Genomic DNA, 72,089 nt, shown 5'->3' with positions numbered 1-72,089 from the left:
AACTTTGAGTTTGCTTGGCCTGCTACCCTTCATACAGAGCTGACGACTGCATTACAGGCAACACACAAGGCACACGCCCGCACGGATGCCTCACCTTGCTGATGTCAGGGGTGTAACCACTACAAAAGGAAGTATCAACGAATACTTCGTTCTAACAAAAGTTATTCCAAAGGACGTGGTCTGTCACTCCAAGACCTTTGCTGAAAAGACTGTGAAACATCCTGTATACACAGGGTGAGGCATCTAGGAAAGGCCACTCCTAATGAATCCAGAATGTATACATTTATCGAGGTGCGGTTTTCGCCAAGTTATAGGGGACAACACGTTAGCAAGTGATTTTCATCGTTTATAGTCGCCGAATTGCGACAACGACTTTCTTTTCTTTCTTTTTTTTCGAATGGAACTATAAAATTTTTCTGAGACATTTGAAAGAAGCTTTTTAGATAACTCCAGCGACATTTCATGTATTGGACCAGATCAAATAGTATCAAGATAACAGCGCCACAAATCACCGTCAGGATAAGAGATTACACAAACGTCTGCCCTGCTTTCTTAAATGCAAGCAAAATGTAACTCAGGTACGGTTCGTGTGTTTATTATCACGGCTGTCATATCAAGTGTTCGAAATGTTGACCTTGAGCGTCGCTACACGCTGTAAACGGATTCTGGAAAAACAACACTGCACGTTGAATTCATTTGGAGTTAACTTCAGGGCAGGCTGGTGTTGTAAGGCATTTCATACCTTCGGGACTCATCCATTTCACCTAATAGACCTCTTGTTTTACTTTTCGTCGCAGATGAAAGTATAGCAGCGTTAACTCTGGCGAGTGTGCAGACTTTATGCGTTTTCCGAATGACCGTTCGAGTGCTCACCATTTAGGTGGCGTCGTAATTCTGCTACTACAAACGATAAAAATTAAATTACTTGCGAATGTCAGGAAATTCGCCATATTTTCCGCTATAAATTGGTGAAACCCGCAGCTCCATATATTTATTCTTTCTGGATATATTTGGGGTGGCCTGTCTTAGCTGCCCTACCCTACGAGAGGTTAGGTTTACTTAACCTACGACTGACATCATAAAAGATTACTTCCTGTATAAATTATTACACTGCAAGTTCTCTCAGAGACAAATTATGTTTTCTCTTATTAACGTCTAACATCTCCTACACGTATTCTTTGCTTAACATACAGCGTTTGAGATCTGTCATTGTTGGGAAATGAGTTATACCTCTGTTTAGAGGACAGTCTTTGAATTGTAAACCAAAATATTACAGTGAAGCACATGTCCGAAACTGCAGATTACGAGAGGAATATTGTGAGGTGTTTATTTATTGATTTTTTACAGCAATTTTCAACACTTTATGCATCATGCTGAAAGGAATGAGGACCAAAGGACTAAAACAGGATGTACACCGTCCACGAAAGAAATATAAGTGTATATAAATCTTTCACTTGGTATCTTACCAAATGCAGGATATTATCACGTGTTTGCTATCCGCACAACATATAAACTGGTACTAAACACTAACATTCTTATGCAGAGCAGGAATGTGCAGCATGCTGCTGATGGACACGTTACCGTAGTTAAAAAGTGTAGTCATCTGAAAATGGTAAATACCCCGGGACTGGTAATAGCAATAAAATCTTTTTAAAAGTATTTATGGCTGGTTGCGTCAATAACAGTCCTTAAAGACCACTGAGCTGAGAAAGATCCGACACGGATAAAATAACGATACACCATTTCATCTTCAGATGTCTTTAATAGAATTAAATCTTACATTACAGCAATAAAAACACATTTGGAGTTATAAGACGGATATAGTACAAGATTTATGAAGAGTTATCGATACTTTTTCTCCTAAATTGTCAGAGATGTGACAAACCAAAATGTAAATAAATTTAGTGGAATTACCATACCTGACGCGGTACTAGAGATTATCTCTCTGGTACTTCATCATTTATCGCTAGGATCCCGATGATAAGTTTCATGGAATTCAGCAGCCGGTGCTCTGGATGAAATTCTTCGCTATGTACTGTGGAAAAACGACTGTCAGCTATAAACAGTTAACCACCCGGTGGTTTAGGACGTAATACTCGAAGGAGGCCGTAATGTCCTTTGGGAGAAACGAAATTGCACCTTTCCGTTCCAATCTTTGCTTTTTCCCATTCTATACTTTAACGAAGAAAAAAACATGCGTTAGTGTCTAAGCCAAATGTACAGAGTGTACAGCCGAAGGGGTGTCCAAAGAAACAATTTCTATAACATGCGTGAGACTACAGCGTCACAAGCGGTGTAATGCTACTATTTTATCGATGACAGAACTTCAAAACAAACATAGCAAACCAGAATGAGATTTTCACTCTGTAGCGGAGTGTGCGCTGATATGAAACTTCCTGGCAGATTAAAGCTGTGTGCCGGACCGAGACTCGAACTCGGGACCTCGGGACTGAGTTCGAGTCTCGGTCCGGCACACAGTTTTAATCTGCCAGGAAGTTTCAGACATAGCAAACTATGTTTCTGTCTCTGTCTAGGAGCCGGTAGAACCCAGTTCTCACCTTCAGATTTTCTGTAAACCTTTGGAAAAAAGGGGTCAAGTTCATCGACAACATATTCTGTTCAGCAGCAGACGCGCACATACACAACACACACATAACTTGAATACATGTCTGGGACTATGAAGGACATGCCCCTTGAATACATGTCTGGGACTATGAAGGACATGCCCCAGTAATATATTAAAATAGTTACAATCCCCAGTGTCGACTAAGGTTCTCCGAAGGTCTCTCTTGGTTGTCGGGTAAATACCGGGATTGGCAACCCCCCCCCCCCCCCCCCCCTGTTTATTCCTAATGGGAATCTCTCTGCTCCACAAGCAGCTACCTTGGTATTAGCATCAAAGAACCGGAACTCTATTATGGGCTGGACCTAAGACAGTCCGCTCTGCTCCTTGGAGTGGCGATCGAGAAGTATAAAATATACATATAAGTTGTAGAACTACAAATGGTGCAGTAGAGTTGCAAAAGTTGAATTAAACAATCGTTTATTCATGTAATACAACCGAATGGAACTGGTTTTTCTTGTATGAAAAAAAACAGAAAAAACTCGTTTACAAAAAACTGAAAAAGACGGAAAAAAATGTGCACCAACGTTCAATAAAATATCTAGACAGCGAAGACTAGCCCACGAGCCCCCCTCCCCCCTTTCCCCGTTTCCTTTTTGAAGTTTGTGACAGTTGTGATATTCCAGGTCGCGTAAATTTTCTATGCCCTACAACCCCAACTCGCCAAAATGCGACCATATCTCCACCCGGAGTGACACAGGTGCTGCCTCTGACGCGTCTGTAACCAGACGTACGCATCGCTTTCCAGGGACTCCTATTTCTACCCCGGCAGTGATTTTTTCAAATCTTGCACAATTAACTGACGTCTACAAAAACAACCTTTTACGTAAAATCTCAGCTCTTAGGGTTAAGCAAACTCACAATAACGGTATATATCACACTTTTGCCCTTATTACCATGGCATATAAACAATATAATTTTTGATTCACTAATTTAAACATAATATAATAAAAGAGTGAAACGGCTATGCCATAAGAACTTAAAAGTTCGCTTAAGGATATTTTCGTCTCCTGAAGATTTTTGATAAGTTGCAGTAATATTTTTAAAGTTCATTTACTGACAAGTTAGTAAGTCAGTTTTAAACTTTAATTTAATATTTAGGTTTTTTATCGTACATCTACATGCCCCTACATGACCCAGACATGTTTTCCATAGCAAATGTAAAGTAAATGATCAGGAACTAAAAACTGTTCTACTGCTTTATTAAAAGCATTAATTTCAGGTGACTTTCATTGACTTCTTTTGGAACTGCTTGACTTTGAGAAGCTTGGGTCCCACAAAACCTTTGAATTGCAACTATTCCGTATGCATACTAATCAGTATGAAGTATTACATGCTGGATACATATTTGCTTCTACAGTATCCTGATGGATAGGTTCTACTGCAGCCCCTACATCGTGAATCAAATTTATTTTTGATCTGGTGAGTATCAGTTTCTACAATATCGTTACTCTATATAATATTCAAATACTAAAACGGAATTAGGTGAAGAGATTCAAGGCTGTATTTACGAAATAGTGTTGAAAGTTTATCACTTTGATACTTAATCTCATGCTAGTGTCAAATTGGCCTCTGGTAAACGTATAAAACTTATTTTGATTTTAAAATGCGTAAATTGCGGTGCAAGCTGACAGGACGGTGGAAATTTACAGGAAATTTATAAACGTGGCGTGTGCGAAGCTGAACAATAACATAATTCACTTACAACTATTTGAAAACCTACTGTAGCAATGAATGAAATTAAAAGACTAGAACGTAGTCAAAAATGGTGTGTGAGACAGCACAAAAGGTACAAATTGAGATACTTAGTTACCTGTAACTTACCATCATATCCACCCACAACCTTCAATTCGTATATAACTAAGTCTGATAGATCTACTTGCAATATTTCAAATATATCTTTCATTATTTAATAGTATCTCCCACACTCAAATTATTTTTCGTAATACTTATAACTGAAGCCACATCACATAACTCTCTTTCATTACTGCGATTGACATCATGTGACTTCATGTTCACTCTTCTTTACTCAAGCGTTGTAAAGAATTTTTTTGTTTCTAAGCCATCAGGCTTCTGATTGGTCTGATGGAGCCCGCCACGAATACCTCCCCTTACCAATCTATCCGTCTCAGGGTAGCACTTAGCACTTGCAACCTACATCCTCAATTATCTGTTAGATGTCTTACTTTACAGTTTTTACCACTGCAACCTACTTTAGTACCATGGAAGTTATTTCTCTTATGTCTTAACGCATGTTCTATCATCTTGTCCCTTCTTCTTGTCTTTCTTTACAGTTTTTACCACTGCAACCAACTCTGGTACCATGGAAGTTATTTCTCTTATTTCTTAACGCATATTCTATCATCTTGTCCCTTCTTCTTGTCAGTGTTTTCCATATGTTCTTCCTTCGCTGATCCTGCGGAGAACCTCCTCATTCCTTACCTTACCAGTCCATCAATTTTTCAAAATTCTTCTGTAGCACCACATCCCAAATGGTTTGATTCCCTTCTATTCCAGTTTTTCCACAGTCAATGATTCATTACCGTGTAATGCTGTGCATCAAACGTACATTCTCAGAAATTTCTTCCTCAGATTAAGACCTATGATTGATCCCAGCAGACTTCTCCTGGTTAGGAATACTCTTTTTGTCTGTGTTAGTCTACTTTCTATGTCCTCCTAGGTTCGCCCGTCCTGAGTTATTTTGGTTCCAAGGTAGGAGAATTCCTTACCTTCGTCTACTCCGAGATCACCAAATTTGATATTGAGTTTCTTGCTGGCCTCATTTTTGACACTTCTTATTGGTTTCATCCTTCTTCGGTTTAGTCTCAGTCCACGTTCTGCACTCATTCTGTAATTCACCTTCGCTTTCACTGAGGATAGCAGTTCATCAGCAAATCTTATCACTGGTATACTGTTACCCCGATTTTAATCCAGCTCTTCAATCTTACATTTATTTCCGCCATTGATTCTGCGATGCACAGATTGAACAGTAAGCGCGAAAGACTGCATCTTTGTCTTACACTCTTTTTGATCCGAGCATTTCATTCTCCTATTTTCCGCAGAATTTCGGATATCTTGCACCATTTTACGCTGCCCAAAGCTTTTATGTTCTCGCCAAATCCTATGAACGTGTCTTGTTTTTTTCTTGGATCTTGCTTCCATTATCATGTGCAACGTCAGGGCTGCCCCTCTGGTGCCCTTACCTTTCCCAAAGATAAACTGATCCTCATCTACCCGATCTTCAATTTTCTTTTCCATTGGCGCTATTGGTGATTTACAAAGATAATTTCCATTCAGTACTTACGAGCTGAGGGACAACACCTGCATAAAATATGTTATGTCATGCTATTGATTAACAAACCCTGATATTTTGTCTCTGAATGTTTTTATAACTCTTACTGCAACTCATGCTTTCATCTCAGCAAATATGAAGCATTTTTATGTAATCTTCTTCTTCTTCTTGCGTTATGACCTCTGTAGGACCACGGGTAGCCCCTTCGTGGACTGGACTTTCCTCTTCTTCTCCCAGAACCTCTTCATTCTTTCTTTTCTTCTCTCCCGCTCGGTTCCATCACGTACGATTTTTTTTTTTTTTTTTTTGATTAGACGGCTTGTGTCCGTCCAGTTATATGACTGAAGCTGTTAGCTTCAGAAAATGTGTTGAGGCGACCCCTGACATAGACACACAGACGCCTTTGGTAGCCGCCCCTAACATGGAGTACAGCCACTACCGGATATGTTTCAGTGGCTCTTCCGGTCTCTCTGCCGTTGGGAAGTGACGCACCTCTTCCACCTTCGGGCCGTTGGCCGGGCTTCGCCTGTAACCCTAGGTAGCGGCCCTAACTGGGTGCTACCATCCGGAGCCAGATGGACCCAGGTTTATTTACGAGGTTGTTACTCCTCCCCCTACTCCTTCCCCATGACTTGCGGGCTTGGGACCGGCAATGGCGGAGTTATTTTTTTATGTAATGTAATGATTTGTTTACTTCAGTATTTTAAAATTCGTTACTCAGTTGAAAATCTGTTCGTCTAGAAAGATATTTTACAGCTGATAAATAGATCGTAACAACTAATTTTATAATTTCACGTTTTCTTTCTTTTATGTTTCTGTCTTTTAGCCTCCTAGTCAAAAATGTCATGAGTTTATTTTCCGGGGCTTCAGTCTTGTGCTCCATGATTGGATGATCTTGTAAGCAATGCTAACAGAATTCATTAATCTGAAATAAAACAATATTTATTATAAAGAGTGGAAGTATCCCATATTCATTCCATGGTTTCTCTTTCCATATTCCACCCTTCGTAATGCAGTTATGGGTAAATTCCCATTACTGAATCATATAAATTCCCTTTTCAGCTGCTAGTTGAAGTTCTTTACCTCCTTCAAATATATCTTATACGTTTTCATGAGATTGGAGTGTTAATGTTTTTGTGACCTTCATCTGATTCATTCATTCCTTTATCTCTACGATCAAGTCTTTCATCCAGTTTCGACTATCTCACATGTTTATGCGATAGTCGGAGTAAATGTTTCATTGTAAAACGAGGATAAGGAGAAGCTCAGCTCAAAAATTTAAGTTTTCTTCTATTTCCCCGATTTCAACCTCATATTACAATCACATATTTCTTTTGTAATAACCAAGTTTAGAAGTCCAGAATGTCACTAGTTATTGTGTTTTGAATTTTTAATTCGATTTGTAATCCTGTGTTTGCAAAACACCTTTTGGTAATACCAGACATCTTATTAATTTTCTCTCAGTATTTTAATCAATTTTCAAACTTGAATGGTCTTTAATTATCCGTACATAAATGTGTTAATAATGTAGACAACTTACATTTTTGATAATATTTATGCGCAGAAGTATGCAAATACTCCAAGACTGCATCCTAGAAGACTTTTTTAATATATAGGATAAACGTAGGCATTGAACTTACAGAAGCAAACTGAAACTTACTACACGTATCCCTTACTATCAGCCGGCCGGTGTGGCCGTGTGGTTCTAGGCGTTTCAGTCTGGAACCGCGTGACCGCTACGGTCGCAAGTTCGTATCCTGCCTCGGGCATGGATGTGTGTGATGTCCTTAGGTTAGTTAGGTTTAAGTAGTTCTAAGTTCTAGGGGATTGATGACCACAGATGTTAAGTCCCATAGTGCTCAGAGCCATTTGAACCAGTTTGAACCTTACTATCAGGCAACAATCGCTGTGGAGTTAAGAACAACATACCTATCACACTTACGGAGATATGACGTCATACACTGTAAGATGCGTGAAAAACTGCCTAATCATACGTTATTGCTTCTGTGCCTTACCTCCATTCGCAATAAATTTCGGAAACAGTTTCTGCCCATGCCGCTAAATGCACATACGCAAATCTATCATAGTACGACATAAAGTCAAGAGATATGATGTCATAAACACCGAGGCGCAGGAAAGAATGCCGAGGCATGCCTGAAACTTTAGCACATTTACTCTTTACTACTAAAACATTCCTAGTCGAGTGAACTTAAGGAAATCTCTGACACCTGGCAGCTCTTTTGACAGCATTTAACTGCGAAGTGCAAACGGCTATAGGCATAAACAATAGCCGTCTACAGAGCTAAGAAGAGGCGTTGCCATAGAGACGTCTACAAAATCCCGTTGTAGATGCACGAAGCAGTTGCACCCAGTTGCCTGGACACGTAACTAGAAATATTGTTTACAATCAACTTCTGAGTGAAGTAAACATAACAGAGAATTTGCATTTCGCATGATATTTTTCTTAATTTGGATTCATTTCTTCATTATGCTGATTTCAAAGCTCTTTTCACGAGTACTTGAAAGTGAAATCCTTTAGATGTAACACTACAAACACAATTAATTTGTTGTTTTACTTTCTAATAGAAAATTGGCAAAATTGATATCTGGGCAATGGCAGGTTTGTCAGCTAGTTTTATTATAAAATGAATGCTAGTAGAAGACACATACCTATTAAAATTTACCAGCACCATACCTTTTCTCTTCTTGCTCCTGTAAGGTTTCTTCGTCTTGTAGTTCGAAGACCAGGGTAGCCTTTTCCTTGAATTTTTCCTTCTCCAGATAGCCAGGTAGCATACTGTGGACCTCCTCGTTGATCTCTAGATAAGCAGATCCTCTTCTTGGAGGATGACAAAGGTGTGCCTGGACTTTTGCACTCTTCAGTCATTAAACAATCCATATGGAACTTAAAAACAGCTTCTGCAAGACCAGAAAGTATGTTCCGTTTAGATACAAAAATTTCTTTCGTACACTTGGACCAAATGACACTGTGGACACTTTCTTTTGCGTTTTGTTTCTTGCCATCAGTGCTTCTTGCCAGTAGTGCATCAGATCCACGTCTCTGATAGACATGTACTATAGTGACCACAGCATCCATACTAATTGGAGTGTGAATATTACCTCTGTGAGGTACTGGTTCTTCATCTAGTACTTGTAACTTGAATACAGCCAAGTAGTTTTAGAATCTAAAGTAAATAATCCAAAGATATGAAATAGTCATTACTTTTTTTAAAAAAAAATTGAAGTTTAAAGAATGGCACTTGTATCATTCCCTTGAAATATGCGCTGGCGAAAATGGAATGTGGCGCACCATGAGCGCTACAAAACTGACATTTCTGTGTCTGTGGGGCAGTCTGAGTAAGCGTTTCATCTCAGTATCAGTATTTTCATCACAGAAAACGCCATCCTAAGATTAAGAATGATATGAGTGCATAATGGCCATTGGGTATGTGAATATTTCAGCTTGAGATCACAACATAGCATGTACATGTACAGCACACGGCCGTTTTTGGACTGTGAGACAGGTTGAATCACTGGCATGATAGACCTTGGAGCTTCATGCCAACAAATCGCAAAGAAATTTGGCTGTAGCGCAATGATAGCAGAACGAGTGGTGACGAGATAGGCTCAGGACAACAGTGTGGAAAAAAAAGAGACATGCACCCTTCCAGAAATACTTCTCCATGAGAAGATAGAAGAATTGCTCGACTGGCTCTGACGAACAGACAGATAACAAAAGCTGAAATCTGGCCAGAGTTTAAAGGCAGAATGTCGCCACGAATGGTCGAACACTATACTGAAAGTTGAGTTGAGATCTCGAGTTGTAATGCGTTGTTTACCTTTGATATCGTAACACAGACAACAGAGACTTACACGGTGTGGAGAGGAGCCTCCAGTAACTGTAGAAACGGGGAAAATGTGGCAGACACCCTTCGTTGTTAGGAAGTCTAAGTTAGATAGGAAACTAAGAAGAAAATTATTCTGCTGGTAGGTAGCAGTCTCCGATGATGTTTAGGCCGGATCTGCAGCAGAAGTTAGGTAAGAAGTACCAAGTCTCCAGCATTATTAGACCAGGTGCTGGGTTCAATAAAGAGACAAAATACTTAGGGGCTTTGAGTAAGGATTCTAGACGGTCCAGTCATATTAAAGAGACCACTGCCTATGTTCGACATCAGCGTGCACAAAACCACCCACAGAGTGCAGGTGGCAGCTCTAGCAGTGGAGGATATACAAAGCGTGTTGGGTGAACGCTGGAAACAGTGCAGACACTGTCGTAATGCGAAAACACAACGATTTAGCTGACGTCCAAAAGGGGATGACCATTTGGCTTCTGCGCCAAAGGCCAAAGCATTTCCGAAACAGCTAGATTTTGTAAACTGTTTGCGTGCCGCCGTGGTTGAAGTATACCGCCCATGGCAAAATGGCACTATCGAAAATAGGTGCAACTATGGTGCATCCCAGATCATAGATGACAGGGGTGAACGACGGCTGTGGAGATGTGTGCTGGCGAACAGACGTGTAACTGTTGAGGAACTGACCACCCAGATGAACCAATACCAACAGTATCTCTTCAAAGACTGTTCAGCGAATGTTCCTCCGTATGTGCTTCCACAGCAGACGCCTGGTTCATGCATCCATACTGATTGCTGTTCATCGGTTGCAAAGGCTGGAATTTACACCCCAGTATTGCAACTGAACATACACTGCGTGGTGACAGCTGGGCTTTTCAGATGAGTCACGTTTCATGCTTCATTGGACAGATGGCCGGTAGTGCGTATGGCCCTGCAACAACCGTTATAAGGGCTTAGTATAGAGGATGGAGAGGTATGATATGAGAAATGTTTTCGTGGCATCCTTTGAGTGATTCCATCATTCGGAAAGGCAGAATGGGAACCATTTCCACCCTTACATGCAGTTCGTTTCATCCTCGGCACGATGGCATCTACCAGCAGGACAATGCAAAGTGTCACACAGCTCACAGTGTACGTACGTGTTTTGAACAGCATGATCATGAGTTAACCGTACTCCTCTGGCCCCAAAATCCCCGGTTTTAAACCCATTGGAGAATATGTGGGACCAGCTCGATTGGGGCGTTCACGCCGTGGATTCACAGCTGAGAAACCTGGTGCAGCTGGAGTCCGCATAGCTCCATACTCCTCTCGGTACCTTCCAGAATCTCATTAACTCTCTTCCTGCACGTACGCACAGTAAAACGTGGCTTTTCAGGATACTGGCAGCTGGTCACATTAATATGACTGGACCATATATTAAAGAGGACCAGCCAGCGATAGTGAAAGCGGCTGGGAATAGTCTTGGTACGGGCTGAGCTTATGGTACAGTTGGTGACTTGGACAGGCTTACTACACAAACTCACACCACTGATGTTCACTTTGTACAACTGTTTCGGGGTTACCATCAACCCCATCTCGATATTGCTGTGACAGGAGTTAATATAGGACTTGAGAGGGCGCAGATGGCCACCGGCAAGGCAGATGAGTGGCCACATAGGACAGATCATACTAGACACAGCAAAGTCATGCAGGAGATAACCCTGTTTCAGGAAGCTTCCCCTAACCTGGAAGACAGTTTGATACATGAGGAACGCAGATCAGGAGGTGGAGCAAGCTTATTTCATTAAAATTTTAGGGAAATCATAGGTAAAGTAGATGCATTGCTAACAGACCTTGACTCTGACATTATTTGTATCTCACAGCATCATTTACGTAGCGAAGAAACACTAAGACATCGGTTGTAGGGGAAAATCCTACCTTATTTCTGTGCAAGAGTTTTCTTGCGGAAGGGAGGAGTGGCCATTTACGCAAAGTCTACTGTCTTGTTCAAAAGAGCTGATATGTCAAAACATTGTAAAGACCAAAAATTTGTGGGTGTGCAGGTGAGGTTGAATTTTCAAGGAAAAAATTTTTATTATAAGCCTCTATAACGTTTTATCTCAAAAATCGGCTCTGTGCTAGGCTTGGTTCGTAAGAAAGACATGGGGGCGATTTTTTGTGAGGATCTCAATATAAACTTTCTAAGGTGCAGATCATAGTATTCAACAAGAGTTCAGGGGAACAGCAGCCGATCGTAGACAACAAGTTCAAAAAATTATTCTCTAATTGGTGGGCACAGTGTGAGTAAAATTAGTAAGGGAATGTGAGTTAATTATGCAAAGATAGTAATTCCGAAAAGAAAAAGGCAGAGTCATATCCAAAAGCAGTTGAAATATGAGTCCGCTTGGAATGCAGATATTTAAAGATCATCTTAAAGGGATAACTTGGTAAGAACAAACGACTTGTACGACAATTATGAGAAGTCCTCGATCAATACCAAAGTCTCCTTCGGCACTACTAGCACGATCACGGCAGGCTGCGACCTCTCCCATCGCGCGGTTTCTCTCCACCGCAGGCTCCGTCCGACCACTTCTCAACAACTGTTCGCTCTCTACTACTCGCAATAATACGAGGGTAATCCCAAAAGTAAGGTCTCCTATTCTTTTATAAGTACATAGACCTGTTTATTTCTACAACTGTTTACATCAGTTTACAGCTTGAACACTTTTCGACATAATCACCATTTCCGTCGATGCATTTTTGTAGACGCTGTGGCAGTTTTTGTATGCCCACGTCATACCAGCTGGCCTTCATGCTGTTGAGAAAGTTATGAACCTTTTCTTTTACCTCGTCGTCGGAGCTGAATCGTTTACCGGCCAAATGTTCTTTTAACCTAGGGAACAGGTGATAGTCATTGGGCCCCAAGTCTGCACTATAGGGTGGGTGGGTGATTAAGTTCCACTAAAACTGTTGTAGGAGAGCAGCGGTTTGACGAGCGATGTGTGGGCGAGCGTTGTCATGGAGAATGTGTACGCCCTTGATCAACATTCCTCTTCTCCGGTTCTGAATTGCCCGTTTGAGTTTTTCAGAGTCTCACAGTACCTGTCAGCGTTAATTAATGCTTTGCTCAACCTTCAACACTGTCTCCTCAGAAGTTGGTCTCCCGCTCCTTTGTTCGTCGTGAATTTCGGTTCGACCAGCTGCAAACTCTCTACACCACTTACGAACATATTTGACATCAATGCACGACTCACCATACACTTCCGTCAATTAGCGATGGATTTCAATTGGGGCAGTGCCCTTTGCGTTGAAAAACCAAATAACTGCGAGCAATTCACACTTGACGGTAATTACCAACGGGAGCTCCATTCTCAACGGCTGCCAAGCCAAGACTGAGCACCTCAGCTCGGCGTGCGCATGTTGACACACAACGCGTGAAGCACTCTTCATAACAGTGTGACCAACTGCCACACAAACAGAGTTCTGTACTTATAAAAAAATAAGGGACCTTAGTTTTGGAATTACCTTCGTAATATATCAGACTCAGAGTTTGTGTGTGCACACGACAGCAGAATCATTGGTCAACTCTGCAAAACAGTTTTGACGTCCAGTTTTCAAGCCGAAACAAAATTCTGTTGCTACAGAAGGCTACGTAGAACTTTGAGCGCTGGTGTTCCGATACAGCAACATCACATGCAGCTTCAGGATATAAGCACAGGTGAAATGGAATCAGTTATTGCATCATTAAAGAGTAAAGACTCTTGGGCATGACGGAATTTCAAGTAATGTTATGAAGATCAGTGCGTCACACAATAGTTCTCTGCTCTGTCACCTGTGTAGCGTATCTGTTGGGTGTGGTCAGTCTCCTGAAAGACTAAGGTACTGGTTAGTGACAACACTTTATAAAAAGAGTGAAGGATATAAAGTTGACAATCACTGACTATTTTCTTTGCTGCCAGTGTCTTCAACGTTTTTGAGAAAGCAATGTGCAGGAGAACAGTGGCACAGCTCAGGACACATAATTCGCTATCAGATTTCCCTCAGAATGGAAATATCCACGGAATATGCTCTTTATTCTTTTGTATGTGAAAATCTAGCAGGGTTAGGCGATAGCATGACGACGGCAGGTATTATCTTTGATTTAACAAAAGCGTTTAATTGTGTGTCGATGCTATAGTTTTGCATAAGTATAACGTTATGAGATAAAGGAAAAAATCCAACAATGGTTCACTTAATATCTGGAAACTAGGAAGCAGAATGTTGTGCTTCAGTGTAAACGAGCAGGGAAGAAATCTGAATCTTACTGCAGTTATGTAAGGTGGAGGAGGGAGGGGGGGCCCTGTCAGAGAGTTATTTTCTCAGATCGTCGATTTTCTTGATATATCAATGATCAGATGACACCAGTGTCATTGTAAAATATAAATGATGTTGTAATGTGTTTATATAAAAATAAAAAGGTTTGATACTGAGAACTAAAACTGAACTGAAATGAGCTGATTCCCTGTTCTTAACTTCGTGTGTGTCTTTATTATGATCTTGAACAATGAAAGTGTGTAATTACGTAAATAATATCTCATAAAAAGTCTCCAAATGTGTGAAACTGTATAACTGGGTAGCAATTAATTTTCACCAAAAATAATTAGAAAATGGAAAACTGCATCCTAAAAATGTTATTGTGTGAGATTCTGTATTGTGCAAAGCAGTGAGCAGTACTACAACAGGTGACGTCACAGTGCGTGACCTGCTGTTCCTACAAGCAAAGCTAACAGAATTAAAGTTCTACATAAAATTATAAATCGAGTTTTGAAAGCATGACTGCCCAAGACGCTGCTGTCAAAAATGCCTTACGAATTTACGTACGCAAACTGACTACTCAGAATTCAAACCGTTAAACGAGACACACTTGAATGTAGCCTGCTCTGTAAGAATGAAAATGTTTGTATAAGAACTGAAACCTGAACTGCACTTTATCTAAGTTGAACCTAATAGCAATTTTGAAATTCAAGTGTTACAAATACAAATGGCACGGGTTCTACTTATTTTAATGTTCATGTTCTACTTTTCCTTCTTTTATGATGCGTATCTGCATCCATATCTACAAACCATTCAGAAATTCACACTGAAGTACCTGGCAGAGAGTTCTTCGAACACTTCTGTATCGTTCCAGTCTCGGACAGCGCTTGGGGAGGAAGAACACCTAAACCTTTAGGTGCGGCCACTAATTTCTCATATTTTTTCTACGATGATTGTTTATACTGTTTTGCAATATTCATGTACCTTCGACGGTGGAGTAACGACAATGATATACATATTTATCAAGGAATATTGCCCGCATACAGTTCTCTCGCCACTGCAGAGAGAAGAGATGTAGGTATTAGTGTCAGTGGTGTTGAGAAACAGCTGAAATCGCTAATATCACCAAAACTTCAGCACCCGATGAAATCTCTATTGGAGTCTTTACCGTATTTCCGTCGGAGGTAGTTCAATTTTAACCGTAATCTATCATATATCCCTCGAGCAAAAAATGTGCGCAGAGGTTCGAAGAAAGCGCAAGTCACACCCAGCTATAAGACGCGTATCAGATGTGAACAACAAAACTAACTTACAATTTCCTTGAGATTCATTCGTTGTAGAATCTTGGAACATATTCTGAGCTGAAATCTAATTAATTAGCTCCTCCATGCCAAACAACATGGATTCCGAAAACATAGACCAAGTGGAACTCAACTCGCGGTTTCTTCAAATGACGTCCTGAAAGCCCTGAATCACAGCAGTTAAGTAGATGATATATTTATCGATTTCTGTAAAATATTTGACTCAGTACCACATCTACGCTTAAAATCAAAAGTACGATCGTATTGGATACCACGAGGAATGAGGATATTTTGTAAGGTAGGACACAGCAAGTTATCTTCGGTGGAGTTGGGAACGTATGTAGAAGTAACTTCGAATATGACCCAGGTAGGTATGTTGGGAACATTATTGCTAATGTTCTTTAGTAATGAGACTGCACCCAACATTTTAGTGACCTTAGACTTTTCACAGAGACGTAGTAATCCATAATGACGTTCTATCTGAAAAAAGCTGTACAAATATTCAGTTAGACCTTAATTAGATTTCAAAGTGGTGAAAATATTGACAAACTGCTTAAGATGTTAGAAACGTAAAATTGTGCACTACACAAAAATGGTTCAAATGGCTCTGAGCACTATGGGACTCAACTTCTGAGGTCATTAGTCCCCTAGAACTTAGAACTAGCTAAACCTAACTAACCTAAGGACATCACAAACATCCATGCCCGAGGCAGGATTCGAACCTGCGACCGTAGCAGTCTTGCGGTTCCAGACTGCAGCGCCTTTAACCGCACGGCCACTTCGGCCGGCTCACTACACAAAACGAAAACGTGCTATCCCATGACTAAAATACCAGCAAGAGACAATTGGTATCGGTCAACTCATACAAATACCTGGGCGTTACAGTTTTTAGGGATATGAAATGGAATGATTACATAGGCTCGGTGGTCGGTACAGCAGGTGGCAGACTTCGATTCCTACATGCAAAACACTGGTGTGACGAATATTAGAATATTTCTCATGTGTGTGAGATCCGTACCAGATAGCTCTAAGAGGGGATACTCAAGGAGAAACAGAAGGACAACACTAATGATTTCCGATTTTTTGACGAGTGGGGGAGTGTCACGAATATGCTGAAGGAACTGAACTGACAGACTCTTGAAGATGAAAACAAATTATCAGGAGAAAGCCTAGTTATTAAGTTTCAAGAACTAGCTTTGAATGATGAATCTAGGAATATACTGGAAACCCCTACGTATCGGTCCCGTAGGGATCGCGAGGACAAGTTCAGACTGATTACAACATCCACTGAGCCGTTTAAGCGCTCCGTACGAGCATGGCACGTTACGAAACCTTAATAACTGGTACAATAGGAAATATCCTCTACTATGCACTTCACAGTGGTTTGAACAGTGTAGATGTAGATGTAGAATTATTGCAACAAACATAATTGTTTTCATATTTTAAGTCACAGCTGGAGATCGACAAAACGTAGCGTTAGGACTGGACAAGAAGCTACGGACAGCTCAAGTCAATTGTATAGGATGAAGCAGAACTCCAAGGACAAAATTTTGAAGTTTTTTTGTGAAATATCGTCTGAGTATTTTGGTACAGGGACCCGTGGTCTCCGGTGGCGCGGTAAGCAGTAGTAACGTAATTATGAGTTAATAGGCTTTGTTACCAGAATTATTTTTGTTTCTATGAAAATACTTTCACAACGGTGACTAAGGCCTTAATATGCAGTCACCAAAACATAACAACACGAAAGGATCCGGTTATTTTTGGGCGCCTATGTAAGAGATGCAGAAATGCAGTTATCTGACTGTCGTTGCTGCGGGAACAGCTGAGTATATCGTCGTCGTGCCGCTTTTCCATGGCATTCATTGAGCCCATAGACGAGGGGCGATTTTTCATGGGTAAACCTGTTCATACTGCCGTGCATTACTGTTAATGTGCAACTAACACTGCTGAAAAACCAACTCGACACTGGACCGAGTAGAACTGAACGTAAACTTGTGGAAAAAGAGTAAAGTGGGCCCTACTGTTGTTTAACAGTAAGTACCATGTGTGAATGAAACAAGTTCGTTACAACAGATGTCACCGCATACCGCCGGCCGCAGTGCCCGAGCGATTCTAGGCGCTTCAGTCTGGAACCGCGCGACCGCTACCGTCGCAGATTCGAATCCTGCCTCGCGCATGGATATATGTGATGTCCTTAGATTAGTTAGGTTTAAGTAGTTCTAGGTTCTAGGGGACTGATGACCTCAGATGTTAAGTCCTATAGTGCTCAGAGCCATATGAACTATCACCGCATAGCCTTGACATTTTCACTGTTGTGCAGGTATTTTCGATGCAATACCGATACAAGGGCTAAGGTATCAAACGAATTGTAACTAATCTGCAAAGAACCACAGGAGGCCACAGGCCCCTCATGTCAAAATACGCCGGAAATGTCCCTGGGGCTAACTCAGAAATTTTGTAGACACACAAAATAGCGTGTTGTGTATATTACACGTACCATTGCTGATCCGCAGGTATATACCACAATTTATTTTGAAATATGGTTTGTTGGTTATAAAAGATACAATTTTCGAAATCCGTGTTTTTAATTAAGTTTTAATGTATTTTCTGAAGATTGGTGGTAAATATTTTTTCTGGGTGCAAATTTCACTGGGTGCAGGTTTTATTGGGTGCTGCTTACAAGCCACCTGACAACGGAAACTCGACACTGCTCGAAAAGTGGTGAACATTAAAATACAGGACAGCAGCAAATCAGCTAAAGAAAGAAGTCTCGTGCAGTGCAATGCAAGGATGTGCATATAGGCTGAGCAGTTTATTTGCACTTATCGAGTGATGTAGAAGAGACGAACATTCAAAAACTGCACTGGAACTCTGATTCGTTAATAGCTGCAGTAATATTGTAGTGGCACCACCATTTAGGATAGGGAAAGTTAGTTTTGTGCAATATTCTGAGCACACAAGTTACAGCCAGGCGCGAGCCGTTTGACAGTAAGTTATGCTGACCAGCAGTTGCGTAGTACGTAGAATGGAGGCCATAGGGCCATCGAAATGCTGAAAAGAGTAAATGCAGCGGTTCAAACGGTTCAAATGGCTCTGAGCACTATGGGACTCAACATCTTAGGTCATAAGTCCCCCAAAACTTAGAACTACTTAAAACTAACTAACCTAAGGACATCACACACACCCATGCCCGAGGCAGGATTCGAACCTGCGACCGTAGCAGTCCCGCGGTTCCGGACTGCAGCGCCAGAACCGCTAGACCACCGCGGCCGCCAAAATGCAGCGGTTTGCATGGCACAGGTTACAGGCAGAAGGGGCCCATTGGTGCAATTTAGATGTTATGAGTATGTGACTCGGAGTGGCGCGTTAGGAAAACAGAGGTGCACAGCCACATATAAATAGGTGCGGGGTTCTAACGAGATTCATTCAAGTGTGGCAGCTCTCCTGGACAGCGGGGCACGTCACACCACCAGCTACACGCAGCAGCAGATGGGGCACAAGCATTCCAGTCCACGGCGGGTCGCTGGTTCGACCCCATGCCAGCCATCAGCGGGACACTCCATGGCAGTCATCTTGGTTCCCACACCCACTGGAGATATGCAGGGCGAGGGCTGCAGATTCGGACACATGATCGCAGGCGCTCATAGTCACCGCATTCTCAGCCATGCCGGTGAGAAGGATTCAGCTAGCTGCCTGTCACTCACACTGAGCGGTGCTGAGTGGGCAGGGACGCAGACCGCTGAGTTGACTGTCGGCATCCTGACGACACCACAACTCCGCTGGTGTGCAAGGCTCGACACATCATTGCATTGCACGGGTCATTAGGGTACATCCTCAGCATTACGAGGCCCTGTGATACAGACCGAGGTGTACGAGGGCACTGTGGTTGGAAACAATAAATCATTTGAAAAGCTTGGACGAGTCTTAATACGGTGCCTTCTACCTCTTCCCGCTACATTTGGTCATCCTGATACATTCGATGGCAGAAGCTGCCACTACATTTGGTGTCAGAATAGTGGATGTCATCTGTCCAGTACGATGTTCGAGCTCACTGCCCGCATTACATTCACAAGATGTGGTGAGTTTTGACCAGTTTTCTTTTGAGTATTGGACGTTTTCTTTCTTGTTTGTCTTTTGAGTATGGCCTGCCAGGAGCCACATAGTAGATGTTTTGCGTAGGCATATTATTTTTTTGTCAGAATAAGTGTTAGTGTATTTAGGGCAGTAAGATTTATTATTTTTTGTGGCATTTAATTACTTTTTTATTGGTTTGATTATGATGTTACTGAGTATCATGATACTGAGGTGTAGGGAATCATATTATTCTTGTACTTAAATGTTTTGTTTCGGGACTAACTGGGAACGAAAACAACACAATGGCAGAGTCAGGGATGCGAGGTGTGCTGGAACCAGAAGTGGTACGGATTTTGATGGAAAAGGTAGCACAATTGATAGCAGACAATACGCAGTTGAGGAGTGAATTAACATCAAGAAGTGAGCGGGAAACTGCATCGGAGCAGACGTTGTTGTCTAGGAAGCCACAGCAGGAGACTGATCCAGCTGCCGCGAATTTGATTATTCCGTTCTCTGGCAAACTGAGGATGTGTGTTCATTTGTGGAGGACTTGTAAATTTCATCTATGATGAATGGTTGGTCTGATGAGCAGTTGTTACATGCAGCCAAGATTAGATTAAGGGGTGAAGCAAAATCATATATAAGGTGTTCTGAGGCCTCAAGGAAGGCAGGACCGTTTAAGCAGTTAAAGGAAGGCCTTTAGAAAGGTGCAAAAAAACAGAATAGCGCTCGGTACTTTAGAGAGAAGTTAAGTACAATGTCAAAGAGACAGGGGGAGACGGTAGAGAAATTTGCGGACAGAATAAGAGAAATTAACGAGCATATTTACAAGTTGGGTCAGAGCGATGAGGCGAATGGTGTTCTGTTGCAGGAGGCCGAGCAAAGGGCACTTGGTGTATTTTTGAGGGGGTTACCAGCGCATATATCAGGGAAACAAAGTAAGAGCCTACGGAATATCAGACCAGCTGTGTGGCTGGATTGAAGAGTTTTTAGCAAACAGAACACAGCATGTTGTTATCAATGGAGAGACGTCTACAGACGTTAAAGTAACCTCTGGCGTGCCACAGGGGAGTGTTATGGGACCATTGCTTTTCACAATATATATAAATGACTTAGTAGATAGTGTCGGAAGTTCCATGCGGCTTTTCGCGGATGATGCTGTAGTATACAGAGAAGTTGCTGCATTATAAAATTGTAGCGAAATACAGGAAGATCTGCAGCGGATAGGCACTTGGTGCAGGGAGTGGCAACTGACCCTTAACATAGACAAATGTAATGTATTGCGAATACATAGAAAGAAGGATCCTTTATTGTATGATTATATGATAGCGGAACAAACACTGGTAGCAGTTACTTCTGTAAAATATCTGGGAGTATGCGTACGGAACGATTTGAAGTGGAATGATCATATAAAACTAATTGTTGGTAAGGCGGGTACCAGGTTGAGATTCATTGGGAGAGTGCTTAGAAAATGTAGTCCATCAACAAAGGAGGTGGCTTACAAAACACTCGTTCGACCTATACTTGAGTATTGCTCATCAGTGTGGGATCCGTACCAGGTCGGGTTGACGGAGGAGATAGAGAAGATCCAAAGAAGAGCGGCGCGTTTCGTCACTGGGTTATTTGGTAACCGTGATAGCGTTACGGAGATGTTTAATAAACTCAAGTGGCAGACTCTGCAAGAGAGGCGCTCTGCATCGCGGTGTAGCTTGCTCGCCAGGTTTCGAGAGGGTGCGTTTCTGGATGAGGTATCGAATATATTGCTTCCCCCTACTTATACTTCCCGAGGAGATCACGAATGTAAAATTAGAGAGATTAGAGCGCGCACGGAGGCTTTCAGACAGTCGTTCTTCCCGCGAACCATACGCGACTGGAACAGGAAAGGGAGGTAATGACAGTGGCACGTAAAGTGCCCTCCGCCACACACCGTTGGGTGGCTTGCGGAGTATCAATGTAGATGTAGATGTAGAAAGTGCGTGAAGGGACTCCGAAAGATTTTTATTCGGCCATTTAGCTGGAAATTCAATGTGAGGAAACAGACGTGGCAAAAGGGGCATGCGAGAGGCAAACAGTCTTTGCAGTGGGTGTGAAATGTTATAAGTGTGGTCGTACGGGACATGTGCAGAGGCAGTGTACCCAGTCACCGCGGTATAAAGGAAGGGGTGGATATCGGCAGTGGGGATGATGGAGAAGTGGAGATAGGAGAGGTGGACAATCGTTAAACGGTAGAGGGGACCAAAGACCCACCTAAGGGAGCTCCCATTTAATTTTAATGCCACGAATACGTACGCAGAGGTGGAACGTTTAGTGGTAGGATCCATAGAAACTAAAAAGTTTAAGATTTTGTTGAACACAGGGGCGCAAGTGTCAGTGGCTACTAGGAATATAATGGGACGACGGAAGCTAGACCCACCACGTTATAGGTTGCGTGGAGTGGAGGATAAGGAAGTCACACCTTTGGGGTCGGTGACAGTTGAGTTTCGAATAGAGAAAGTCCGATTTAATGCATGCATGGAGGTGTACCATGAGTAAGCGAGGGTTACAGATTTCTTGCATCAACATCATGCCAAAATTGACCTTGGAAAACGAACTGTAGAACTTGGTGGAATGTTATTTCGGATAGGGAAAACTGTTGTCGATGCAGAGCTGTTGCGAGGGGCGTTCAACGCAATGAACAAACCAACTGAACCGCGTACATTAGCATTAAGCTTTAATTAGCATGAGTGTGTCTTGTGGCACCGGGAATCACTTTAGGTAAGTGTGGAGTCAAGTCTACCTGTGGGTACAGTATGTGTTATTGAACCATTGCAGAATAATGAAGTTTTGGGTCCATTGGGTTGTTTTGTGAAACGTAGTAGTAACCAAGATACATACATGTCTCTGAAACTATCTGTGACGTTAGGACTAATGTTTCTTCTTACTTGTGCTTTTTTTGTATTTCAAAATTTTTTTCATTTCTATCGTCGACGAGATGGCGCAGAAATGGTTGCAGCAATATCGTGTTTGTTTTCAAACAATATTTCAGACGTTGTTGAATCAACTGAAAGGATGACTCCAAAACGTTCTGCATTTTCCTGCATTTTCCTGCGGCAGTGCTTACAAAATAAAATCGTTTGATTACAACTAACAGGTATTATAACAAACCATAAATCTTCTACATCAGTCTTTAAGTCCATTTCAGGAAGAGGAGGAGGTTAGTGTGACAACGAGGCCGAGACGGAACAGAAGTTCGGATTAGGAAGAGATGGTAAAGAAAATCGGCAGCGCCCTTTAAAATGAACCATCCAAGCATTTATATGAAGCGATTTAGGGAAGTCAAGGACAACAAAAGTCAGTATGGCTGGTCGAGTGACTGAACCGTCGTCCTCCCAAATGCGAGCTCAGTGTGCTAGCCATTGCGTCACCTTGCTCGGTCATTTCACATTTCAATACGAACGCTATCGTTAGCTGGATTCAATTCTATTTTACATCGTGGACTGCATTCGTGGCACATCCATGTGACGTGTTTCTCACACCCAGCGATGCAATGTGAAGGCTGGGTGTCACTATGCACTATTAGTGAAATAATAATTTCCATTTCAGCATTGGAATGCGTGTTAAATATTAATTCATTTATGTACAAAAGGTACTTACAGTAGAACAGAAGAAGGGAGAGATTCACAGTACTCAGATGGATACTGACTCTGCTCATATGGGGGAAAAAAAATCTAAATTTTTTTCGTGATCTCTGCGGAGAATTTGATGCAAAGAAGTGTTCAGCATTTTATGACGTATGGTCCCACATTAAATCGTATTCGGCATGACAAAGCGATCAAATCCTTCCTCAGTTTTCGAGCGCAGCTACTGATCACTGGAACGTAGGTATCCTGCCCTAAATGACGTCTGATCTGTAGTGATTTCGACAGTATCATTATCAGATTATAGGCGTTTGTTATTTCAGTTGTTGCACGCTTCCAGGTGTGCACGATTGCTAGCACACCTGACAGATATTTTTTTACGAATTATCTGAGGCACACATTCACACCTGCTGCGGTCGCTGTGACACAGAGTGATTGTGAGTCGCCTTATCAGTTAAACCTGCGAACGTTCGGAAGGCATCCGGAGTATCGTTTCGTAATCGGGACACCTGCAGCTGACTTTATCTGCGCCGCCAGAGGCGCGCCCGTGGCAGAGCCCTGAGGAACATGCCGGCGGCCGTCGTTCTTGCGCTATGCTGCCTCGTGGCCGCAGCTGCTGCTACGCCCTACAGTAACTGTGAGTAGAAATACCTGCAGTTTTCACAGTCATGATTTGCACCACATTGATAGGTTACTCCTACTGTATATCACTCGTAAGTGTACAATATAGCAAATTTTTGAAGAATTTACTTACTGGGGTCATGTCTATAAGGATGGTCATTGGAGTTGCAACGTTACAGAGGATAGCAAATAATTCCCTTATAGTGCAACACAGTAAAGTGCAAAGAATGCATGAGTAAACTTGTAGATGAGAAGGGAGTAACCGGAATGGAAATTTATTCCACAAAGCTGCCTTCTTCCACAGCAATAATGACTCTAAACTGGCTAGACACCACATCAAAATGAGTTTGGATAACAGACAATGCAGGTAAACCATTACATTCTGCTTCAACTCTGGGCTAGAGTTCATCATTCGTAGCAGCTGGCGACCGGCAACCCCTGACCGTAAAGGGTGTTAGGGGCATAAGGTGCAGATACTTCTACTGATGTTCGAGGCCAGTCTACTGAACAACATTACACAGTATTTACTTCATTTACAGACTAATAATTATAGCTATTACGAGTGGTATGTTTTTAGGTTGGTTGGTACCTCCAAGTATGTGTGGCATATGCAAGGCCTTAACATTTATTTTATCCTGGCAGCAGGTCAGGTGTTGAAGTGTGAGCACGAGGAAGCAAAACGGGTAGCCTATACAGACATAGATGACTTCACCACACAATTAAGACTGTGGAGAAAACATCAGGTGGTAAATTATGTGATACGTTTGCGCGAAGTCTGGTCGCCATGCTGATCGTGGTGCTGTTGACGTCGTCACACTATCCATGTGGATACTTTTCTTGTAGAAAATAGCCCATTTCCTGACCCGTGGTAGGTGACACTGACTGACAAGCCCACACAGCTGATCTACTAAATTAATCTATGCTCTCAGTCGCTAGTCGCTTTGGGGGAGGGGCGTTGAGGTCCTACACGTATGTCGAATATTCCCCTCCTGAACGCATCGATACCATATTTTCATGACAGACATGTAATCCTGACCAATGCAATCACTAATATCGCACAACTATAAACAGCAGTCTCGATAGGTCATGATAGTGACGCTGTCAAATTCCGACAAGCAATGGTGGAAGCGCATCCTCATTACACGAGACATGACACGATCTTCTCACAAACAACCAACACTCAAATGCTGTTTCTGAATCAGCAACATTTAGCGTAATAGTACATACAAAATGTGGGTGGCGTTACCACCGCCTGTTTCGTGAGGTTCTGAAGAGATGCTAATAGTCTGCGTATCCAAGGATGTAGTAAGTCTCGTGCCAGTTTGACTTTCGTTGCTTGGCACCTTCACGGTGTTGCAACTGTTACAAAAAAAAAATGGTTCAAATTGCTCTGAGCACTATGGGACTCAACTTCTGAGGTCATCAGTCCTCTAGAACTTAGAACTACTTAAACCTAACTAACCTAAGGACATCACACACATCCATGCCCGAGGCAGGATTCGAACCTTCGACCGTAGCGGTCGCGCGGTTCCAGACTGTAGCGCCTAGAACCGTTCGGCCACCCTGGCCGGCGCAACTGTTACAGCCGGGAGTGAAACTGAGAATGTTACTCCTCCACTGGAGAGCAACCAGCGCCGTCCTGTACCTATGTGCGAACCTTTTTACTGTCTTCAGATTCTGCTCTTAAGATAAGTGTTTTCTGTAAGTGAGGTAGTCTGATTTCGTATTTAAGACATTTTTGTATGACCCTCCCTGGTTTGCTCCCATTTCTTGGAGCACGGTGGTTTCTTTCTGAGTGCACCATCCGTTGAAGTAACTGGGAGACTTCAGACAATAGACGATTTTATTCAGAGATGTAGTTCAGCTGCTTCAGAATATTTCAACAAAGATAAAAGTATAACAATGATCTGAGCCTATGTCACTTCTGACGATGACAGTTTAAACTGTTGATACTCGTAAAGTTAATCTAATAAAGGTTTTCTTGTGCAGCTCATGACTGACTTTTTATCTTTGTTGACTTCAGCCAATAGTTAATCACATTACACAACCTTCGATCGTCTGTTGCTGTTGTGGAAATAGCTCTATAAAGAAGTAGAATTTTTTGATAAAGTCTCAACCATCAGAGTTTAAGTTTTTTTATGAGACACGTAAATATCAATATCTGTCTCATAGAAAAAGCCATTTACATCTTCCATAGTATTCCCTACGATTACGACCTTTAAAATTAAAGAAAAAGGAAAAGACATGTGATCTTTACGTTCAGTAGGAGTAATAGATCATCGCACCTAAAAATGAAGATGCCAATAGCTATAAAAATGTAGGTCTGCATATCACATCACATTAGCCATGACATAAATTTACATGTATAACGTAAATTATTGTCAAAATGTAGGCTTGTGGCGGAATATAATAATATTCTAAGCTTGAGACTGTGTAATCCAGCTAATTTAATTTAAGAGCAAATCTTGGGGGCTTATTGTGATAAAAATAGGTTTACTAAGTAATCCAATTTTTGAGAAAATAACTTCAAGTATATTGTATTCTGTGGAACGTCCAGTAGAAAATAAAGGATAACGACGAGCTTCCAAATGCCACCTGTAGCCCTAAAAAAACTGTCCCATAAAAAATGCCAAGAGTGATTCAAGCACCGACACATTCATTCCAAAACCAATACAACCTTGTGCTGCTTGCTGACAAAAAAGAACCATAATATGACGTTAACAGATGTAACTCAATAAACAACTGAATTGTATCGAATACTACAACAAACACGACAGGAAAAGAAAAAAGTAATCCTGCTAACACACAGATAATAGATACAGGTAGTGTAACTAAAAATTCCAAGCAATTAGTACTTGCCTATTTCGCTATTTTTCCAATTTTATAATTACGTTACAAGTATTCTTCCCGAAGAAAAGGCATAACACCAGCCACAAGTTTTACTATCATTATAGCGTCATAAAAGTAAAATACAATTGTCGTTCATGACACATGAGAATGCATTGCCTATATGGCTATTTTTCTAATATTACAATTAAATTACAAATTTTCTTCCCGAAGAAGAGAGGAAACACTTGCCACAAATTTCACTGTCACTACAGCATCATAAAAGTAAAATACAATTGTCTTTCATGGCACGTGAGCGCCATAAAAATAAAATAGAGTTGTCGTTCGTGGCCTGTGAGAATATATAGCCGACATTATTAACATTCGTTTGCGGTTTGGCATAATTCCAGTCACCTTATAGAGGCGATAGTTGTTGCCTCATTCGATACAGTTAATGTTGAAGATATTGTTTTCGTGCTATCACAATTCTCAGAAATAATTGAAAGGAAAATAGGCTAGTAAATTCCTGAAACTTCCAAAGAAATCAAATTTAATTACAGGTGCGGTAGAGTATAATACCACAACAGCAGCGATTGCCATTGTTATGGCATTCAAAAATAACTGCTTTGTGACAGATATCCTCCTCCGCCTGTCCCAAAAATTAACCTAAAATACTATCAGCTAAGCTAAACTAGAGGTGTCACCTGACTTACACTGTCTGTATCTGAGTAATGGAAAACGACATACAAGGACACGCACGGTTACACAAGCTGTGTAAGGTAGACTGTACCAAAATTAACTATGAGCATAAGAACTCAAAATCTGAAGTATATATGTCTTCTAACTCCCTGGAAATGTCACAGTTCCGGTTCAGCAAACTGCATAAACGTTTGTAAACATTCATCAAAAATGTGCTGTTGGTTATTAATCTTTTTAAGTTTTAATTTCTTCAGGCATGTGTCTCTTAGGCCCAGTAATGCAATATGTTATGATACTTAATGAATAATAGATGAATGTATGTCATTTATCGTTGCTATAGATGATTTACAGGACATATCAGTTCTAATCATAAAATTTGTCAGTTTGATTCAAATAGATTTGTGTCTCCTCAGCCTCGTAGGAATAAATTCGGTCTTGAAAATAAAAATTCGGAAGGCTCTAGATATATAAGACTAAATACTATTAACAGATCTTTGTTGAACCATGTCAATGTATTGTCACGTAGAAGAAGATGAATGTCGAACACTAACTTCACTTAACGAACGTTTATTCAGCACTTGCACATACAAGAGAGCGGAGCGAACTGCCTCCGGCCAGGACACATAAGGTAAATATACAGTTACAGAATATTCCAGTACAATGATTCTTGCTATTTGTGGATACTACTAGAATGTTCTCCAATCGAATACAGAAATTAAAGTTTTACAGTTCAGGTGAGTGTTGAACTCACAACCTTCCATGCAACAGTCTAGCATCATAACCTCTACACCACAGTTACGGTGCTACCCAGCTTCTTCTGTGACATTGCTCCCTCGTTAAGAGAACAGCGTCTCGGTGTTACGTTCTCCTAGTCCGGGAACGAGTCATCGCTCCTGCATACTCCGACTTCCGGTGATTGATGTTCGGCCTGGCGGTGATCTTAGAACTTCCTTTGCCGCTATGCTCTTCGTCACCTTTCCGCTTGTTGCCTGTCGCTGGAGCTTCGAATTTACCCTTGGTTGCAGGATCCTTATAGGGCTTCATTCGAAGGACCGTATCTCTCATTCGTTGTCTTGTGTCGGGGTCGAAATCTTCAGCTTCATAAGTAACATCAGACAACTGTCTGACAACCTTATAAGGTCCAACGTAGCGCCTGAGGAGCTTCTGAGAGAGACCAACTTCCCCAACAGGAGTGAAGATCCAGGCGAGGTCAGCAGGCTGGTCGACATCAGGGCGGCGATCGTTTTCTTGAGCCTGCAGCGTGCGGAGTCGAGCTAACTGCCGAGTTTCCCCAGCTCGGGTTAACACCTGGCCGATGTAGTCGTCATCCACATCATTAGGATGTAACGGAAACACAGTGTCCATCGTCGTAGTCGCCTCACGCCCATGCACCAGGAAAAATGGCGTAAATCCTGTGTTGCCTTGTTTGGCGGCGTTGTAGGCAAATGTCACGAAAGGTAGCATCTCATCACAGTTGCTCTGCTCAACACCGACGAACATTGATAGCATGTCGGCCAACGTCTTATTAAGACGTTCAGTAAGCCCATTAGTTTGCTGGTGGTAGCCGACGGTTAGGGGGGGGGGGGGGGGAGGGGCACCGTGTTTTAATACAATGTCTTCCATGACGAATTTGGCTACCTCGAATGCTCCGGCTGTTTTCACTGCTTTTGTAATGGCATAGCGTGTCAGATAATCAGTGCAAACAATAATCCTTCTATTGCCAGTAGCAGACGTTGAAAATCGTCCGAGGAGGTCAATGCCAACGCTCTGGAAAAGCGTCTCGGCTGGTGGAATTGGTATGAGTCGGCCAGGTAGTTTCTGAGGAGCTGCATTTCTCCTCTGTCGCTCTCGACAATGCGAATCATAGTGACGAACACTCCTAAATAAACCCGGCCACAAATATCTCTTGCGAATCCTGCCCTATGTTTTAATAATTCCTAAATGTCCGACCTCAGGTGTGTCATGGAATTTCTGTTGAACATCCAAGCGCATGTGTTTGGGAATCACTGATAACCACATCTTTCCAAACGGATCAAAGTTTTTCTTGCAAAGTAATCCATTAACTACCTTAAATTGTCCTTTCACATCCTCGGAACGATTTAAAGCAAGATGTCTTGGCGTCCTTCCCCTGCTCAGCAGAGAGATCCTGGAGTACAGCGAGACATTCACTATCTTCATCATAGTCTTGATGGTCTTTCACAGTCGGCATCTTGGTGTTTTCTTCCACTTTTGTACACAATGGTAATGCCGTATTCTTGAAGTCGTCCTGCTGGATGCTTAAGACCCGTAGACCAAGAAAGTGAATGATGGTCTGTAACAACTTTGAATGGCCTTCCATAGAGATACTGTCGAAATTTGCACCTGGCCGCCGGCCGGAGTGGCAGGTTCGAATTCTGCCTCGAGCATGGATGTGTGTGATGTCCTTAGGTTAGTTAGGTTTAAGTAGTTCTAAGTTCTAGGGGACTGATGACCTCAGCTGTTAAGTCCCATAGTGCTCAGAGCCATTTGAACCATTTTTTTTGCACATGGCCCAAATCAAGGCAAGACATTCTCTTTCTATAGTTGAGTAGTTTCTATCGGCTTTTGTAAGTGTCCTAGAAGCATAGGCTATAACCTTCTCTTTTCCATCCCAAATTTGCACCAGAACACCACCGATCCCATACCCTCTGGCATCTGTGTGTAGTTCTGTAGGTGCTCTCTCATCATACAGACCAAGTAAAGAGTCAGAAGTCAGAGCTTTCCGCAGCACATCGACAGAATCTTGTTGACCACCACCGGAGATAAATTTATCATCAACTTTTAACAACTCTTGGAGTGGCCTGGCTTTGATACAAGAGTCTTTCATAAAGCGGCGGTAATAAGAATATAATCGGAGGAAGCTTCTCACAGCTCTAATACTTTTAGGAATAGGAAAATCCGTTAAAGATCTCACCTTTTCCGTGTCTGCCCGCACACCTTCGTTTGACACAAGGTGTCCAAGTATTTTGATTTCTTTTGCTCCAAAGAAACACTTTCTCGGGTTAAATTTGAGTCTACCTTGTTGGAGACACTTAAGAACGGCCCTCAGTCTTTTTATGTGTTCATAAAATGTCTCAGAGAACACTTTAATGTCATCTAAATAACAAAGACACATCGTCTGCTTCAGGTGACTTAGAAGATTATTCATCATCCGTTCAAAAGTTGCTGCTGCATTACACAAAGCAAACTCATACAGGTTCTCAGCCATGATGAATGCAGTTTTCTCACGATCAGTCTCATCTACTTCGATTTGCCAGTATTCCGAACACATGTCCATGGTTGAGAAAAACGTTGTCCCCTTCAATCTAGTGGAAGAAGGTAAACGTCCTTTTTAGTTATCTTACTAAGCTTCCTGTAATCAACACAAAAGCGCCAAATGCCATTCTTCATCCTGACGAGAACCACTGGTGGCGACCATGGGCTCTGTGGAGGCTGAATGATGTCATTCTCCATCATTTTGTCTATCTCGTCGGGAAGTATTCGACGTTACGTTGCTGACACGCGGTATGCTCTCTGGCTTATTGGTTGATGGTCTCCAGTGATAATCCGGTGCTTCACTGTCGATTTGTCTAATGTGCTCTTCACCTGTGGTTTGAAGTATTCAGCGAACTCTTGAAGAAGGCAAGTAGCTTCTTCTAAAAAATGGTTCAAATGACTCTGAGCACTATGGGACCTAACTTCTGAGGTCATCAGCCCCCTAGACCTTGAACTACTTAAACCTAACTTAGCTAAGGACATCACACACATCCATGCATTAGGCAGGATTCGAACCCGCGACCGTAACGGTCGCGCGTTTCCAGACTGTAGCTCCTAGAACTGCTCGGCCACTCTGTCCGTCAGTAACCAGTAGCTTCTTCTGTTGTTCCTTAGTGAGATCTGGTGATAATCGAGCTAGAAGATCTTGTCTCGTAGTGGCAGCGCTAATTACGCCAACAAAATGGTTCAAATGGCTCTGTGCACTATGGGACTCAACTGCTGAGGTCATTAGTCCCCTAGAACTTAGAACTACTTAAACCTAACTAACCTAAGGACATCACACACATCCACGCCCGAGGCAGGATTCGAACCTGCGACCGTAGCGGTCGCGCGGTTCCAGACTGTAGCGCCAGAACCACTCGGCCACCAGCGGCCGGCAATTTCGCCAACAGACTGGCATGGGAGGTTTCTATGACGCTCAGCTGTTCTGTAATTAACTGCCCAGCGTTTTCTACTCACATGCGCCTTGGAAGGATCTGCGGTTCTAGGAGACAGTTAACCATCCACAGTTCACCGAATCCGTTCTTAAACGAGACGACAGAGGCTGGGATGACTAAGTTATACTTCAGTGGTTTGCTTCTCTTACATTCCACTACAAGATCCATGGGTTGATGCGTGGCATGACACATGACAGTTACTTTTCTAGCGCTGACTGCAGGAATAATCACTTCTTCCAGCACACGTAGTCTCCACGCACTCGGACGCGCATCTTCCTGTCCACAGTATCTCATCTCGTCTAGCATAATCTTCGAGCGACCACAATTTACAATTGCCTGAGAAGGTTTCAAAAAGTCCCATCCGAGAATGACGTCATGACTACACTCTTGTAAGACGATGAATTCTAAAGTTAGACCAACAACAATGACCTGCACGTTCAGTAAACGAATGCACGGCTCCATCAAGTGCTAACTGTAGCAGTCTGGATGGAAAAATACTACACGAGCAAGACAGAACCCCTCACCTACGTGCACATCAGCCGAGTCCTATCAGATACATGAGGACGGGGTGAAGTCATGGCATAGCGATATGCACATACACAGATGGTGGTAGTATCGCTTACAAAACGTATAAAAGGGACAAAACGTATAAAAGGGCAGTTCATTGGCGGAGCTGTCAGTTGTACTCAGGTGATTCACGTGAAAAGGCTTCCGAGGTGATCATTGTCGCACGACTGGAATTAACAGACTTTGAACGTGGAATGGTAATTGGAGAAATCGTTGGGGAATTCAATACTCCGAGATCTACAGTGTCAAAAATTCAAGGCTTTACTTCTCACCGCGGAGAGTATAGTGGCGGGCGGTTTTCGCTTCACGACTGAAAGTAGGGGCGTTTGCGTGGAATTGTCAGTGCTAATAGACAAGAAACACTGCGTGAAATAATCGCAGAAATCATGTGGGACGTACGACGAACGTATCCGTTTGGATGGTGCAGGAAATTTGACGTCAATGGGCCCTGGCAGCAATGACCGACGCGAGTGCCATTTCTAATAGCGCCTCTCCTGGGCTCGAGGCCATATCGGTTGCACCGTAGAAGACTGTAAAACCGTGGCCTCGTCAGATGAGTCCCAATTTAGTTGGTAAGACCTGATGGTAGGGTTCGAGTGTGGCGCAGACCTCACGATGTCATGGACCCAAGTTGTCAACAGGGCACTATGCTAACTTGTGGTGGCTTCATAATGATGTGGGCTGTGTTTACATGGAATGGACTGGGAACCCTGGTACAACTGAACATATCATTGATTGGAAATGGTTATGTTCGGTTACTTGGAGACCATTTGCAGCCATTCATGCATTTTAAGTTCCCAAATAACGACGGTATTTTTATAGATGACAGTGTGCATTGTCACCGGTCCACATCTCCACGCGATTGGCTTGAAGAACATACTGGACAATTCGATAGAATGATTTAGCCACCGATCGAACGATTATGGGACATAACAGAGAGATCAGTTCGTACACAAAATTATGCACAGGCAACAATTTCGTAATTATGGACGACTATAGAGGCAACATGGTTCAGTATTTCTGGAGGAAACTTCTAACGACTTGTGGAGCCCATGCCATGTCGAGTTGCTGCAGGACGCCAGGCAAAAGAAGGTCCCACATGACATTACAAGGTATCGTACGTCAACTCGCTGTATTCAGTCGCATTATGCAGGACTTTAAGGGTGTAAGATATGTACAGAAGGGAACGGTTTGCACAACGTACGAAGAACAAGATTAAATCAAACTTAAGGAATCAGAAACTACCAAAGATAATTAAAAACTACAAAACCAACGTATATGACACACTGAGCAGTCTCTGTTTTGTTTATTAATATCTCACGAGCCATTTCAAAATCTCATCTTCACGTGCATTTCGAGTACCGCATCTGAGTTGATAGGCGTTGGGTCGGTTTTCTTTACAAGGCTGGCCTTCATTCCGAAACTTAAGTGAACCATCAAACTGAAGCAGCTGACTTGCTGAACCTGTCCGTACTTGTGGCTACATAAGCGACTCATGCGTGATACTGCGCCTGTCTTACTTTTGGCAGGCACGGACGGCGAGCCGGCTATTCTCTCGTTGGACGTCCAGGGATGCGATGAGTCCCCCTGCCCAGTCGTCGCCGGCACCGAGATCATCGCCGACGTCCTGTTCGCAGTAGGTGAGCGGGAGTGGGTAGCCACAGCATCCTTCAGGCTGCAAAACACGTGTCTCTTGCATTTCATCTATCACGACTATATTAGTATTCGTAGGACTGTGTCCCGTTGTATCGACAGTATTAGAAGTGCCATATGCTACGTTAAACTATGAGCTACGTGCAAATATATTCACTTACATCATTATAGCGTTTTTTCGAATGGAATCATCACATAAGCGGCTGTTAAAATATTTATTGCGAATGCAGTATCGACATTTTGGTACATTCAAGCATACTGAAAGCAAACACTGTCGGCAAATAAAATACACTGGATCCAAAAAGTAAGGAAAGAGAAATTTAAAACCGAAAACATAAGGCTACTTACGAGATAGGCTGAAACCTGCTTTACAGTGTTAAGTCGTGACACGATGAAACATACTTCCCAACTAAGTCCAAATACATACAGTGGTAGAGGTACACCAGCGCTTCCACGTAACAGGTGAGCATGAACTGTGTGGTGAGGACCGTAAGAGCACTCAGCCTGCATACAAACAGAAACTGAATCCATAACATACACCGCAATGAACCGCTCGTGTAGCCAATGTGGAGTCTCGGTTACAAGAACGGTAAAATGACAAGGATGTACACATACAGAAAGTGAGCTTGAGAGTACAATATCTTATGGTCTGTGGATGTGTCCCCATGAAGAACGAATGTGGTCGGTGTACATATGTTAATGTAAAAGGAATAAAACAAGTTAAACCGTGGACGCAAATCAAAAGTAGGTAACACCTACATACACCGCAACTGATACGTCATATGATAAAAAAGAAGTGAGTTACCTACTCATCGGTAACGACAACTTTAAAAATGAGGCGGTTCAAGAACCCAAAATTAAAAGTAAAGATGCACTCCAGATACTAATGTCTTTGTACTCTGAAACTCACACGGTGTATGTCTTTAAAGCTTTTGCGGCTGTTATTATCCAGCCACCTCGTTGGTTACACGAGTAAATTAATTTCTGTTTGTATTGCTGTAGCAGTGTTTGTTTTTGTACAAACTGATTGCTGTTAATGTGCTTGCCACGTGCCCCGTGCTCGCATGGTTTACGGAAGCGCTGGTTCACCTATTCAACATACGTATTTGGATTCAAACTGTTGGTAACTGTGTTCTAGCATTTCTTAACGTTGTAGGGTGGGTTATAAAATGCCAACTTCTCTTATGTTTTCAGTTTTAAAGTTTGTTACTTTATTTTTATATGTGATAAACTTAATTTGGTCACAATCAGGACTGTAGTCCATTTCAACATATTTACAAGTAAAGTTTGTTGAATTTTTTTATGTTCAACTTCATGGTTTTCGTTATGATTCTTCTAAACTTTTTATCTTTCCCTATACCTGACTAGTTACTGCATTATGAATTTTTGGAACATTGTCCTTAGGAACACAGCGTTTGCTTTCAGTATGCATGAAAATGAAAAACGTCGAAATTTCAATCGCAATAAACATTTTTAACAGCCATATGAGGAGTGACCACAGTCAATAATCATTTTATGGTTTCGGGCCCAGTTCTCATCAAAATTCTCGATTAACGCGTTTGTTTTAATCACATTTTAGAACCTACATAATTTATAAAACGTTACTTGCAGGAGCATACACTACTATTAAGACATAGCTATAAAAAAAAAATGAATATCTAAGCTTTATGTAATCCATACATATTATAAAAATACACTCCTGGAAATGGAAAAAAGAACACATTGACACCGGTGTGTCAGACCCACCATACTTGCTCCGGACACTGCGAGAGGGCTGTACAAGCAATGATCACACGCACGGCACAGCGGACACACCAGGAACCGCGGTGTTGGCCGTCGAATGGCGCTAGCTGCGCAGCATTTGTGCACCGCCGCCGTCAGTGTCAGCCAGTTTGCCGTGGCACACGGAGCTCCATCGCAGTCTTTAACACTGGTAGCATGCCGCGACAGCGTGGACGTGAACCGTATGTGCAGTTGACGGACTTTGAGCGAGGGCGTATAGTGGGCATGCGGGAGGCCGGGTGGACGTACCGCCGAATTGCTCAACACGTGGGGCGTGAGGTCTCCACAGTACATCGATGTTGTCGCCAGTGGTCGGCGGAAGGTGCACGTGCCCGTCGACCTGGGACCGGACCGCAGCGACGCACGGATGCACGCCAAGACCGTAGGGTCCTACGCAGTGCCGTAGGGGACCGCACCGCCACTTCCCAGCAAATTAGGGACACTGTTGCTCCTGGGGTATCGGCGAGGACCATTCGCAACCGTCTCCATGAAGCTGGGCTACGGTCCCGCACACCGTTAGGCCGTCTTCCGCTCACGCCCCAACGTCGTGCAGCCCGCCTCCAGTGGTGCCGCGACAGGCGTGAATGGAGGGACGAATGGAGACGTGTCGTCTTCAGCGATGAGAGTCGCTTCTGCCTTGGTGCCAATGATGGTCGTATGCGTGTTTGGCGCCGTGCAGGTGAGCGCCACAATCAGGACTGCATACGACCGAGGCACACAGGGCCAACACCCGGCATCATGGTGTGGGGAGCGATCTCCTACACTGGCCGTACACCACTGGTGATCGTCGAGGGGACACTGAATAGTGCACGGTACATCCAAACCGTCATCGAACCCATCGTTCTACCATTCCTAGACCGGCAAGGGAACTTGCTGTTCCAACAGGACAATGCACGTCCGCATGTATCCCGTGCCACCCAATGTGCTCTAGAAGGTGTAAGTCAACTACCCTGGCCAGCAAGATCTCCGGATCTGTCCCCCATTGAGCATGTTTGGGACTGGGTGAACCGTCGTCTCACGCGGTCTGCACGTCCAGCACGAACGCTGGTCCAGCTGAGGCGCCAGGTGGAAATGGCATGGCAAGCCGTTCCACAGGACTACATCCAGCATCTCTACGATCGTCTCCATGGGAGAATAGCAGCCTGCATTGCTGCGAAAGGTGGATATACACTGTACTAGTGCCGACATTGTGCATGCTCTGTTGCCTGTGTCTATGTGCCTGTGGTTCTGTCAGTGTGATCATGTGATGTATCTGACCCCAGGAATGTGTTAATAAAGTTTCCCCTTCCTGGGACAATGAATTCACGGTGTTCTTATTTCAATTTCCAGGAGTGTATATGTATGTATGTATGTTCCACATATCCTCACAAGTCAATGATCCGATTTCAACGAAACTTGGCACACATATCCCTTAGTATCAGGTAATAATCGCTGTTCAGCAAACATGCGGTCATAAACAACGAGCCCCGTGAAAAACTGCCACATCATGCATGACGTTTAAATTTATTACTTCTTGGCTATTAAATGTATTTTAAATCAATTTTGCAGATAGTATTAACGTATTCCGTTAAATTCACATACAAAATTATATCATGCTACCAGACATATTTCAGGAGATATGATTTCGCAAACATTGAGATGCGTGAAAGAGTGCCGCAGTGTAAATGACTTTAAAATTTATTACTTCTTTGCTACTAACTTTGTTCGCGACGCATTCGGACACAGTGTCCACATATGCAGCTGAAAGTACCTAGAAAATAATGTCATTGTACGACACATAGTACAAGTGAAGCTGAAACGGCTGAAGGCGCAAAAATGTTCGTCGATAGAGCTACGAAGAAGCGTTGTCAAAAAAACGTTTACAAAATGATGCTGTAGACACGCGAAGAAGCTGGGCCAGCTATAGAAACTGTTTCATAATTTCAGAGATGTTTTCACGAATATATGGAAATGAAAGTTTTTCGAGATTACATTACGAACACAGTTCAGATTTTGTTTTCGTTTCTAGTTTAAAATAAAAATAAGATCACACTAAGTAATTTGAGAACCAGAAGTGCTAGCTCAATCGTGCGTCTATAATTGGAAAGCGATGAATTTTACCCATCTCGAAGACCGTCTACTTGTTGTAGCAACATAAAATTAAGATATTTCAACTGTTCAAAGATTCGTACTTTATGCAAATGCTACAAATCTCGATAATTCGTAGAATATTTGATTTAAACATACTGTATTTAGCGTCAATTTGTTCAGAAATTAATGGTGTATTTTTGGTACAATTACTGTGTGTATTTACTGTGATAGATAAAACAAAAAGTTAGGTAGGTAGTAGAAGACAGATTGATTTTAGACAGAAGAAAAAGAAATAAATACTTGGACAGACGAAGTGTGTGCATATCTTAAACACTCGAATTAATGACATGTCTCCACCTCTCGCTTTAGATATGCACCGGGACCACTGCAGAATTTAAGATTTCTAAACGTGATCCGATGCGGCCCATTATCTCGTCGTGCCAACAGTTTCATATTTCTTATTCATACAAACAAAATGTTTCATCGATTAAAATTTTCGTGGTGAACAGTTTTTTTATTTGCTTTGTCTAAAAGGCAGTACGATTCCGTTAGCCTGTCGCGTAGTTAATGTTTATATGAAAAGTTTTCACTGGGACATTACTGCAACCGGAAACACAGTGAAACATTCGGCCTTTCCGTCGGGGAAGAGCAAGTCAGTACACTAAAATACATTTCAACTCACACACGCCAGAAAATACTGATGTACGCCGTTGATAGGAAGTATTCAGACATTTCGATGCTTTGATTTGTGGAAAGAATCCAATGAGAAAGGTGGAAATTGCAAACTGTGAAAACTAATTTGCTACTGTGACCAAACATGACAGACCAACGATAGTAAACAACGTTTAATAACTATACCTCCTTCATCAAAAATTCTGCTGAGAATGATCTGTAGACTACTACTGTCAAAAGCTGAGAAGTAATGTACTACAAATGCAGCAGAGGTGTAAGAGATGCAAGTGGACTGTTAAACGAATAATTGCGGAAGGATACCTAGAAAACCGTAGGCAAGTTTGTGCAGCTTTTGTATACTTGGTTAAATCCTTCCATAGAGTTAGGTCGACTAAACCTTCAGGTATCCAGAAGCAGGCTAGAGTTAACAGTAAAGAAATGAGACTAATAAGTAATTCATATATGACACAATAAATAAAAGTCAGAAGATGATATGACATGACAGAATGAATTAAAACTAATGGAGGCATTAAAGACGACTGTGGCCTTTGACCCACTCTGTTTAATATACAATGTGTCCCATTTGTCTTGATCACCCGAAATAATGTTTTGTCCGGAAGCAAAATTAAAAATGTATTAAGCAAATGGAAAAGAATTTAGCATAAAATGACAGTCTGGAGAGCGGTCATGATGTGCACAGTTTTTATTTGGTTGTTTTGATCGCAGAGTTTTTTTAATAAAATTTTCATTTTTGGCTGTCTTTAGAATGAACTATAAATGTCAAAGAAAGTCAGTTACTGCCTACTACATTAAGAAATTAAAAACATGTTACAGTAGTTATAACAAAAACACGGTACATCACTCATTCTGTTGCATTGCAACAAGTCAAAAGATGTAAAAACAATAGGAGTCAAAAGTGCCATGCAAGCCTCAACCAGCCATATATAGGGTGCAAAGTGATCCTAGAAGTCTTTGATGCATGAATGACGCACAAACACTCATACAATGGAACTCAAAGGAAGTTCATTAAGATATTTTAGCTGTTTGTAAAAAAGTGGGATTTTAAAAAACTGATTAATCGTATGAAAATGTGTTCATCTTCTGACAGTTTAAAGCTGCTCTTAATTTAACACAATGTTCAGAGAATAAAAGCCGATTATAGAAGTCAGGCTAAATTTGTACGCATTGTGATGGCTCCAAAATTAGTCTTATAGAGGAAGAAAACTGAATAAAACGCGAGAATCTACATATTGTCCTGTTTCTCGTATTCCATTTTATGTTTTGAGTCTAAAAGTAAGCAATAATAATGAAAACGTATCAGGGACTGGAGTAAAGTTTGTCATAACTACGATTATTTGTTTGTGATTTCTTAATGGAGTACGTAGTTAATAACTTTCGTTTATTTTAGATTGTGAAGACGGATATCATGTAGCCGAAACCAGTAATTGTATTAAAAAAGCTTTGCGATCAACGCAATGAAACAAAAATTATATCGAGAGACAAATGTTGATTGTGTTGAGACAGCAACCAACCACAAATTTACTTTTAGTTCCTGTATTCAAAATGTACCGTTACCGGTTTCGAATCATTACGATTCAACTTCAGACGGTTTTCATGCTTTCATTAGAACATGTGGTGCGTTTTTTACAGATTAATTGTCAAAAAATATAAATAATACATAATTATAAGCAGGCCACACAGATGGCTGCGATATAGATTTGCACTGGATGTGACTTACGTGAACTGTCGGTTTGGAGTGTTTGTTTTCATAGTTTTCGTCCAACAGATGTGAATACATTCCCACTGCATTCTTATTGATGCACATGCAAATTTTTCTCCCTGAATACTTTATATTTGTCACAGAATAGATTTCTAACGTGCACCACATGTTTTGATACGTACAAAGTGCTTACAAACATATGAGTGTTAAAGATGCTATGATATATCGTAACATTATAAAGATGTACCATGTTTGGAAAAAGATCATATATTCACTTATGCAACTGACATGCCTTTTACACTAGTATAGAGAGACAATGATTTTGTGAGTTTTAGAGCGAATTCTGTTACATTAATTATAAAGATGTTCCATGTACTGTATATGTAAGACAGTACATTCTTTATTTACATTTAGCATCATGAGAATTGTAGTAACATATAAATTTCCTACTTGATCTTCAGATAGGTGTAGGAATATTATTTGCTTTGGAGGGTGCAAAATAATTTTTGGAAGTTTTTCAGGAAAGGGGTGTTACCTAACTCGGTTTGTTCATTAACGATGTAGTCTGGGTGCTGTTTTTGTATGTGTGTATTTCTATTTCTTCTAATATATTCATAGTTTCTCCTTTTTCTGTTAGATGTAAAATTTTTAAGTTGTTCTCAATGTTTCTCACTGAATGGTTTTCTTCAGCAGTATTGGCTGCAAATTCAGATTTGTTCAAGTTGCCAAGCTTTAAAGCATCAATGTGTTCTTTGTATCTAACTTCAAAACTTCTGTCTGTCTGTTCAATCTAGAATTTTGGGCATGTATCGCATTTGAGTTTGTATATTCCTGATTTACCGTTGGGACTCTTCGAGGTATTTACATCATGGATTACTTTCTGTAGTAATTTACTGTTTTTGGAAAAGCTGATTGTGATATTTTTCTTTTTAAATAAGTTTGCTATTTATTATTACTGCTATTATCATTATTAGTAGCTGCAGTAGTACAAGTAATGCCAGTGTTAAGTTTGTTGGTTCATAGTCCCTATAATTTATTTCACCGTCACTGCAGACACTCAGATCATCTTAATACTAGTTGTTATGCTAAAGCTGTTATTTTCTTTAGTAACTGTGGTGTAATATATACTGTTATTGTGAAACCCTGGTCCTATGTAAGAGAGGGTCTGATGACCCTAATCAGATCAAGTAAAGTATTTAAATAAATAAATAAGGAAACGTTATTGTAAATACTGTTCTGGAAAGGGACATTGTGCATAAATAATTTAGCTACACTATTGGCCGTTAAAATTGCAGCACCTTGAAGGTGGCATGTAACAAATGTTAAATTGGCATGAAATGTACTACATGCTTGGATATGAAAATGATTAGCATTTCTACGCAACCGCTTGAAGTAGTAGGAGTAACGTCATCTGCATCTTGTATGAGAGGAAAGACTTCGGAGCGGGTTGGTCAATCAGACACCCCACTTGAATGCTGGTCGTTTTTGAGATGATCGTGCTATTACTCTTGTATGGAGGACGTCTATCAGCACGTGCCCGAATTTGGCAGCGGCAGGATCGTGGCCTACCGAGACTGCGGTTAATCGTCTCGCGATGTTGGTCGGGAGCCCACCACTGACATGCAAATACGAAATAGATAGGTTCAGAAAGAACATACTATACGCCATACAGGATCTCAACGGCTCCAGGTGAGTAGCGGCCAATGGAACAGGGCGCAAATATTCGTATAACCACGTCACGTGTCTTTAGGTTGGAAGGGGTCTTGTCTGCTGCAAGGACAGTGCGACGGCGTCTGTAGCACCGTAGACTGTCTGCACCGTCGAGGGTCTCGCTTGGGGTGGCAGTAGAGGGAAGCACGACAACACTGGACGAAGGAGTAGCACCACGCCGTGTTTTCAGACGCGTCCTGGTTCTGCGTACAGCATTCCAGTGGACGTATTCGCATGTGGAGGCTCCAAGGGAAACGTACGTTGTGAGACAGCTTCCGTAGTCGCCCTACAGGACCATCACGTGGTATTATGGTATGAGGCACCATTGGGTTCTGAACATACTCACCTCTAGTTCGCGTAGTCCGTATTTTGGGCAGCTGGTGGCTGAGTTCTATCTTTGAGGTCACTGTAACGTGTTCTTCAACAACATAGCAAAGCACTAGACAATGCTCGTGCTGTGTAGACCTACCTCGATGTAGGGGGCGTTCGGCTGCTGTCCTCGCCACATCTTTCACTCACTGATAACATTCGGTCACAGGATTCCGAGAGACTGACACATCAGAATTCAGTCACTAAGATTATCCAACTCTGTTTTAGAGTTGAAACAGCGTGCAATTACCTACCAGTGTCTGCCATCCAAGCTTAGTTTGACTCGATGCCTGAGCGGATTAGAACAATTTTGCACTATGTATAACATTCTACAAATTAAATCAAGCCGACTTGCTACTACACTGTACAAATACAATAAGTAAAATTTTATTTATTGCTTTCTATTTTGGTACAGCAACTTTAATGTAGGAAAAGAACAAACTCATTCTAAACTGTTAATAGTTGTGATTGAATAACAGTCTATGTAATTCTCATTACAAGTAACTAGCATGTTATAATAACTGAAGCAACAGAATATGTTTGGAGAATAGTACGAGCTGAAGTAGCCTAATAAAAACAGAGATTCTATCATTTTAGGACAATCTATACTGGTATGGAGAATATATGTTACCAGAGTTTGAATGTTTTATAAGAAAGTAACTTCGTATCTACACTACTGGCAGTTAAAATTGCTACACCAAGAAGAAATGCAGATGATAAACGGGTATTCATTGGACAAATATATTATACTAGAACTGACATGTGGTTGTATTTTCACGCAATTTTGGTGCATAGATCCCGAGAAATCAGTACCCAAAACAACCACCTCTAGCCGTAATAACAGCCTTGATGCGTCTGGGCGTTGAGTCAAACAGAGCTTGGATGGCGTGTACAGGTACAGCTGCCCATGCAGCTTCAACACGATACCACAGTTCATCAAGAGTAGTGACTGGCGTATTGTGACGAGCCAGTTGCTCGACCACCACTGACCAGACGTTTTCAATTGGTGAGATTTCTGGAGAATGTGCTGGCCAGGGCAGCAGTCGAACATTTTCTGTATCCACAAAGGCCCGTACAGGACCTGCAACATGCGGTGGTGCATTATCCCGCTAAAATGTAGGGTTTCGTAGGGATCGAATGAAGGGTAGAGCCACAAGTCGTAACCCATCTGAAATGTAACGTCCACTGTTCAAAGTGCCGTCAATGCGAACAAGAGGTGACCGAGACATGTAACCAATGGCACCCCATACTATCACGCCGGGTGATACGCCAGTATAGCTATGACGAATACACGCTTCCAATGAGCGTTCACCGCGATGTCGCCAAACACGGATGCGACCATCATGATGCTGTAAACAGAACCTGGATTCATCCGAGAAAATTACGTTTTCCCATTCGTGCACCCAGGTTCGTCGTTGAGTACACCATCGCAGACGCTCCTGTGTGTGATGCAGCGTCAAGGGTAACCGCAGCCATGGTCTCCGAGCTGATAGTCCATACTGCTGCAAACGTCGTCGAACTGTACGTGCAGATGGTTGTTGTCTTGCAGACGTCCCATCTGCTGACTCAGGGATCGAGACGTGGTTGTACGATCCGTTACAGCCATGAGGATAAGATGTCTGTCATCTCGACTACTATTGATACGAGGCCGTTGGAGTCCAGCACAGCGTTCCGTATTACCCTCCTGAACCCACCGATTCCATATTCTGCTAACAGTCATTGGATCGCGACCAACGCGAGCAGCAATGTCGCGATACGATAAACCGCAATCGCGATAGCCTACAATACGACCTTTACCAAAGTCGGAAACGCGATAGTACGCAGTTCTCCTCCTTACACGAGTCATCACAACAACCTCTCACCAGGCAACACCGGTTAACTGCTGTTTGTCTATGAGGAATCGATTGGAAACTTTCCTCATGTCAGCACGTTGTAGATGTCGCCACCGGCGCCAACGTTGTGTGAATGCTCTGAAAACCTAACCATTTGCTTATCACAGCATCTTCTTCCTGTCGGTTAACGATTGCGTCTGTAGAGCGTCATCTTCGTGATGTAGTAATTTTAGTGGTCAGTAGTGTAGTGTGCAGACTTCCGTTGACGTAAGTGAGCCCCTGAGGTTAGGTAGCCCAGACTTTTATCGTGTCTGTGTGTGCAGAGAAGGCCACGGAGTCGGTGTCGCCGCTGGTGGAGGCGGTGGTGTTCGGCGCCACGATAACGTACGAAGTGCCGGAGACGGACGGCTGCAAGTCGCTGGTGCAGGCCGAGTGTCCGCTGGAGCACGGCGAGCACGTGACCTACCGCCTGCAGATGTCGCTGCCCAAAGGATTGCCTGGGGTACGAACGCAGCTCGCCGTGTAAAGGGCCCCCTCCGATAACCGCTAAGTGATGTATTTGTGCTTGGTCGTCTTGCGTACTTGCGCCTTCACAATGCCTTCTGCCCATATATCAATGATATCATATTTCTGCTAACTTCAAACCCAATACATCATTACTACGAACCGTAGTAATACTTCACCCAGTGTTTAATAGCAAAGATGTCATCAGCACGCATTGTAGACTGCTAAGGTATTTGGATTAGCCTTGTGGTCGACAAACCTCTGGCGATTAATAACTGACACAGTTCACACAGCAGTTAATTGTCTGTCCATCTCTCACTGAACCTGACACTGCTCTAAACCCGTCTACGATTATCCACCACAGTACGCCTGGTAAACAATAATCTACAGTATGTGAATAACTGTTTTCTCTCACTCTCACAAGTTATTGTTCTTTAACTTGCAGTTGCCTAATGTGACGAGATTATGTAAGTTGTTTGCAATATCATTCGTTTTAGCGATAGTCTTATGACGGGGTACTGAGGGACAATGTTCTCTATCAATTGCCTTGCGTTTTACGGAGTTATTCTTAGTATCGAAGGTTTCGCTAATTTAAGAACGAAACTGTATGCAAAGATTGAGGTCTGCTCAAGAAGACCGAGTACATGTACGTACTTGGCAGCTTTATTATTCCTGTGAGTCGGTTGCCACATCATGTTATCCTTAGATAAAAGGAAAAGTCAACCATCTTGGTGTGCGTCCTGTTAATTTTCCTTTGTGTGTTTTTAAACTTAACTGTCTCTGTGTAGAGGAGGTGCGCTAAAAGACGTCTGTTTGCACCAACGAGTGAGTATAACATCTTTGTACCTGTTTTAAGGGTTTAGTATATTCTTCAGTGACTTTCTCGTAGAGGTAGGTCACACATGCTCCGCTGTGGGTAGCAATCAGAATTTGGCGTTTTTCGTGAACGTTTGCCTTAACCACTTTCCCTGCTATCCATACATGCTCCGCAGACTGACCGGAACTTCGACATCTCACGCTGTCAATATCCGTATTTCGTAGTCCACTAAATCTATCACCTAATGCACGCGACATTACTTGGCTTCTCGCAACAGTGAGAATGAAACGACGAAGACCCGAGACCAAAGTGTTATCGTTGTGCGCCCGCCTAGAATTTAATATTTACGTGCATGCCTGCAAGAACAAGCGCTTCTGACGATTCACAACCGTATGAAATGCTTTGAAATCAATGTGCTATCTGCGGATTTCTTGACTTCAGCTTTGTTAAGTATAGGGCTACTACGCAATAGTGACATGCAAATTTCCACCATACGGGACTCGAACACAGGTTTCCCACTTACTGCGAGCGATCGCCTCAACCACATTGGCTATCCGTGCACGCTACTCGAATGCCCGAAATTTCCAAGTAACGTTACGAGGCTCAGATGATGAATTTAGTGGACTACGAAATGAGGATGTTGACAGCGTGTCGTATTGAATTTTGGGTCCGTCTGCGCAGTGTGCATGGATAGCGCTTGCTCGCGATATGTGGGAAATCTGGGTTCGAGTCCCTGTCTGGGACAAGTTTTCATATGTCACTACTGAATGCTAGATCTATACCTAATATAACTGAAGTCAAGAAATTCGCATGCAGCGGATTAATTTCGAAATATTTTTAAGTTTTCCGTTATATTTAATTTTTAAATTTCCCACAGTAAACTTTATTTAATTTTTATTCTTCTGCCATTTGTCAACTTGGATTTTTAAGTTTTCCATCTGCCCCATCTTAATGGCATCACAGCGCTGCAGCACCGAGTAGTATCGGAAATTTGAACTGTAGGTAGAATCGCCATAGATAGACTACTAAAATTGTTTAGTATTCATAACGAGATAAGAATTAACTAACTTTCAGATGCGTAGAACGTTGTGTCCTAAAGTTCGTGGTAAATCCCGAAAAGAGGAAGTATCCTTTCATATTAGTGAAATCTTTAACTTTAATGAGATCAACCTACCTATTAGTCTTTGGTTCAGTTTAGTGTTTTGTTGTTATTTTTTTATGTATCTCTACAGCCAGAAGAAAATTTTATAAAAATTATCGTCTTGAATTTTCACGACACAGTTAACAAACATAACTATGAACGTTTCTCACTCTACAATCATGTGTGACCCACGTTTTTCCAAGATATTTGGCGTAAACACTTGAATGGTCGGCACACCCCGAATTCGTCCAATGGGATTGTTATTAGCACTAATTACTGGGCAGATATGTGTAGCAGCTTTTGAAATGTGGTGCTATAGAAGAATGCTTAAGATTAGATGGATAGATCATGTAACTAATGAGAAGGCACTGAAAAGAACCGCGGAGAAAAAAATTTGTGGCATAATTGACTAGAAGAAGGGATCGAGTAACAGGACACATTCTGAGACATCAAGAGATCACCAACTGAATTCTGGAGGGAAATATGGTAGGTGAAAGTTATGAAGGAAGACCAATAAATGAATACAGTAAGAAGGTTCAAAAGGATTTATGTTGCAGTAGTTATTCGGAGATGAACAGGTTTGCACCGGATAGAGTAGCGTCGAGAGATGCATCAAACAACACTTCGGACTGATGGCCACAACAATAACCTGTGAAAAATTCGCAACTACTGAGCAGCTGGAGATCAGCTGTTATCCACGAACCTAGTTACGAGTCTGAAACAAATAACAGCAAAACAAGTGAATGTTTGTTATAACAATACTAATATCTAAAACTGTAGCTCATAGTCGTGTATTTCGTTATAAGTCCATAATGGACAAAAGTAATATTATATTATTGTCCTGATAGAACAGTGATGGACTCGGAGCATTTTTTTTTTTTTTTTTCATTTTACAGTCTCACATCTTCCTCTGCATTAATCGTAGAATTAGACTGATTTCCTTCTTTATGTACAACTTACGTACTAGGAAATAAGGATTCCTAAAAGAACACAATCGCTGTTCTGACCTAGCACTTAAAAGTACCTGACATTTTCATAATTTAGCTGTAGCTATGAGCAGAATGTGTGCTGTTCCTAGCAGTATAGAAATCATAATAGTCGAACCCTTATTATTCTTACTCCGAAGAAATTAGAGAAAGATAATTAGATGCTAATTATTTAGTAATTTTTGAGACATTATTGAGTCGTTACAGATATGCACACGGGTGGTCCAGATGCTTGTTCGCTGCTCACAATAATCAACAAAGGAGTTCGAATCCTGATCCGACACACAAGTACAGTTTGTTGCAACGATTATGTGAAATTTTACGTTGCTTTGTAGTGAGAATAATACAATAGTTTCCTGAAAACGGTTTAGTTTCGCACTAAGAGAACGCTCATAGCAAGGAGATAATACCCAGGTTACCATTATTTTTCTGAGAAAACATGAAAGTATGAAAGTAGAAGGCAACATATACGACGTTTGTTCGTGACTCCGTCGAAAAATCTTTGTTTTCTTTTTTTTCCAGTTGACTCTCCCCGTCCGTTTAACACTGAAAGATGATAATGCAGAGCCGATGGCATGTTTCCAGATTAGTGTCAAGGTTGTTACGAGCAGCGCTTAATGGTATGATGTGTGTTCTGTTTTTATTTTATTTTTATTCTGCATCTTTTGATACTACTGATTCAGCAGTGATGCGTACAAAATATTTATACAATAAATTATCTGTTGTGGTTTAGTCGTTAAAACTTGTTGCGAACATAAACGAGCAACAAAACCCGTATTTGTAATCATTCACATTGTTACAGGTATGGCCGTACAGTCAACATAACGAAGAAGATAAGCGATCTCAACATTAGAAAACGTTCTGTCACAGCTTCGTTGCTGCCAATTCTATGACATCGGAAGCATGTAGATAGTGTATTTGTATTATTCATTGTATTTATACCTAACTGTACTACTGAAATAGTTTTTAATTTAATAGTCCCACAAAAAAACTCACTTTTTCGTAAATAAAATATTCTAAATATTCTGAAAATTTAAGTAATTAATCAAAGAAGTCCCCTTTTATGACTAAAGGAGATAGTCTAAATGTATCTAATAAGTTCATTGTACTTCAAATAAATTTGTATTTCCCTTACGTCTACTGAATGTAGTCATAACACTCAATTATAATAGTACTGAAGTAATATACAGTGATCGCAAAGACAGAGTAATTGTACAGATCAGCATGAAAGTCATAGAATGAGATGCTGAGTTTTGTATTCAGAGCAGCTGAAGACAACTGGATGGACAGCGAAATAAGGAAACGTGAAAGTAAACATGAACAAGGGTACTTTTGAGAACCTAAAGAGTTTCCGAAACCAAGCATACGATGTGTATGTAACTGAACAGAGTGTGCTAACAAGTTGTATTTGATGTTGTCGCTGCGTATCTAACCCATTCACAATCTTATGATCCCAAAAATAACTAAGCTACTGTCGTACAGGTGAGACGAAGAGTGGCCTACAAAATTAGTTGCCTCTACTGTACACGTGGAGTTGACTACAAACTGCCACAAAGTGCTCCAATGAAATTCTTCAGTCAGCGATATCACTGAAACGTTCATACAATAGGTTCCTGAACTATTCACACCAAGTAATGTTCCTTTAACACGAATTTTCAGTTTTAACAAATAGTACGCATATTCTCAAACTGAATACGCTCAAATTATCTCTTCATACAGGACCAAGTATGGAGTTGATTGCTTCAGATATTCGCAGATTAGGCGTGGCAAATCAAAGTCTCATTTAAACACGTAATAATGTTCTGTTAAGTCGCAAGTAAAGTGGAAACGTGCCAAGCTCGATCCACAGTTCATCACTCGATGCACCTGCATGAACTCTCCAATATAGTTCAAACATTCCTTACTACACATCGTAATATCGAACAAGTCGAATGCCTTATCTTCACATATTTTGTTATGTCTGCACGCTCCCGACGTGAACTCTGCAGAAATTAACAAATGCAAAACGGTCGAGGAAATCTTTCGAAAAATCGATTGTGCGGACTCGAAATTTTTCTACGTGTTGTTAACTGATTACCGCAAGATATATGCAAGGGATTCGACTCAGCTCCAGAACTGCACGTCCAAAACTCGTCCAAACATTGCCTAAAGAACTGCCTCCTCATAAATTAGCGCTGGTCCTTCAACACGCCCTCATGCACATCCTCTGTACACAGGATATTTAACTGTCTTCTAGCAGCTTCCAGTCATTTCACAAAATTAATGCTAATTCAGCTACGCATAAACTAAAAACACTGTTGTAAACATTCTTGCATACTGATGTAAACGGTAACTCACAGTAACTTTACTATAACGGAGCTCCAAATATTAATTACGAGAGTAAGTCAATTATTATCAGCAAAGAAATTATAAAATTTTATTGTAATCAAACAGGAAACTTACAAGAACATCATTTCTCGACATAGTCTCCTTGCGTTTCTACGCACTTGGCCCACCATTGTACAAGCTTCCTGATGCTCTCATAAAAGAAGGTTCTCGGTTAAGCTGCAAGCCAGGAATGCAGCGCTTCATTCAATGCTTCGTCCGAAGCAAATCGACGGCCTCTTTGCCTATTTGAGTGAACCAAACAAGTGATAGTCAGAAGGGGCAAGATCAGGACTACATAGAGGATGATCCAGTACTTCAAATTTGAGTTTCTGGAGCGTTCCAGCAGTGTGGGCAGCAGTATGCGGACGGGCATTGTCGTGCAACAACACAACACCTTTTGACAGCAATCCTCGGCGTTTGCTTCAAACTGCAGGCTTTAGCCTGACAGTAAGCATCTCACTGTAACATACACTGCTTATTGTTGTGCCCCTTTCCCCATAATGTTCCGGTACTGGAACTTGTGCGTCCCAAGATACCGTAAGCATCAGTTTTCCTGCGGACCGTTGGGCCTTGAAGCAGATGTCCAAGCGCGTTTGTTTATGCAACTGTGTGAGTTGTTTTGGGACCCATCTTGCACAAACTTTATGAAACCCAAGTCTGTTGTGGCTGATTTCGTAGGCAGAATCGTGACTAATTTGCAGACGATATGCCACTTCGTGAATAGTTAATCGTCTGTATAAGAGAATCGTTTCACGTGAACCCTCGATGGTTTCTTCATTTGTGGTGGTAAACGGTCGTCCGGCTCCTTCATCGTGCATAACATTTGTGCGACCATTTCGGAATTTTTCAATCCATTAGTAGACACTCCGTTGTGGAAAAGCACTTATCCTGTACTGTACCGAAAGTCTTAGATGAATTACGGCTCCTGATACGCAATCCGACCACAAAAAACGGATCTTCTTTGGTGCAAATAGTCAGCGGAGCAGCCATGATTAACAGCACGGCAGCGATATCGATAACAACAAATATACAAAGCATGCGTCACAAACGTAAAACGACAGTACTACCAAAATAAACAAAAATACAACTAAATTGCGGATAATAATTGACTTAGCCTCGTAATTTATGCTGCTCTGGTCCATTAACATTAACAGGGAAAGCAGCTAAAATTTTTGTCAGGATGACGACTATAATACGATATCTCTATGTGTTTCTGGTTTTATCTCGTTTGCTGCTGTTTTTAATTCATCCATTAGCTAAATTAGGAAAATAATCATATGATCAAAAAACAGACCACAGAGGAATCATAACAAGCACTAACTCTCAGTGATATATCTTGATCACTGCTACCATCTGCATTGTGTAGCAATGTTAATTATGGAAATAGTTATTAACTTGAATATTTATTTGTATGTTTAATTGCTAAATTGTTGTAATTAAGATGCTTGTCTAACTGACATTTGACAGAGCTTCTTAACAGCTATATTTGAGTGTATTTATAACTGTAATTTTCATGTTTTTGAGTATATATTTTTCTCTTATTCTTTCGAACCTGTACATCTTCTAGAAAAACTTTTTGTAGAAAGAGGGCTTTATTTACACAAAAACTATCGAAAGTTATCTTTGAAATGGCTCTAGTGGTATTTTACCGTGAATTATTCTCTGACCCTTCCATTTCGTCAATCATTGAATTTCCATCAGTTTGTCTTCCGCGCTGCGATTTTCTCCTTTGACATGCGGTACACCCAAGCTCAAGGTCGCGCTGCCCGTCGAGTTTCGATGTTTTGCGGTACGCCAGCGACGGAAAGGCGACAGTTTTGACCAGTCAGTATTGGTTTTCTGCGGTTCTTGGAGGAACTTAGATTGACCTAGTTTCTTCAAACCTCTTGCATATTTTCCTCATACCCTACTTCGTAGCGCCTCCACCCAAACTTTTTGCTGTTTATGCGTAAGTATAACCTTCTTCACATTGTGATATTGCCTCGCTCCTCTTACTTGGTGACTAATTAACATGTTTCGATACAGGAGACATTGTCTTCAATAGTGTGTTACGTCTCAACTCTGATCACGTCACAACACCACTGTAATGCTCGCTACTGCTCTTACAAGCCTAAATCCCATCGCACCCCTCTGAGATTTAGTGGTAAAATGGCCCAATGGACAGCCCGTCATAAACTGACCACAAATAAAACATGAAAATAGGAAGAAGGTGTACTGAACTGCAAAAAAAAAAAAGAAGCAAAATAGAAACAGTGAACGGTACAAGCTCAAGATGTGCAAGATCTAGCGAATGTCTGCCGCCGTGGTGTCGTGGTTGTGCGGAACTGTGTTGGACTGCGAAGCGCCAGACCCGTGTTCAAATCTCCTTCGTATCCAATTTCTTTTTTTTCTTTTTTTCACAAAATTATGAACTTTCCGTCCGGTCATTGACGTGTCTGTTCTCCTTCTGTAGTCTCGGCAACTGTCGCACCATACATCTGTTACAGAATATGAGTCGTGTGATAAGAACACACTATTGTCGCAAGTAAATGTGACGAATAATGTGAGCAGGTGAGATACCGCATAGACCTCTTATAGAAATGGGAGCAACAAATAAAAGGGTGTGAAATATATTACAACATAGAAATTCAAAGGTCTAAACGTCCTAAACGGATCACAAGAGTCATAACACATAACATGTGGCAAATAGGACGTCGTGCTTCTGGAAGTCAATTCCTTACATTCTGCTGTTCCAAACGAACAAACGGATGTTTGGACGTTTCGCCACGGCATAGACGCAGATCTGAATGCAGCGAGCAGACATGCCAATCACCGGACAGACTGCTCATAATTTTCTGAATATATATATATATATATATATATATATATATATATATATATATATACTACTGGCCATTAGAATTGCTACACCAAGAAGAAATGCAGAGGATAAACGGGTATTCATTGGACAGATATATTATACTAGAACTGACATGTGATTACATTTTCACGCAATTTGGGTGCACAGATCTTGAGAAATCGGTACCCACAACAACCACCTTTGGCCGTAATAACGGCCTTGATATGCCTGGGCATTGAGTCAAACAGATCAAACTGAGCTTGAATGGCGTGTACAGGTACAGCTGCCCATGCAGCTTCAACGCGATACCACAGTTCATCAAGAGTAGTGACTGGCGTATTGTGACGAGCCAGCTGCTCGGCCACCACTCACCAGACGTTTTCAATTGGTGACAGATCTAGAGACTGTGCTGGCAAGGGCAGCAGTCGAACATTTTCTGTGTCCAGAAAGGCCCGTACAGGACCTGTAACATGCGGTGGTGTATTATCCCGCTAAAATGTAGGGTTTCGTAGGGATCGAATGAAGGGTAGAGCCACAAGTCGTAACCCATCTGAAATGTAACGTCCACTGTTCAAAGTGCCGTCAATGCGAACAAGAGGTGACCGAGACATGTAACCAATGGCACCCCATATCATCACGTCGGGTGATACGCCAGTATGGCCATGACGAATACACGCTTCCAATGTGCGTTCACCGCGATGTCGCCAAACACGGATGCCACCATCATGACTCATCCTAAAAAATGACGTTTTGCCGTTCGTGCACCCTGGTTTGTCGTTGAGTACACCATCGCAGGCGCTCCTGTCTGTGATGCAAGCGACAAGGGTAACCGTAGCCATGGTCTCCGAGCTGATAGTCCATGCTGCTGCAAAAGTCGTCGAACTGTTCACGCAGATGGTTGTTGTCTTGCAAACGACCCCATCTGTTGACTCAGGGATCGAGACGTGGCTGCTCGATCCGTTACAGCCATGTGGATAAGATGTCTGTCATCTCGACTGCTACTGATACAAGGCCGTTGGGATCTAGCATGGAGTTCCGTATTACCCTCCTGAATCCATCGATTCCATATTCTGCTAACAGTCATTGGATCTCGACCAACGCGAGCAGCAATGTCGCGATACGATAAACCGCAATCGCGATAGGCTACAATGCGACCTTTATTAAAGTCGGAAACGTGATGATGGTACGCATTTCTCCTCCTTACACGAGGCATCACAACAACGTTTCACCAGGCAACGCCGGTCAACTGCTGTTTGTGTATGAGAAATCGGTTGGAAACTTTCTTCAAGTCAGCACGTTGTAGGTGTCGCCAGCGGCGCCAACCTTGTGTGAATGGTCTGAAAAGCTAAACGTTTGCATATCACAGCATCTTCTTCCTGTCGATTAAATTTCGCGTCTGTAGCACGTCATCTTCGTGGTGTAGCAATTTTAATGATGGAGCACGAGGGAGATTTGATCACGGATCTCCCCTTTCGGAGTCCAACAACGCTAACAAATCACTGCAACGCCGTGGCTGTTTATAATCACTCGATGTTGCATATCTTGAGTGTGGACTGTTCACTGATTTTATTTTCCTTCTTTTTTCACAGTGCAGTACACTCCCTTCCTGTTTTCGTGCTTGATTTGTGTTCAGTTTTTGACGGGCTGTCCACTGGGGCATCTCGCCTCTAAACTACTTCCACATTGTAGAGTCAGCCAGGGGGTGTGCTTATCAGTCCTTAAAAAAAGGAAGGGGAAAACCAAAAGATTACTGACGAAGTAAGTAGTCTATATCAAATCGTAGAAATGACCTCCCCAGTCAGAATTAAGATCCAGTTGGTAGTTGAAACATTCGTTGTAAATTTCAGTAGGGTAAAACCATATCATGGTATAGACCGTGCCTTACCACAAATTTGGGTACCAGTGCCACAGCAGAGAAGGAATCCAAGGAAGGTTAAGAGGAATGCGCCACCCAACACTTTTGCTGTGCACAAGCATCATATACACTGAGGTTATGAAACTATTAGATCATAATTACGTATTGTTAAGTATATTTTCCTTATTGTTTTCATTTTTTGTACTTTTACATTCATACTATACTATGTGTTAGGGGTAAACATGCAAGTCATTCACTCGTGTGGGCACTCTTTTTGAAAATGGGATGGAATTGATGGAGGTTCCTTTCCCGCAGCTTATATGCTATCTTAGACAGCTCAAAGAATAATTGTAGACTTGACGCAGGACAATGTCACAGGGAATTGCAAGAATGTATGCCACATTTTCAAAAATCCAGTGCCTTTACTTAGTCTTTGCACCGTAGGCCGTAATCATCAACTGTTATGAAGATGGAAAACCTAGGGGTATAGAAAGAATGGAACTTCAGAACAGCGGTGTATTGATAAATGGCACAACTTGTGATGTAGCCGAGGCTAACTATCGGTTACGCTCAATCATTACCGGTATGGCCATGATATAGTTATCAATGCCGGTGTTGTACTAGCCAGAAAAGCGTTTGAATATGCTAGCTACCCAAAATCTAACCGTTCTTAACGCCACTCTGAATCTGGAACTCCTACACTCCAGAGATAACGTAATTGCATCAGAAAAGCAGCGTATTCGTATGGAACAGATGTCTGAACACATCCTACATTTCCAGGAAAAACGACGTCAGACGATCATAATTATAAGTGTATCTCCCACTAGCATTGCCATGTTTCTTGTGGTAACTTGTGTACGCTACTTACACTTGATATGTAAAGCTGCCAATCCTTTATACCTACGTTTGCACCAGATCCCCACAGAATGGCTTTACACCGTAATAAAGGAACTGAAGCCGATTGTACCAATAACTGTTATTAAATTATAGCAAGTAGAAAGAGACAGATCTCGACAATTCTGGAGAGTAAAACGTAGATTTAAACGGGAACAAGTAACGTAACTGATTTTCGTGAGTTGTTAACTGGGATTCCTCGGTATAAACTAGTGTCAATGTAATCTAAGTAAACTGCAATCGTTATTGGTACAAAGAAAGTCTGAAGTGGGACACACTTGCAGATAGGCGGCGCGCTAAACAGAAGGGGCTGCTCACTAAATACCGAAATCCGATCTTCAACGAGGATGTAGAGCATATATGTGTAGGTTAGAGTCATAACTCACATTCTCCAAAATAATGAAAATTGAGATGCTGACATATTCTCATAAAGCTTTACACATAGAACATAATTCACGAAGCAGTTATTCACATTTGGCACAAGATCGTTGCTAAACTTCATGGTTAGTTTCAAAAGTCTCATGATCCGCGGGACCTTGTGAGTTTTGTCCCGTACCTCATCTTGACCAATCAGCGATTAGCCCACTCTTCGCCATTTTCTTGTGTAGTAGTAAGTATTGATGCCAGTGTAGTGTGTTTTCTGTTCTGTTCAGCTATTTTGGGGAATATAACTCGATATAATGGTTGGAATAAAACTTATTTGAGACAAAAGTCATGGAAGAAAACGTTTTAGAAAGAGGAAGGCCAAGGAAACGTTCACAGCATCCAGAAATGTGGAAAAGTCAGGAAGCCAAACGAATGAGGTCAGAATATCCTGTTTTCCTCATTGTTTTCAAATTAAATTGATTCTTGTTATTGGCTTGATTTGTTCCTCCGCGTAGAATGTATAGGACTCTTTCTTTGGAACTTAACAGTGAAGAATCGCAAACTCAATATTTTAAGTCCATTTTTGAAAAATAAAAAGAACCTCACAGTGGAGTTTGTTCTATCATTATAGGGACAAACGTTCAGTGCTGCTCCAGTATCCGACATGGTAGCAACACCGTGGAGGAGCATTTAATTGCTGTTCACTTTCTATGAACGATATTAAAAACTTTCATGATTTGTTTTATAAAACATCGGAAAGAGATTATCAGAATCAGTTCATATTGAAGTATGTGGAAATTCGCAACGTCATCAGACATCGACCTAGTTGATTATTAAACTGAAGAATTGTGGACAGAAGACATTTATTTTATGAAATTGCAAACAGTATTCCAAACTAGAGAATATGTTTTGTAAACTAACACAAGCAAAGTCCATAAAAGATGATTAATTGGTATATATCACGAATAACATCGGAATGTAATATTAAATATACACCGTAGAAGAGAAAGTGGCTTGCAGTCGGAACCAAAAAGTGTTGCATATCGAGTCGCAACACAATAGTTCCCGCGAAACCAACATCGTCCAAACAGCTTAGTACCAAAACTCACAAGACCCAAAATGGAGATTGTCAAAAGTTATATGTTCCATAGCTCATTAACGAAACTCACATGATCCTTAATATAAACTTAAATAATTGTAATTTCTCAATAAGCAAACATAATCTGAAATATACATAATGATTTATAGCCATTGTTCCTGCACATACTGATGTCAATATATGGAACATGCGCACGACGCATGTAAAACATATTTTTAGTCATTTGTGAAAATTTATGTTTTGGAGCATGTGAGTTATGCTTCTAACCTACTCAATTATATTATTACCACCAACTTTCAAATCGCTCAATGATCACCATTCGAAGATAATGAAAATAAGAGCTCGTACTGAGGCGTTCAGACAGTCGTTTTTCCCTCGCGCGATCCGCCAGTGGAACAGAGGGGTGGGGGGAATATGAATTTGGCGCGAATTGTGCCCTCCGCCACACAGCGCTTGGTAGCTAGCGGAGTATATATGTAGAAGTAATATTCGGGACGAATTTCTTGAATAAGGGAGAATTGTTGCACAGCAAATTCAATTTCCCAGTAATTTTTAAAGTTATTACTTGGCGTAGGTGGCAGAGAATCAGATCCGTCTCACAGCGTGTCTGGGGCACGCAGAACCTGCGTTACTGCAGACGAGAGGCGGCGCTCGTATAACGAGTATATTGTCACATGGATCCGAGCCGTAGTCAACAAGTGCAAGTAGCGCAGCATGACGGCACCGAATGCGTCATTCTGCGAGCCTTGCCCTACAGAGACATAACATGCAACATCCGAGCTGCCTGCTACACAGCTTACTAGCACGAGCGGAAATTGCGAAGGCAAGGAAAAATGACAATAACTGAGACACCACAGCGGGGAAAAGTCCGCTCACATCTCCGGATAATAACGTTAAGGCTAGCTTAAATACGACCATTTCTGAAGCTCAGTCCTAGTGTTTGATCACTCAGTCTACAACGCTGATTCTGACGGATTGACAGTCTCGCTATGTACGGGATAACCCGACTGGCGAATCATGATGTGCTCCATGCTGCCGAGAGAAGACTTTGCCTCCGAGACCACAACCAGCCGACTGTAATGACACCTACCCACAACAAGCTGCCACTGCTGTCTGGTCACCACTGTGATTGAAGAAGATGTGGGCAAACCCGGGCCTTCCCTTGCAGAAAGGCTGTACCGAGTGACTGCGCCGGCCGTGGGGGCCGAGTGGTTCTAGGCGCTTCAGTCCGGAACCGCGCTGCTGCTACGGTCGCAGGTTCGAATCCTGCCTCGGGCATGAATGTGTGTGATGTCCTTAGGTTAGTTAGGTTTAAGTAATTCTAAGTTCTAGGGGACTCATGACCTCAGATGTTAAGTCCCATAGTGCTCAGAGCCATTTGAACCATTTTCGAGTGACTGCAAAACTACCGCCTACGGCCTTCTGGGCGTGACCCCAGAGCACCTCACTGCACGTAAAACTACCTCTCTGACTGTATGTTGTGTTGCTGACACGGTCCTGGGCTTCCACTTGCGCTGTCTGTGATTTTTTATCGACATTCGCTTAAGCGCACATTCCTGTTCAAGATTGTTAGGGAAGGCAACACTAGCTGCTAGTGACTCTTGTACTGGCCACTGCATCGCATCGCTGCTGGATCCTGACATGCACCACAGGTGCAGCATGCAGGACTCCTATGTCTGCTTTCCTTGTCGCAGTCGAGCGGACGAATAAGCACACCTACTGCGGCGCTGAAGAAGACAAACTGTACCGTGAAACCACTGATAACAGAATGTTTCACTGGCGCCTTAGAGCATATAACAGCCATCCACACCAGCTCAAGATCTCAGTCTCCTACACTAGTAGCATCACCATCTCACCTACTCAACTTCCACATCCACTAAAATTCCTGACCCAAAGGGTGACTGCTACAATATATATATATAGGGAATCAAAAAATTCGTAATTTGGATTTTACATGAATTTTTGTAACATATTCTTCCTTTGATAATGGCCACAGAGGCCTTGATAGACTTATAAATACAGTCCATTTGAATAAAAATAGCTTTACTTAATATCTTAAGTTAAATTTTCTGGAGCTGTACTTGAGTCCTCTGCCATTTCATTAATCCAAAATCCCTTTATACATTTACCAACAAAAGTTGGGGGGACCAGCAGCAATGTTAGTGATAACTTTTTTGTAGATACATTGAGATCATTAACTTGTTGTGAAAATTCTGTGGGCGCTGTCTTTCACTTGGTGATATTGAACTGTTTACGTGCATGATACAAATAAAAAGAACATGAAAACTATAAGGACAATAAATGAAAAATTAAATGAGGAATTAATCATGTATTTGCAAATAATGGACTGGTAAGATGTACACAACATATTTAGTGCTCACAAAACATATAACGTGTCATGTAATAACTGTACCTAGCATCAAGAAACACGAATGGTGACAAGATCACAAATTGTGTTGTAAAATTACCCGCAAAATCGTCAAAGCATCAAGATAACGCATTCTGAAGAAATAATAAATTCCTCCAGCAACACAGCATGTACTATTTGAAGTATAGGAAGCATTAAGACAAGAAAAAACAAATCAGGAAAATTGAAGAAATTTCTTTACAGGTAAACAGTGAGTGCTCTAACTCAAAATTACAGACTTTTTTACGTGATCTCTTAGATTTTGTCGACGTGACCTACTAATAGTGTTCTTTCACGTACACTGTAAGTTTCTGTTTTCATTATATTCGCAATACAGCGAATGATTCATATCTGAACTCTGTCATAGTAGATAGTGGATGATTTTCAAGAAAAGTATTCCAAAACTACATCATTAATATTAAAATAACACCAAAAACCTCCAAAACAAGTTTTCAATGTAATCTCTTAAAAAGTGTTCTAATTGTTATGATAAAAAAGTGGTAGTTGCATAATGGTAAGAGTTAAGTTGCTTGTTTAAAAAAAAATGCGCTGTAAAGTATCAACAAAATTTCATAAATAAGATATGTCAAGTACATGCAATATGATTTTTTTATTGACATAAGTTATTGTTATAAATACATTTATACTAAAAATATATATTTAAAATGGTAAATTCTACCAAAAATTTTAAGCTTAAAATTTGTCAATAGATGGTTAACATTGGTTACCAGTAAACTGCGTGCAATTAAAATGAGTTCGCACTGACTTACCGATGTTTACTCGCCGAGCGAATCATGGTGCTGTACCAAAAAACTTCTCAAAAATACAAATTTAAAAGGTCCAAATTGTTTCAGTTTTTGATACTAAGATTGGAATTTATAATTATATCAATAATAAAGTTTGACAGTCCCAAAAATTAATCTATGATTCAGCAGAAAACGAAATTATTCTTACAAGATACCCTACTACTCCATATAAACAATGTTAACCAAGGCCCTTAGCATCTTGGTCATCACCTTGTCACGTAAATTGACATAAACAGTGTTAAGGGACACAGCTTAACATTCTTTATTTCCTTAAGGACTTATCTATATTTCCTTTGTTAGTAACAATTTTTTAGTCTCATTTCCTCACAGGAACATGTTCAAGATTTTCATCTTAGTTACTCACATCATACTCGGATTTATACAAATCGTCCTTCAAAAGCATTTTCCTGGCATGAACGCATTACTGCTACTAGCAGACGTGTTTTTGGCATTTACCACTGTTTACGTGCACACTTTTTGACAAAGTTACAATTAGAAAAATCTGACATTCGAGAGAAAGCTGTCATTTTACAGCTTATCGTGGTATTACAGCTAATATGAATAAAGCACATGACTTACCATGTTTTGCATGCGATAACTATGTTTATCATCGACTGTTCCTTTTCATTGTTTACAGCTTAGGTCTTCATTTGTATGTTAATTAGGTTATTTTGAGATATATTATGTTATTTGTCTTTTTATAAATGTTATTTTATAGACTGAATTGGACATACTGTTCACAAAGAGAGAGATGAAATACTAGTAAAAATTTACTGAGACGTTTCACTATCGCTAATAGTTCCAAAAATTTTCGTCAACATCGCGTACCGTATAATTTATACAGACTTAGTACAGGAAAACATTCAAACAGGGCAGACAGGAGAACTGGCATCATAGATGATATCACTGAACCATAAATTATTACAATTGGAACTGCATTTTTATAGAGCTGAAGTTTATGTATGGTTCTATGAAACATGACTTCATTATATCATAACTAAACTTTTCCGGAACAGTAAGTAAAGCAGGTTCACGGTTTTCAACATATCTATACTATGTAAACCTTAGTGTATCATTTCTGTTACAGTTATGTACATAACAAAAGATGGAATGCGAACCAAACACAGTAGTTTACTAAAATCGTCCAGTTTGAGCTATCTGTTGCTTATTATGTACATACATGAGCAGTCAGTTGAACTGTCAGAGAATGCATAATTTGTCCTTTTCTCAGATTATACTTCTGCAACCACCATGAAGAATGGACTTTTCCAAGGAGGAGTGGCACGCATGCCTCGACGATACTGGTAGCTGTACCTTAGGTGCAACCACAAAAGAGGCATATCTGTGGAGCGACCAGAACTCATATGCAATTCCTGAAGAGGGTAGTAGTCTTTTCAGAGGTTGCAGTGGCAACAGACTGGATTACTGACTGATGTGGCCTTGGAAAATAAACGAAGAGGGCCTCATTGAGCTGGTACTGTGAACAGCTGAAAGCGAGGGGATACTACAGTCGTGATTTTCTTCCCGATAGCGTGTGTCACTGCTGTATGGTTTTGTGGTGATGGTATCCTCGTCGGTAAAATATTCCGGAACTAAAATAATAGCTTATTCGGATCCTCCAGCGGGTCTACTCGGGAAGCGGAAATCATCAGGAAAAACAATACTGCCAGTCTACGGGCCAGACCATTTAATGTTAGACCCCTTAATGTGGTAGGTGGGTTAGAGAATTTAAAAGAGGGAATTGATAGCATGAAGTTAGATATAGTGGAAAGTAGTGAAGCGGATGGATGGATTGATAGATTAAAAATTGTTGGGTGCTTAATAGCATAGTGATGAGAGCCCTTTCTCGAGGTTATTGTACTAGCGCAGGAGTAGTTAACTTGTTAAAACGAGAAGTAAAGCCCATAAATTAGATTGTATTGGGAAAGTAAAGTTTCAAAGCATTTTAAAAAAGAGTTTTTACATCTCCGAAGTTAGTCGTTCGTCTAGCTAACGACATAAGAAATATGAAACCATCTTGCATTCTGACTCTCAGGTTTAATCAAGATTAACTACGGTTGTGTTTTCAGAGTTAGTGGTCTTGGCATATTCCACAACAGTTCCAAGACATTCATAGTAAAAGAACAGGATGTCCTCATAACTCCGGAAGTGGGCCACTTTCGATTCTGGTGGAGGTATAGTTGCTGAGAAAAGAAGTGTGAAATCTGTCTCATATTTCATCGGCATTTTAACAAAGGGAAAACACAGTGGTCTACGTAAAACGCTTTATCCTTCCTAACAAACATCTAACCTGACCTGATACTCTGACAAAATTGCTGCATGTCTCTACTAACACTATATTATTTCAGTTTGTACTTTTGGAAGATATTATGAGGCAAAGAGTTTCAACTTAATTGTTACTAGTTGTTTCCTGTGATCCTCATTTTATTTTCTATTATTAATGCGACTGAAACGGAAATAGAGCCATTTTTCCAGAAAATGTCTAAGCATAACATCCTGCGTTTTATAAACCATGTTGCTCCAGTGAGTGACAACACAATATTATACTTGCTCTTAGTTTTTCACCGGAAATTATTTACAACATTCCTTCGCTCAAAGAATCACATATTGCTCAGACAGTTATTATGCAAGCTAAATACTCACTTATAACTGTCGTCCGCATCTCGTGGTCGTACGGTAGCGTTCTCGCTTCCCACGCCTGGGTTCCCGGGTTCGATTCCGGGCGGGGTCAGGGATTTTCTCTGCCTCTTGATGGCTGGGTGTTGTGTGCTGTCCTTAGGTTAGGTAGGTTTAAGTAGTTCTAAGTTCTAGGTGACTGATGACCATAGATGTTAAGTCCCATAGTGCTCAGAGCCACTTATAACTGTCCATATTGCTTGTTTTCTGTAATACTGTTTGGCTACATGAAATCATTTGGAGATTGAGCAAAAATAAACATTACGATGTATGTAGCTAACATGAGAAGCAAAATTACGAGAGTATTCCGAACAGCTCATCCAAGACCTTGCTGTCTCTGACACATTTAAAATGAAATCAGCAAATCTAAGTTTTTATCCTTTCTCCTTAAATTTAAATTCGCATTCTAAATGTTCCTTAGTTTCCTTTATTGCTTGCTCAATGTACAGATTAGTTAACATCGGAGATAAGCTACAAGTCTGTCTCACTTTCTTCTCAACCACTTATTCCATTCTGTGTCTTCCCACTCTTACGACAGCAGTATCTGTTGTGAAGCAGTACTCACTCCAGAGAGTTGGACGAACTGTTGTAGAACAAACAGGGAAGATGAGAGTGTGTAATCTACCTGCACTTTTCCGTATGTTAACAATCGACCGTGATTCAAACGTATGTAATTATCGGATAAAGTACGAAAACCGAAAAATACGAACCGACATAATACAGACTAGTGTACTACTGACTGCTGACCGTTATAACGATAAAGGAATATAATGTGTTGATAACGAACAGAAACAAAACTGTACAATTATGGTGATTAACTTTGATTAGTTTTCTGAAGTTTTTGTGAATTATGAAACTGAAATACAGTGAAACTGTAGTTATTAAATGAAATACTACGGTCACCAGTCCATTTAGAGGCAATAGTCATGAAACTGTCTGTGTTAATTGAAAGTGAACGTACGTAACCATTAATGAAAGTACGTCGGTGACAATAGTCATTAAGTATACGGGAGCTTAGCTAAATCAGCAAGTGATTAGAAGATTTTTCATAATTAATCACCATTACATTGAACACTTTAAAAATCATCAAAAACCAAAACCGACTTACTAAATGCAGAAGATGATGCGATAATGATTACGAAACTTATCTCAGAATAATGTTCACTGGTAGCGTGTTTTCCTAACCATCTCTTCCTAATAATTAAAGTTCGTTACCAGGAAGTATAAAAGTTAAACACAATAAAGGTCGCAGTCAGCAGCAGTTAGATGAGGCAACACCGGAAGTACAAATGCAGAGAGGAAACAGAAGAGCAATAAATACCAACAACTTAATAAAACAGTTGATTCAGAGTATAAACTTTTGTTACAGTTTGCCATAATTATTTAGTTACTTAACGAACTTTGCTCTCAAAAAGACAATGAATATAGTTAAAATATAAAAGTGACGTAATATTTTTCACTCAACTAGTAAAGTTAATCTTCTCATTGGAAGAGCAAAATTTCAGTTTTACTTTTTATCACATTGTATGGAGAAGTCTATTTCTCTTTTAATAACATGACGCTCGGTTATTATAGTGGTAGAAAAAGGATCCTACTGTTGGTAGGCTATTAATAATGTAGGAAAACCATTAACACAGGCTAAGTATTGAATTTTCTCTCTCTCTCTCTCTCTCTCTCTCTCACACACACACACACAGACACACACACACACACACACACAACGTTATTTAATAAAATGATTCTACGACACTGGAAAATCTTATACATTTCTAAGGTCTGAAATGGTACAGCCGTAGGTAATTTCTAAGATCACTTGCAAGCGATATATATCGAATGCGTGATTGTCACGGCGTCACATATCGATTCTGTTTACAGCATTGACAATAACAACGACAAAAGATGAACGATATCAACTTTGTTTACAGCGCTGACAACAACAACGACAAAAGATGAACACCCCCCAGCGATGGAATTAAATTCAATTTAACTTATCTTACTCGTTACCCAGAATTTCATCCTGGACAGTTTCACCTGTCTAGTTTTTAATGTATCAAAATGTGTGTGAAATTGGCAGTGTATTTTCTTTAACCCAGTCAGACACTAAAATAACAGTTTGCTGCAACGTTATTTTACATGTATCGAATAACATGTTTTTTCCAATAGTAGATTTTTTGCAAGATTTGGTACAATATGACTGCAATGGGAAGTCAACATTGCTCATTGTTGTGCCCAGTTTCACACATTTCTTTCTCTGAAAATCCATGCAGTTCCTACATTTGTGATTCGGCAATACGTAACTGTAAACAACTTTCCACAGCGCGCAGTCTCGGCATTAACGCCCTCAGTGTGAGAGTAGTACACGTCGACACTGCACCGGCTTCACTCATCTCCTAGCAGACTCCTGACATTAGGTGTTCAGTTGTCAACGACACCCAATCAGAAACAGTCGCGAAATTCTCGCAATTTTTTTGCAACCGCCACTGCAGCGCTGCCAAGCGTCTTTCATGTATAAACACACTTAAAAACGCTTTTTTATCTCATATGTCGAATGTAGAAGCATGTTCAAACCGCAAATGAGGATTTCGCATTTAATTGTGCCTCTTTGAATTGTAGAAGCAGTATTAAATATCTATAAGATTGTAAAAAAACGTGTCTAGTTTTTAATGTATGAAGATGTGTTTGAAATCGGCAAAAAACTTTTGAAACGAATTACAATCTACGCAAAGCATCATAATTCAGAAACTTCGTCCAAGCCCACGGTATACTCGTTATCAATTCCTGTGAACTCTAACAGATCAGGTCACTTTTCACTTCCCATATCAAACGATTTCGACTCTGCTACTGTGAATCATGTGTACTGATATTACATTGTACTATTTTATTTTACATGTTGACATTAACAGGATACTGGCTATTACTTTAATTACATTTTCCTTCTCGTATTGGAAAATTTACCGACGCGTTCAGTATCTTCCGCTTGGTAAAGCGATGCTAACGCTCCAAGCGTGACTGTTTGTTGTAATCGATCAAGGGTATACACAAAATCCGCCGCATTGACAGTCGCGCGTTCTAAATAGACTCACTGAAAAAACACACAACACCGAAAAATAATTAATGTAGACTAATGAAATTTCGGGAATACACTTGTCTAGGTAACATGCTTAAAGTTATTGACATTACTAGATCACAGGTTAATGCAAGCGCGAGGAAAGCCATTGCAGATGTGAAATTCTGGCACATTAATAACCGCCAGAATATTGTATTCAAGCATGTAAATGTGCATACATAGTGTTATACAGATGACGGAGGATGAAGTTCCATTCCAGTTGCACTTGGTCGGTCAGTACAGGGACGGTTAAACTGTTTATGGATGACACTACAGTTGTCGTCCGATGATGTTCCATATGTGTTCGATTTGACACAGATCTGGTGATCGAGCAGACCGCTCTGTACAGCGCGTTGGTTGCAACCCCGATATGTGGGCGAGCGTTACCCTGTTGAAAAACACTTCCTAGGATCTAAGAATTTTTAGCATATTGCAGCCCCGTCAGCAAATGAGATAGTCTAATACTTTGAAGAATCAGCCTCAGTTGCGCAAATTTTCTGGTCTTTACCAGGTTCCGGCTAAATTAATCTAGCCTTCTTCAGAAGCGTAAAACTACTATAACATGACAGAGTAAGGCATAGTCAACATTATAGTAATTTTATGCTTCTGAAGAAGGCTAGATTACTTTAGCCGAAACCTGGTAAAGTCTAAAAATTTGTGCAACTGAGGCTGATTCTTCAAAATGTTACTTCCGAGAATGCTGTTCATGAAAGGCAGGACAACAGCTTGAATCACCAGAATGAATTACAATTTTGCAGTCAGAGTGCGTGTGATAACCACGACAGTGCTCCTGCTGCCATACGAAATCTGACCCCAGACCGTAACTCCAGATGTAGGTCCAGCGTGTTTAGCACGCAGATAAGTTGAACGCAGGCCCTCAATCGGCCCCCCTTCTAATTAACACACCACCATCAACGGCACCAAGACAGAAACAGCTGTCATCAGGAAACACAACAGACATCCACCCTGCTCTCCACTTTCTTTTAAGTCATTCGTCCTCTCATTGGTTTGATGCAGCCCGCCACGAATTCCTCTCCTCTGACAACATGTTCATCTCGTAGTAGCGCTTGCAGTCTACATCCTCAGTTATTTGCTTGAGGTATTCCACTCTCTGTCTTCCTTTACAGTTGTCATTCTCTACAGCTTCCTCTAGTACCATGGAAGTTATTCCCTGATGTCTTAACAAGTGTCCTACCATTCTGTCCGTTTTTCTTATCAGTGTTTTCCATATATTCCTTTCCTCTCCGATACTGCGGAGAACCTTCTCATTCCTTACTGTATCAGTCCACTTAATTATCAACATTCGTATGTAGCACCACACCTCAAATGCTTCGATTCTCTTCTGTTCCACAGTTCGTGTTTCACTACCATACAATGCTGTGCTCCAAATATACGAGTACATTCTCAGAAATTTCTTCCTCAGATTACGAGCTACGTTTAATTCTAGGAGATTTCTGTTGGCCAGGTGCGCCATTTTTGCCGGTGCGAGTCGGCTTTTTAAGTTTTCCTTGCTCCATCTATCATGGGTTATTTTGCTACCTAGGTAGCAAAGTTCCTTAACTTCATCTGCTTCGTGATAATTAATCCATATTTTTCCAGAATGAGATTTTCACCTTGCAGCGGAGTGTGCGCTGACATGAAACTTCCTGGCAGATTAAAACTGTGTGGCGGACCGAGACTCGAAATCGGGACCTTGGTCTTTCGCGGGCAAGTGCTCGCACAGTTTTAATCTACCAGAAAGCTTCATATCAGCGCACACTCCGTTGCAGAGTGAAAATCTCATTCTGGAAACATCCCCCAGGCTGTGGCTAAACCATGTCTCTGCAATATCCTTTCTTCCAGGAGTGCTAGTTCTGCAAGGTTCGCAGGAGAGCTTCTGTGAAGTTCTGAGGTAGGAGACGAGATACTGGCGGAAGTGAAGTTGTGAGGACGGGGTGTGAGTCGTGCTTGGGTAGCTCAGATTTTAGAGCACATGCTCGCATAAGGCAAAGGTCCCGAGTTCGAGTCTCGGCCCGGCACACAGTTTTAATCTGCCAGGAAGTTTCATTAACCCAGATGTCAGGTTTGTCGCTGTTCTCATTTCTGCTAGTTTTTATGACTTGTGGCTTTCTTCGATTTGCTCTCGATCCATATTTCATTAGCATGTTCGTTCCATTCAGCAGATCTTATAATTCTTCACTTTCACTGGGGATAGCAATGTGGTTAGCAATCTTATCACTGATATTCTTTTACCTTGGACTCTGATTCCACTGTTGACTTTTTATTTAAATTTCCGACGTTGCTTCCTCGAAGTATAGGTTCAACAGAGGGAGTGAAAGGCTACATCCATGTCTTATATCCTTTTTAATCCTGGCACTTGACTCTTCATGGACCACTCTCGTTGTTCCCTCTAGGTTCTTGTACATATTGTATATTACCCGTCTTTCCATATAGCTTATCCTACTGCCGCGCCCTTTGTCAAAGAAACCACCCCGGCATTTGCCGGAAACGATTTAGGAAAATCAAGAACAACCTAAATCAGGATGGCTGGACGCAGTTTGGAACAGTCGTCTCCCCGTTTACTAGTGCCATGTGTCATCCACTGCGCCACCTCGTTCGATCGTGGCGCTGCTGGCGGTACTCTTAAGCGACTGGTGCGAAATTTAAACAAACATCATCTTTAAGATGTAGAAACACGCCCACCGACTTTCGTTTATGTGGCACAATTCCTTCTTGGTACTGCAATTTCTTTTTTCCGTCAACGTATATCGCTTTTAAGTTGTCTTGTAAATTACTCCGTCTTACACTGAGCTGGTGCTGTTGGCGCGACGAAATTATTTTACGACAACATATACACTCCTGGAAATTGAAATAAGAACACCGTGAATTCATTGTCCCAGGAAGGGGAAACTTTATTGACACATTCCTGGGGTCAGATACATCACATGATCACACTGACAGAACCACAGGCACATAGACACAGGCAACAGAGCATGCACAATGTCGGCACTAGTACAGTGTATATCCACCTTTCGCAGCAATGCAGGCTGCTATTCTCCCATGGAGACGATCGTAGAGATGCTGGATGTAGTCCTGTGGAACGGCTTGCCATGCCATTTCCACCTGGCGCCTCAGTTGGACCAGCGTTCGTGCTGGACGTGCAGACCGCGTGAGACGACGCTTCATCCAGTCCCAAACATGCTCAATGGGGGACAGATCCGGAGATCTTGCTGGCCAGGGTAGTTGACTTACACCTTCTAGAGCACGTTGGGTGGCACGGGATACATGCGGACGTGCATTGTCCTGTTGGAACAGCAAGTTCCCTTGCCGGTCTAGGAATGGTAGAACGATGGGTTCGATGACGGTTTGGATGTACCGTGCACTATTCAGTGTCCCCTCGATGATCACCAGTGGTGTACGGCCAGTGTAGGAGATCGCTCCTCACACCATGATGCCGGGTGTTGGCCCTGTGTGCCTCGGTCGTACGCAGTCCTGATTGTGGCGCTCACCTGCACGGCGCCAAACACGCATACGACCAACATTGGCACCAAGGCAGAAGCGACTCTCATCGCTGAAGACGACACGTCTCCATTCGTCCCTCCATTCACGCCTGTCGCGACACCACTGGAGGCGGGCTGCACGATGTTGGGGCGTGAGCGGAAGACGGCCTAACGGTGTGCGGGACCGTAGCCCAGCTTCATGGAGACGGTTGCGAATGGTCCTCGCCGATACCCCAGGAGCAACAATGTCCCTAATTTGCTGGGAAGTGGCGGTGCGGTCCCCTACGGCACTGCGTAGGATCCTACGGTCTTGGCGTGCATCCGTGCGTCGCTGCGGTCCGGTCCCAGGTCGACGGGCACGTGCACCTTCCGCCGACCACTGGCGACAACATCGATGTACTGTGGAGACCTCACGCCCCACGTGTTGAGCAATTCGGCGGTACGTCCACCCGGCCTCCCGCATGCCCACTATACGCCCTCGCTCAAAGTCCGTCAACTGCACATACGGTTCACGTCCACGCTGTCGCGGCATGCTACCAGTGTTAAAGACTGCGATGGAGCTCCGTATGCCACGGCAAACTGGCTGACACTGACGGCAGCGGTGCACAAATGCTGCGCAGCTAGCGCCATTCGACGGCCAACACCGCGGTTCCTGGTGTGTCCGCTGTGCCGTGCGTGTGATCATTGCTTGTACAGCCCTCTCGCAGTGTCCGGAGCAAGTATGGTGGGTCTGACACACCGGTGTCAATGTGTTCTTTTTTCCATTTCCAGGAGTGTATTTAGGACAGACTCTTCTTCCAGTTATGGGCAAATTTTAATATACTTCGCCACGCGGCACTTGCTTGTCAGAGATGCTAGTACCATTCAAACTATATCTTTTGTTACTACACAATGCAAAGTCAGTGACGTGGCCAGTGTTTCTACTTACATCTTCTACAACATTGTTTTCAATATGCTAATTTAGACTTTCTCGGCAAATCTTGATGATGAGGTTCTCTCAGGTTACCAGCCGAGCAAAGCCGTCTTTCTGCGTCAATGTTTCACCATGTTTCGTACTTGTCATTAGCAGGCGAAGTGTCGGATTTTCTGACGCTGACGCTGCATTGGCGAGCTTTCCTTGCTCGGCAAGTTGAGCAATTTAAGCATAAAAATTCTGTTCCCGCTGTTCCTTTGGGAGAAAAAGGAAACAACCTTACCTATACGAATTTTCCTTGGGTGATGTGGTGATGATATCCTTTGTCTGCTGCGAGAAAATCATTGTTGCAGCAGGTCAGGCCAACGTGTTGTTGGCCCGTGGTGTGGTTGGTGGCCCAGGCCGGTTACGGGATAGCCCCGCCTTCACATAACAAGATCTCGCTATGATGCTCCATCTGTCCCGCAGGGGTGGAATGTCCGTGCCCTCGTGCAGCTGGTGAGAGTATTCCTTCGGGATACGTAGAACGGGCTTCAGAGCTCGATTCTGGGTCCTTTGCAGCGTTGCGTTGAGCGAATCTGCAGCCTTCCCCCACACCACAGGTGCGTATTCCAACGCTGGTCGGACCAGTGTTAGGTACAGCGTGATGCCGTGTTGCGCCGGCAGTGTCGACTGCGTGTTCAGCGGCGTGTAGAGAACACGAAGGCGCCCTGTGGTTCTGCTTCTGACGTCTCGGATATGAGGCGCCCAAGAATGTCTTTATCTAGGGTGACAGCTAGGTACTTCACCGTCTTGCTCCATGGGCTAGGATTTCGACGGGAGGGAGATCTGGCAGCAGCATTCTCAGGGTGAAGATCACTACCTGGCTCTTCGCTGCGTTGAATTTCAGCCGCCATTTCGTTGACCACGAACCAAGATTGCACCGCGCGAGTTGGCGTTGTATCGCGTGCGCGTTCGTGCTGCAGGTGTGTAGAGCTGTGTCATCGGCGTAGAGTACCAATTCGATGCGCGCCATCCGCGGAATGTCGGCAGTGCATAGTGAGTATACCAATGGGCCGAGGACCTACCCCTCCGTCACCCAAACACGTATCTGTTAGTCCGTGAACTTACCGTGGTAGGCCTTGACGTGGAACGTTTGCTCCGCTAGGTAGGATCAGAGGAGGACTGTGTGCGACGTTGGTATCCCGGGTATAAAGAGTTTGTACATGAAGCCGCCGTGCCAGGCGGTATCGAAGGCTCTGAACATATTCAGGAACACTGTGCTCTCATCTCCGGCTCTACCGTTCTCAGAAGGCAGTAAGACCTCTACGAAAACCGAACTCCTCGTCTGGAATAACAACCTCTTGGGTGACGTGTTCTGTCAGTCTTTTCGCGTGCAGCATCTCGAAAATTTTCGAGAGGGGCGGTAGTAGACTGATGGGTCGGCAGCTGGTTACCTGGTGTGGATTTTTGCCAGCCTTCGGGATGGCCACAACTTCCACTTTTTTCCATGCTGCCGGGTAGCAGCCTGTGCTAAGTAGGTCGTTGAACAAGTCAGATAAATGCTGGTGTGCTCCTGGTGGGATTATCTTCAGCAGTTGGATGTTTATTCCGTCGCTGCCTCGTGCTTTCCTGGTTTTCAGGGAACGAAGCTGCACCGCGACTTCTCCTCTGCAATCTGCTCGAATATGTCTTCTTCATTCTTAGCTGCTAGGAAGATCGCGAGTTCCTCGTCGATCTGATGGCTGCGTGCCTCGTCCACGACGTCGACCACGTTTGCACCAAATGCTTCGACCAGCACGCTGTCTTTTGCCTCTGGCTCACAGAAGTATTCGTTGTCGACGTGTAGCGGTGGTACACGCTCTCGGCACCGCAGGAGGTTCTGCACGATTTCCCAGCCGCTGCCGTCGTCTGGGTTGAGCGTGGATACTAAGTCAGCCATTCTCTGTACCTATGTTCTTCCACTGCTGCCCTTATCTCCCGTTGCAAGCGGTTGGCGAGTGGATTGCCAGTCACGGGACGGTAGGTTCTTCTCGGTGACAGCTGCCAGGATGTGTGGTGGTAACTGGTGCGAGAAGTCTCGTGGTCGCTAC

At 42.0% G+C, this 72,089-nt stretch overlaps 1 protein-coding gene across 1 annotated transcript; it reads left to right on the top strand.

The window, feature by feature from the left end:
• Positions 1-23,555: 23,555 nt before the first annotated feature.
• Positions 23,556-48,287, top strand: LOC124544749 (NPC intracellular cholesterol transporter 2-like). The gene is made up of 5 exons (XM_047123413.1): positions 23,556-23,667; positions 33,484-33,594; positions 44,086-44,264; positions 47,733-47,830; positions 48,013-48,287. The coding sequence occupies exons 1-4, from the start codon at positions 23,598-23,600 to the stop codon at positions 47,826-47,828; spliced, it is 456 nt and encodes a 151-aa protein (XP_046979369.1). The 5' UTR covers positions 23,556-23,597; the 3' UTR covers positions 47,829-47,830; positions 48,013-48,287.
• Positions 48,288-72,089: the final 23,802 nt, after the last annotated feature.

This window comes from Schistocerca americana, chromosome 1 (assembly GCF_021461395.2).
Source record: "Schistocerca americana isolate TAMUIC-IGC-003095 chromosome 1, iqSchAmer2.1, whole genome shotgun sequence".
In the NCBI taxonomy this organism is placed as follows: Eukaryota; Metazoa; Arthropoda; class Insecta; order Orthoptera; family Acrididae; genus Schistocerca; species Schistocerca americana.
The sequence above is the reverse complement of the archived record's forward strand: the minus strand, read 5'-3'. Positions and strand labels throughout refer to the sequence as shown.

What these genes read in the sequence shown, in the direction of transcription:
- LOC124544749 (XM_047123413.1), top strand. Translation starts at nt 23,598, where the DNA reads ATGCCGGCGGCCGTCGTTCTTGCGCTATGCTGCCTCGTGGCCGCAGCT. An exon ending in TGCTACGCCCTACAGTAACT is followed by an intron (nt 23,668 to 33,483) that starts GTGAGTAGAAAT and finishes TACTTTTGGCAG; the next exon opens with GCACGGACGGCGAGCCGGCT. An exon ending in TGCCCAAAGGATTGCCTGGG is followed by an intron (nt 44,265 to 47,732) that starts GTACGAACGCAG and finishes TTTTTTTTCCAG; the next exon opens with TTGACTCTCCCCGTCCGTTT.